The sequence below is a fragment of the Arachis hypogaea genome, chromosome 11 (genome assembly GCF_003086295.3).
Source record: "Arachis hypogaea cultivar Tifrunner chromosome 11, arahy.Tifrunner.gnm2.J5K5, whole genome shotgun sequence".
In the NCBI taxonomy this organism is placed as follows: Eukaryota; Viridiplantae; Streptophyta; class Magnoliopsida; order Fabales; family Fabaceae; genus Arachis; species Arachis hypogaea.
The window spans coordinates 99,664,115-99,736,203 of NC_092046.1; the positions used below are offsets into that span (position 1 = coordinate 99,664,115).

General features: G+C 39.1%; 2 non-coding genes across 2 annotated transcripts; both read left to right on the forward strand.

Moving 5' to 3' along the window:
• The first annotated feature begins 33,475 nt into the window (after positions 1 to 33,475).
• LOC112725468 (small nucleolar RNA R71) lies at positions 33,476 to 33,583 on the forward strand. The gene has a single exon (XR_003164575.1). It is a non-coding gene; the product is annotated as a small nucleolar RNA R71 (small nucleolar RNA).
• Positions 33,584 to 51,965: 18,382 nt separating this feature from the next.
• Positions 51,966 to 52,069, forward strand: LOC112725627 (small nucleolar RNA R71). The gene has a single exon (XR_003164722.1). It is a non-coding gene; the product is annotated as a small nucleolar RNA R71 (small nucleolar RNA).
• The last annotated feature ends 20,020 nt before the right edge of the window (positions 52,070 to 72,089 follow it).

Genomic DNA, 72,089 nt, shown 5'->3' on the forward strand with positions numbered 1-72,089 from the left:
TGCTATTCCATGCCGCGCGGTCGCGTCATCCATGCGGCTGCGTCGCTTCAAATTGATCTCTTCCGTGCGGTCGCGTCATCCATGCAGCCGCGTCACTTCTCGCTGGTCATCTCCTCAATTTCTTGTGTTCCTTTGATTTTTGTAGGCTTCCCTTCCAATCTCCAACTCATTCATGCCCTATAAAGCCTAAAACACTTAACACACAGATCACAGCATCTTATGGAATAAGGGAGAAATAAAATACATAATTAAAAGTCTCTAGGAAGCAAGTTTTCAACCATAAAACATCTTTAGGAAGGAAATATAAATGCATGCTTATTTAATGAATAAGTGGGCAAAGATCATGAAAAAACCACACAATATAAACACAATATAAACCATGAAATAGTGGTTTATCAACCTCCCCACACTTAATCATTAGCATGTCCTCATGCTTAATTGAAGGAGATAAATGAAATGAGTAAGAACATGTAAAACCTATGAAATGCAATGCAACCTATATATATGAATGCAACTATATGATTCTTGTCCACCTGATCAAAAGTAAGTAAGTTCTTCAAAACAATTATAATTCAAATTCCACTAATTCAATTCTTATAAAGTAAGAGAAGATAAAAATGCAAGAGGTTAGCTCATGAAAGCAGGGAACATAGAAATTCAAGCATGGAACCCTCACTGATGGTGTATGTACACTCTAGTCTCTCTAGTGTATAGGGTAATCACTCTATTCTTCTCTAATCATGCTTTCTAATTTTTGTTCTTCTCCTAACCAATCAACAACGTTTATTATACCAATGCAAACATCATGAGGTCTTTTCAAGGTTGTAATGGGGCCAAGGTAGGGGTAGGGATACATATATGGTCAAGTGAGCTTATAAATTGAATCTTTAATTAACCCAAGCTTCAACCCAACCTATATAATTTACATAACTTTAGAATTCATACCTAGCTACCCAGAGTTCCCCTTTTTCATTCCATACTCATGTATCAATGTTTTATTTTAATTTTTATCATATGTGCATTGATCCTTGAATTCTTAATTCAGCATTGGGGTAATTTTATCCCCTTATTTATTTATTGCTTTTTTTTTTACATAAAAATAAACATAGCTTATCAATGCACATAGATTTTTTTTATTCTTATAGTTTCACATGAGTAGGTATCCAAATTCCCATTGAATTATCATGATACATCCCTTAATAACTTTTGTTCCCAAATTTCCCATACTTAACTGGCACACACAATTCTATCTTAAGCTAACCAAAGATTCAATTTGGGATATACAATTGTTTTTCCGCTTAAGGCTAGTAATGTGGTGAAATATAGAACAAATGGGATTTAAAGGCTCAAAGTGGTTAACAAAAGGTAATTGAAAAGGGTAGGCTTAATTTGGATGAGTGATTTTAAACAAATAATGGCCTCAATCATGTGCAAGCATATAAATATAATAAATATTGGACATATAAGATAAAACAAAATATAGATTACAATCATAGAGAAGTAAACACACAAGAATAAATTAATTATGGTTAAATAGTGTAACCATGCATAAAGGCTCAAATCTTCACAGGTTGTGTGTTCTTTTAGCTCAAACATCATGTTCCAAATACAACTTCAAGCAGATTTATAATAAAAATTTTAAAAATTAGTGAAATTTGTTCCAAAGATAGGGTCTTAGAAGAAACTTATTGTCTTTTCAATCAAGTAGAGCATGCATGCAACTAACCTATTACTATGCAATTTATCCTATTCTATAAAAGAAAGAAAAACTAACTAAAATCCTAATTCATTGGTGCTAGGGAAGGAAAATTACCTCCGGAAGTCAGGTACTGACCGACCTCCCCACACTTAAGGCTTTGCACCGTCCTCGGTGCCATCTGTCAGGAACAGGGGTGGGCTGGTTGTAGTATCTCCACAGTCGGGACCATCATGGCTCCCTGTGCTGGTAAAAGAAGTGGAGTCCGGGGTGTCTGAGTCCTTGAAGTATCCATTGAGTAGCTCCTTGAGGTGTTTGTATCGGCGCTCGTGACGACGCTCTCTTAACTTCGCTTTTTGTTCTTGTCGATCCAATCTTTGGATTATCTGCTGGAGCAGTTCATCAGTTGTAGGTGCTTGTGGTGTTGAAGAAGGAATATCTTCAACTGGAGCAGTAGGAAGGCTGGTAGTGGCTGCTGGAAGTCTGAGGTACTTCCCATTGGGGACATACTGATCATCCCGTGGGAGCATGGCTTTGGTGTCTCCAGCTCTGTAGGAAACTCCAGCTGCTGAGACAAGATCTGAGACCAAGGCGGGAAAAGGTAAGTTGCCCGCAATTTGTATGTGTCCCATGGCATTCCGGATATGTCCTGGTAGATTCAGAGGCTGGTCAGTAAGGATACACCATAGTAGAACGGCCATGTCCGCAGTGAAGGACTCGTGAGTGCTCGGAAAGACGTAATGGGACATGATCTGTGCCTGTACGCGAGGCTCCAAGGTAAGTGCTGAAGCCAATATACCCTTAGGGCGGGTACGATGGTATCCGTAGATCCAACGGCTGCCAGGTAGTGGGATAACTCTGAGAACAGCTTCCCAATCAAATTGGTACATCTGGCGCTTGAGTGCAGCTTCTTGAAAAGCTTCCAATCCTTCTGAAAAATGGGGAAGACTCAAAGCTTGTTGAATAGCCTCTTCTGTAATGGGGACTTACTTCTGACGGACAAAGACAGACTGCAGGGTAGGTAGGTAGAAGTTAGAGTAAAACTCGACTACCCAAGAAAGATTGACCTGCTTCTGTTGTCTCTGTAGGAAACCCCATTGTCTTCGTTCAATTTGCGGCTCAACAAAAGTAGCAATATTGGGCGGGAGGATAAGAAGGTGTTCGTTGTTGTAACTCCTTTCAGCCAGAATAGGGAACATCTGCTCACAGTAGCGATTGGAAAATCGCGCAGTGTCCTTTGCTGGGAAGGCTTTCTCCTTTTCGTCAACCTTTATAATCCTCTTAACTCTTTTTGTTGAGGGCTTGACTACAGTTGAAGAAGGCTCTACCACTAGTGCTCTTTTAGTTCCTCTTCTTGTTGGAGGTTTGGGAGTAGCTTTCTCCTTTCCTTTCTTGGTGGCCATCCTGAAAGAGGGAAGAGAAAGTAAATTAAATTTAAAGAGATATATAGCAATGAAGAGAACGGAAAAGGATGGTTAGAAATGCACATTAAAATGTAAATGATGTTAACACATGCTCATGAGTACATGTGAAAGATCATTAATGGAAAATAGTTAGTGCATATGATGACAAGTAAATGCAAGGTGTTTATTGGCATGCCGGCAAAGGGCATGAGTAGCATAGACCAAGCATGACTTTGTAACAAACCATCACGTTTGTATTGACAATTAAATTCAACTAATATAATAGTAAAGGGGATTTGTGAAAAGCAAGCATTGAATAGTAGAATAATATAGAGAAGTGCATGGTGCCATATGGGCTTTTTCACAAACACATAGTATGCATGGTGAAGAAGGTATAGAAAGTATTAAAGTGAACATGCAAGCAACCCTTTAAAGAAAATAATATATAATTGTCAAGCAATTTGCAATAATCCACAAGCATAGTAAGGAAAAATAATGACTCAAATAAAATTCTAACACCATGTAAAAAGGAAAGAAGAAGAAAAAAAATATGAATAATAAAAAGAAAAAGAAAAGAAAAGAAAATAACAAATAAAATAAGAAGAATGATAGAAAAGAAAAGGATGAAGAAGAAAATGAAAACCTTGTTAATGGAGGTGAGGGAGAGTGAGAGTGAAAGGTGAGATAGAAGGAAGAAGGGGGGAGGAAGAAGTAAGGAGGGAAAAGAAAAATTAGGATTAGAGAGGAAAAAGATAAGATATTTTGGCAATTCAGGTTGAGCTGTGCGGCGCAAGTGACGCAATCGCATGGAGCACGCGATCGCGCGACTTGCGCTTAAGGTGAGGGACGCGGTCGCGTCGGTCACGCGGTCGCGTGACCCAGTTTGTGCTTCTGGCGCGAGTGTAGCTTCACGCCAGCACAACTCTCTGTTCGAATTGATATATGTGCCAAATTTGAGGTGACGCGATCGCATGGGGCATGCGATCGCGTGAGTGGGCAATATATGGGATACGACGTGGCCGCGTGGGGCACGCAATCGCGTGAGGGGGACTGCGCGTCCAGCGCCAGTCCAGCACCACTCTAGCACAACTTTCAGCTGTGCACCCTTGCTACGTCGAAAATCTGGGCACGCGGCCGCGTGGGAGGCCATTATGCGCATACGACGCGGATGCGTCAGCGACGCGGTCGTGTGGGTTGAATTGTGCCACTGGCACGCCTCCAGCCATGCTCCAGCATGACTCTCTGTTCGTTATTTTCTCTCCTCTCCTTGCCACGCGGACGCGTCGCTGATGCGGTCGCGTCGCGTGGCTCTTTCTCTTTTTTTTTTTATAATATGTAAATGTAGATGCACGAAAATATTAATAAAGAGAAGAGTTATTGAATAAGAAAAATGAAAAATAAAGAAAAGAACGATCATACCAAGGTGGGTTATCTCCCACCTAGCACTTTGCTTTAACGTCCGTAAGTTGGACGCTCCACTAGCTCAGTCTGTGGCTATGTGGGGATCTTCCAAGAGGAAGATCTCAAGTTCCTTGTCTTTCTTCCGCTTTTTGCCATAGTACAGCTTTAAACGATGTCCATTAACTTTGATAAGCTCCGAGCTCGAAGGATGGATAAGGTGATAAACTCCGTACGGTTCGGCCTTCTCTACTCTGTATGGACCTTTCCATCTTGATCTCAACTTGCCTGGCATGAGCCTCAGTCGAGATTTGTAAAGGAGGACTAAGTCCCTAGGTTGGAACTCTTTCCTCTTGATGTTCTGGTCATGTACAACCTTTATCTTCTCCTTGTGTAGCCTTGAGTTCTCATAAGCTTCTAGGCGAAGGCTCTCCAGTTCTTGCAGTTGCAACTTCCTTTCAGCCCCGGCTTTCTCAATTCCCATATTGCACTACTAGACTGCCCAAAAGGCTTTGTGCTCTATTTCTACCGGGAGATGACAAGCTTTTCCATAGACTAAGCGAAAAGGACTCATCCTAATGGGTGTTTTGCATGCTGTTCTGTATGCCCAGAGTGCATCTTGTAGCCTAGTGCTCCAGTCTCTTCTATGAGGCTTTACTATCTTCTGCAAGATACGCTTTATCTCTCTATTTGACACCTCGGCTTGCCTATTGGTCTGAGGATGGTATGCTGTTGCAACCTTATGAATTATCCCATGCTTCTTCATTAGTCCTGTTAGTCTCCTGTTACAAAAATGGGTGCCTTCATCGCTCACGATTGCTCGTGGGGATCCAAAGCGACAGATAATATAGTATCTCACAAAGGAAACAACAGTGTTAGCATCATCAGTGCGGGTAGGAATTGCTTCCACCCATTTGGAAACGTAATCCACAGCTAACAATATATAAAAATAACCATTAGAATTTAGAAATGGACCCATGAAGTCAATGCCCCAAACATCAAAGATTTCATAGAAAAGCATATATTGTTGAGGCATCTCATCCCTCTTGGATATATTACCAAATTTCTGGCATGGGAGGCAAGATTTACAAAATTCAGCAGCATCTCTAAACAGAGTAGGCCACCAAAATCCACAGTCTAAGATTTTTCTAGTAGTTCTTTGGGGGCCAAAATGTCCTCCACTCTCAGATGAGTGACAGGCCTCTAAGATGGACTGGAATTCTGATTGAGGCACACACTGTCTAATTACCTGATCAGCGCCACATCTCCATAAATATGGGTCATCCCATATATAATATTTAGACTCGCTTTTCACCTTGTCTCTTTGATGTTTAGAAAAGTTTGGAGGAAATGTGCGGCTAACTAGATAATTAGCTACAGGTGCATACCAAGGAGATACCTCAGATACTGCTTGCAGGTTATCAAAAGGAAAATTATCATCTATAGGAGTAGAATCATCCTTAATGTGCTCAAGGCGACTCAAGTGGTCTGCCACTAAATTCTGGTTACCACTCCTATCCTTTATTTCTAAATCAAATTCTTGTAATAGCAGTATCCAATGTATAAGCCTTGGTTTGGACTCTTTTTTAGCTAATAGATACTTTAAAGCTGCATGATCCGAATACACTACTATTCTAGTACCAAGTAAATAAGCTCGGAATTTATCCAGAGCAAAAACAATTGCGAGAAGCTCCTTCGCAGTAGTAGTATAATTGGACTGGGCAGTGTCTAAAGTCTTAGATGCATAAGCAATAACAAAAGGATCCTTACCTTGGCGCTGAGCCAGCGCTGCTCCTACTGCATGGTTGGAAGCATCGCACATGATTTCAAACGGCTGGCTCCAGTCTGGTCCTCTCACAATTGGAGCTTGAGTAAGGGCGGTCTTCAGCTTATCAAACACTTGTTTGCAATCATCACTAAACTCGAACTCAATATCTTTCTGCAATAATCTGGATAAGGGAAGTGCTACCTTACTGAAGTCCTTAATAAATCTCCTGTAAAAACCTACATGGCCAAGGAACGAACGGACTTCCCTCACCGAAGAGGGGTAAGGTAAACTAGAAATAACATTCACCTTTGCTGGGTCTACAGAAATGCCAGTATTAGATACCATATGTCCTAATACAATCCCTTGTTTCACCATAAAATGACATTTTTCAAAATTCAATACAAGGTTTGTATTAACACATCTATCTAATACTCTAGATAATCCATCCAAGCAAAGGCTAAAAGAATCACCATAAACGCTAAAATCATCCATAAGAACCTCCATAGAGTCTTCAATAAGATCAGAGAAAAGACTCATCATACACCTTGGGAAAGTAGCTGGTGCATTGCACAAGCCAAAGGGCATTCTCTTGTAAGCATAAGTCCCAAAAGGACATGTAAAAGTGGTCTTTTCCTGATCCTCAGGAGCTATATGAATCTGGAAATAACCTGTGTAACCATCTAAAAAACAATAATGTGATTTACCTGACAGGCGATCCAGCCTTTAATCAATAAATGGAAGTGGGTAGTGATCCTTACGGGTTGCTTGGTTGAGACGCCTATAATCAATGCAGACTCTCCAAGCATTCTGAACTCTAGTTGCTATGAGCTCTCCGTGCTCATTCTTCACTGTAGTGACTCCAGACTTCTTGGGCACCACTTGTACTGGGCTAACCCATTCACTATCTGAAATGGGATAGATGATACCTGCTTCCAATAGTCTGGTCACTTCCTTTTTGACAACATCCAAGATAGTGGGGTTCAATCTTCCTTGGGGTTGACGAATAGGTCTTGCTCCCTCTTCTAAAAATATTTTGTGCTCACATACTTGAGGGTTGATGCCTACTATGTCTGCCAAACTCCACCCAATTGCCTTCTTGTGCTTCCTCAGTACATCAAGTAACTGCTCTTCTTGTTGAGAAGTAAGTTCCCTTGCTATGATGACCGAAAACTTCTACTCATCTTCAAGATAAGCATATTTGAGATGTGGAGGGAGGGGTTTCAACTCTAAATTCTGATCATGGGCAGGCTCTGGATTATTTGGAGCTTATAAAAATGGCAAAGTGCCCTCATTGTCAGTTAAGAGGGTCCCCACACTTGGACCTTGTCCAGTGTGCCTCTCTTCTAATTCTTCCTTGTGAACTTCAGCTACACTTTCATCTATGACATTACACTAGAAGATAGAATGATCTTCTAGAGGGTTGTTTATGACTCCATTCAGATTGAAGATTACTATTCGGCCATCTATTTCAAAAGAGTATGTTCCTGAAAAAGCATCCAATTTGAATTTTGATGTCTTCAGGAATGGTTTTCCAAGTAGGATTGATGATGGCTTATCTGAGTCATTATGGGGCATCTCCAAGATATAAAAATCAGTGGGAAATGTAAGCCCTTTAATGTTCACCAAAACATCTTCAGCAACTCCAGCCACTGTAATAATGCTTTTATCTGCTAACACAAAGCGAGCTGCCGACCTTTTTAAGGGAGGGAGCCTCAAAATATCATATATAGATAATGGCATTATACTGACACATGCTCCTAAATCACACATGCAATCATAAATTACTACTCCACCAATAGTACAACTAACTATACAAGGACCTGGGTCACTACATTTTTCAGGTAATCTTCCCATTAAAGCAGATATGGAACTACCTAAAGGAATAGTTTTTAATTCATTAATTTTGTCTTTATGTATACATAAATCTTTTAGAAACTTTGTATATTTAGGTAGTTGTTGAATAACATCAAAAAGAGGAACGGTTACCTCAACCTTTTTGAATATTTCTACCATTTTGGGATCGGGTTCCAGTTGCTTCCTGGGCTTCCTTGCAAGTTGTGAAAAGGGAATGGGAGTAGTATTTTCTGTAGTGTCTGCGCCTTTTGGTGCTTCCTCTTGTGGTTGCACTTCTTCTTCTTTGACATCTTCTATTTCTACTACCTCTTCAGCTGAGGCGTGGTCTGGTGAGCTTGGCTCCTCCTGATTCCTCTCCTGCAGTGTGGTTTCGGACCTTAGGGTGATGGCATTAATGCCTCCCTTTGGATTGGGTAATGGTTGAGAGGGAATTCCAGTAGAGCTTGAAGGTTGGTTACTAAAATTTTGCATTGATCCAATCTGTGAGACAAGAGCTTGTAGGGTAGCGGTTAGACCATTCAGAATGGCATTAATGTTATTTTCCATGGTCTATTGACTTCGCTAAAAAAATTTTAGTAATTCTTCATTAGGAGATGAAGAAGGGTGAGTAAATTGAGAGGTCTGCTGTTGGGTATTCTGTGGTCCTTGGGACTGCCTCAGGTGAGGTGCTCTGTAAGGTTGGTTCTACTGTCTGTTGTTGTTATTATTCCACCTCTGATTTCCCTGATTATCTCTGCCTCCTCTATTATTGTTATCCCTCCAATTCTGGTTAGAATTGTCCTGCCATCCATGGTTATTATTTCCACCTTGATTGTACCCTTGGTTGGGGCGGTCATAGAAGTTATGAGTGGATGCCACCATGTTGTCTTCCTGTTGGAGTTGCGGGCATTCATCAGTATAATGGCTATAATCAGTACAAATTCTGCAAACTCTCTGTGGGACTAACTGTTGGTTTTGCTGTGGTGAAGGAGGTTGAACTTGCTGAACTTGTTGTTGATTCAATTGCATCTGCTTCAGCAAGTTGGTCATCTTACATATACTCTGAGTTAGAGCAGCAGTCTCTCTGCTAGAGGATACTTCTGCAACGGCTTTTGAGTGGCCTTGCTTCTGTCTGTGGTTCCTAGTGGATTCAGCTAAGTCGCTAATCAATTGCCATGCCTCATCAGTGGTCTTGTACTTCTTTATAGACCCATTGCTAGCACTTTCCAATGTGGTCTTATCTTGGGGCCTCATGCTCTGTGTGACATAACTGAGTAACACTATCTTATCAATCATGTGGTTGGGGCATGCTTCCAGAAGATTATTGAAGCGCTCCCAATATTCAAAGAGAGTCTCGTTGTCATCTTGAACAATCGTGGAGATGTCTTTCCTTAGTTTATCAGTAACTTCAGCTGGAAAGAACTTCTCCAAAAACTCTTTTCTAAGCGTATCCCAATTGGTTACGTTTGCTAGGGGTTGAGTGTAGTACCACTCTCTTACTTTTCCCTCAAGAGAAAACAGGAAAGCTTTCAGCAGAATTGAAGTTTCATCTGTACCATCACGCCTGACAGTAGAACAGGCTGCCTAGAAATCTCTCAGGTGCTTGATGGGCTCTTGAGCAGGTAAGCCATGAAACTTGGCATCAAATTGAGCAGTGCGGTCTTTATTTCAAAATTTGTAGCCACTGCTAGGTGACGCGCTTGAAACGGTTGCATTGTAAAATTAGGGGCTCCTTCCTCCTGGATGGTAACTCTCCTAGGTTCTGCCATGTCGTCTGCATGTGAATCAACCGAATCAGTAGAACGGGAGCTGGTTTCTTCCTCAAGTTCACTTTCAGATCCGCCATCAGAGCGGACTAACCAACGCCGAGCTCGCCTTATTCGTGAAATAGTCCTTTCAATTTCAGGATCGAATATTAGCAAGCGCGGATCAGGAAGTGAACGTGTCATTTGACGAAAGAAACAGGCAGCTCATAGTAGCGAAATAAAATAAAATGCAAATAAATAAATTCTAATTAATAACTTTAGCACTCTATTGCAACTCCCCGGTAACGACGCCAAAAATTGATGCGGGCAGAAATTTGGGAATTAAAAGTTGTTAGAATATATGCGTTGCAAGTATAGTTCTTAACTCGCCAGAAATCCACCGCTCAAATTAGAAAGGTGTCACAGAAAATTGAAATTTAAAATACTGGGAGTATGAATCCCAGGTCGTCTCCCAACAGGTTGCAGGAAAGGGTGCTATTTTATTAATCAGATGTTTTTGAAAGCGGTTGAGTTGAGTAAACAGGAAATTAAATTGATGAGATTGAATAATGTGAATAAAAGCCTTGACTGGGAGTTGATTACATGGAAGCCCTATTCTTGATGGAACACTCTTAAGGTTAATTGACAGTTGGGAGTTATTTCGTTTAGTTATCCTTTACTAAGTAAAGGGAGGTAAAACAAGTTGGAATGCTGTTTTATTCACAAGTCCCAATCCACTCTGGGGAGGATTGGTGTTAGGAATTAGAGAGCAATCCAACAATAACCCAATTGCAATCTTTCTCTTGAACCTTCCAATTCAAGGGTTCCTTTCAATCAACTCCCCATCAAGTTAGGGAACTACTCACTCATTGTAAAGGTAAAATTCGTGGCATATGAAAAGGAATTAAAGAAAGACATTATAAATAAAAATTGGAAATAATCAATTAAAAATAAAAGTGATCCTTGTATTAAATAATTCTAAAAATATTCCAATGGTAAAATTAAACAAAGCAAGGAACATGGAAGAGTAAGCCAAGTAAAGAAAACGAACTAGAATAACGAAGTCTTGATGAGGTAATAACTCTTCTCAATATCCCAATGCAAAAGACTAGAGAAAACTAAAATTCTAAGAACTATGAATCTGTAGAGAGAAAACCTAGAGGAGGAGTAAAACTAGATCTAAAACTAAAACTGTGTAGAATGAATGTTGTTTTTGGTTTCTGCATGTTCTCTAGCTCTAGTCTGCTAAATAGGGCCTGAAATCGCCCCAAGCGAATCTGCATATTATGCAGATCACGCACGTCACGTGATCGCGTCGCTCATGCGGACGCGTCATTCGCGTTTCTGCTTTGCCACGCGGACGCGTCGCCCATGCGGCCGCGTCACTCGTGCTATTCCATGCCGCGCGGTCGCGTCATCCATGCGGCCGTGTCGCTTCAAATTGCTCTCTTCCGCGCGGTCGCGTCATCCATGCAGCCGCGTCGCTTCTCGCTGGTCATCTCCTCAATATCTTGTGTTCCTTCCATTTTTGCAGGATTCCCTTCCAATCTCCAACTCATTCATGCCCTATAAAGCCTGAAACACTTAACACACAGATCACGGCATCAAATGGAATAAGGGAGAAATAAAATACATAATTAAAAGTCTCTAGGAAGCAAGTTTTCATCCATAAAACATCTTTAGGAAGGAAATATAAATGCATGCTTATTTAATGAATAAGTGGGCAAAGATCATGATAAAACCACACAATTTAAACACAATATAAATCATGAAATAGTGGTTTATCATGCCTCAGGGGATGCACTTTCCTCCACAGAATTATTGGGAGCAAATCAACACTTCCCTAGGAGAATTAAGTTCCAACATGGGACAACTAAGGATGGAGCACCAAGAGCACTCCATCATCCTCCATGAAATTAGAGAAGATCAAAGAGCTATGAGGGAGGAGCAAGAAAGACAAGAAAGAGACATAGAGGAGCTCAAGAGCACCATTGGTTCTTCAAGAAGAGGAAGACGCCACCCTCACTAAGGTGTACTCATTCCTTAATCTCCTTGTTTATTTATTTTCCTGTTTTTCGATTTCCATGCTTTATGTTTTATTTATGTTTGTGTCCTTATTACATTATCATTAGTGTCTAAGAGTCTATGCCTTAAAGTTATGAATATGAATCCATCACCTCTCTTGAATGAAAACTGTTTTAATTACAAAAGAACAAGAAGTACATGGTTTCAAATTCATCCTTGAAACTAGTTTAATTATTTTGATGTGGTGACAATACTTTTTGTTTTCTGAATGAATGCTTGAACAGTGCATATGTCTTTTGAAGTTGTGGTTTATGAATGTTAAATATGTTGGTTCTTGAAGAATAAGGAAAAAGGAAAAATGTTATTTGATAATCTGAAAAATCATAAAAATGATTCTTGAAGCAAGAAAAAGCAGTGAATACAAAAGCTTGCAAAAAAAAAAGAGAAAAGAAAAAAAAAAGAAAAAGAAAAAGCAAGCAGAAAAAGCCAAAAGCTCTTGAAACCAAGAGGCAAGAGCAAAAATCCAATAGCCCTTAAAACCAAAAGGCAAGGGTAATAAAAAAGGATCCAAGGCTTTGAGCATCAGTGGATAGGAGGGCCTAAAGGAATAAAATCCTGGCCTAAGCGGCTAAACCAAGCTGTCCCTAACCATGTGCTTGTGGCGTGAAGGTGTCAAGTGAAAACTTGAGACTGAGCGGTTAAAGTCGAGGTCCAAAGCAAAAAACAAGAGTGTGCTTAAGAACACTGGACACCTCTAATTGGGGACTTTAGCAAAGCTGAGTCACAATCTGAAAAGATTCACCCAATTATGTGTCTGTGGCATTTATGTATCCGGTGGTAATACTGGAAAACAAAGTGCTTAGGGCCACGGCCAAGACTCATAAAATAGCTGTGTTCAAGAATCATCATACTGAACTAGGAGAATCAATAACACTATCTGAACTCTGAGTTCCTATAGATGCCAATCATTCTGAACCTCAATGGATAAAGTGAGATGCCAAAACTATTCAAGAGGCAAAAAGCTACAAGTCCCGTTCATCTGATTGGAGCTAAGTTTCATTGATATTTTGGAATTTATAGTATATTCTCTTCTTTTTATCCTATTTGATTTTCAGTTGCTTGGGGACAAGCAACAATTTAAGTTTGGTGTTGTGATGGGCGGATAATTTATACGCTTTTTGGCATTGTTTTTACATAGTTTTAAGTATGATTTAGTTAGTTTTTAGTAAATTTTTATTAGTTTTTAATCAAAATTCACATTTCTGGACTTTACTATGAGTTTGTGTGTTTTTCTGTGATTTCAGGTATTTTCTGACTGAAATTGAGGGACTTGAGCAAAAGTCAGATTCAGAGGTTGAAGAAGGACTGCAGATGCTGTTGGATTCTAACCTCCCTGCACTCAAAGTGGATTTTCTGGAGCTAAAGAACTCCAAAAGGCGCGCTCTCAATTGCGTTGGAAAATAGACATCCAGGGCTTTCCTGCAATATATAATAGTCCATACTTTGATTAAGGATAGACGACATAAACTGGCGTTGAACTCTAGTTCCATGCTGCATTCTGGAGTCAAACGCCAGAAACAGGTTGCAAAGTGTAGTTAAAGGCCAGAAACAGGTTACAAACTGGCGTTCAACTCTAAGAAAGACCTCTACACGTGTAAAGCTCAATACTCAGCCCAAGCACACACCAAGTGGGCCCCAGAAGTGGATTTCTGCATCATTTACTTATCTCTGTAAACCCTAGTAACTAGTGTAGTGTAAATAGGACTTTTTACTATTGTATTTAAGGATCTTTGATCAGTTTTATGCTATCTTAGACTTTTGTGAGGGCTAGCCATTCGGCCATGCCTGAACCTTCATCACTTATGTATTTTCAACGGTAGAGTTTCTACACACCATAGATTAAGGTGTGGAGCTCTGCTGTTCCTCAAAGATTAATGCAAAGTACTATTGTTTTTCTATTCAATTCAGCTTATTCCGCTTCTAAGATATTCATTCGCACTTCAATATGATGGATGTGATGATCGTGATAGTCATCATCATTCTCACTTATGAACGCGTGCCTGACAACCACTTCCGTTCTACCTTAGATTGGATGGACATCTCTTAGATATCGAATACAGGGGACCGAGTCCGAGTTATTAGAGTCTTCGTGGTATAAGTTAGAACCCATGGATGGCCATTCCTGAGATCCAGAAAGTCTAAACCTTGTCTGTGGTATTTCGAGTAGGATCTGGGAAGGGATGGCTGTGGCGAGCTTAAAACTCGCGAGTGCTGGGCGTAGTGACAGACGCAAAAGGATCAATAGATCCTATTCCAGTATGATCGAGAACCGACAGATGATTAGCCATGCCGTGACAGAGCATTTGGACCTTTTTCACTGAGAGGATGGGATGTAGCCATTGACAACGGTGATGCCCTACATACAGCTTGCCATGGAAAGGAGTAGGAATGATTGGATGAAGACAGCAGGAAAGCAGAGGTTCAGAGGGACGAAAGCATCTCTATACGCTTATCTGAAATTCCCACCAATGAATTACATAAGTTCCACTATCCTATTTTATATTTTATTTATCTTTTACTTATCAATTCATAAAATCAGTTTAATTCGCCTGACTGAGATTTACAAGGTAACCATAGCTTGCTTCAAGCCGACAATCTCCGTGGGATCGACCCTTACTCACGTAAGGTTTATTACTTGGACGACCCAGAGCACTTGCTAGTTAGTTGTACGAATTTGTGAAACAGAATTAAGAACATGAACATGCGTAATTAGTTTTTAGCGCCGTTACCAAGGAAGGAACGATCACGATTTCGCACACCACCTACCAAGACACATCCGGAATGCCATGGGACACGTACAAATTGCAGGCAACTTACCTTTTCCCGCCTTGGTCTCAGATCTTGTCTCAGCAGCCGGAGTCTCCTACAGAGCTGGGGACACCAGAGCCATGCTTCCATGGGATAATCAGTATGTCCCTAATGTGAAATACATCAGACCTCCACCAGCCGCCACAAGCCATCCTACTAAACCGGTTGAAAATATTCCTTCTTCAACACCACAAGCACCTACAACAGACTAACTGCTCCATCAGATACTCGAACGGTTGGATCGGCAGGAACACAAAGCTAAGATGAGAGAGCGCTGTAACAAGTGCCGATTCACATACCTCAAGGAGCTGATTATGGGAAAATTCAAGGACTCAGACACCCCGGACTCTACTTCCTTTACCAGCACAAGAAGCCATGATGGTCCTGCCTGTGGAGATACTGCTACCAGCCCCCCTTTGTTCTTGACAGATGGCACCGAGGACGGTGCAAAGCCTTAAGTGTGGGGAGGTCGGTCAGTACCTGACTTCCGCAGGTAATTTTTCTTCCCTAAACACCAATAAATTAGGATATTTAGTGAGTTTTTCTTTTGAAAAAATAGGATAATTTGCATAGTAATAGATTAGTTGCATGCATGTTCTACTTGATTGAAAAGACAATAAGTTTCTTCTAAGACTCTATTTTTGGAACAAAATTTCACTAATTTTAATTAAAATTTTTATGTTAAATTTGCTTGAAGTTGTATTTAGAACATGATTTTTGAGCTAAAGAACACACAACCTGTGAGATTCCAGCCTTTATGCATGGTTACATTATTTAACCATAATTATTTTATTCTTGTGTGTTTACTTCTCTATGATTGTGATCTATATTTTGTTCCATCCTATATGTCCAATGTTTATTATATTTATATGATTGCATATGATTGAGGCCATTAATTGTTTAGCTTACTTATCCAAATTAAGCCTACTCTTTCAATTACCTTTGTTATCCACTTTGAGCCTTTAAATCCCATTTGTTCTATATTTTACCACATTACTAGCCTTAAGCAGAAAAATAATTATATATCCCAAATTGAATCTTTGGTTAGCTTAAGATAGAATTGTGTGTGCTAATTAAGTATGAGAAATTGTGGGAACAAAAGATAATAAGGGAATGTGTCATGAGAATATAATGGGAATTTGGACACCTACTCATGTGAAACTATAAGAATCGAAAATCTATGTGCATTGATAAGCTATGTTTATTTTTATGTTTATGTTGAAAAAAAAAACCAAAAATATTCAATAAATAAATAAGGGGACAAAATTACCCCAATGTTAAGTTAAGAATTCAAAGATCAATGCATGTATGATAAAATTAAGATAAAAAGTTGATACATGAGTGTGGAATGTGAAAGGGAAATTCTGGGTAGCTAGGTATGAATTCTAAAGTTATATAGAATATATATATGTTATGTTAAAGCTTGGGTTAATTAAAGATTCAGTTTATAAGCTTACTTAGCCATATATGTATCCTTACCATTACCTTGACCCCATTACAATCTTGAAAAGACCTCATGATGTTTGCATTGGTATATTAAATGTTGTTGATTAATTAGGAGAAGAACAAAAATTAGAGAGCATGATTAGAGAAGGATAGAGTGATTGCCCTATACACCAGAGAGATTAGAGCGTACATACATCATTAGTGAGGGTTCAATGCTTAAAATTCTATGTTCCCTACTTTCATGAGCTACCTTCTTGCATTTTTATCTGTTCTTACTGTATGAGAATTGAATTAGTGGAATTTGATTTGTAATAGTTTTGAAGAGCTTATTTACTATTGATCAAGTGGAAAAGAATCATATAGTTGCATTCACATATATAGGTTGCATTGCATTGCACGAGTTTTACATGTTCCTACTCATTTATTTTATCTCCTTCAACTAAGCATGAGGACATGCTAATGTTTAAGTGTGGGGAGATTGATAAACCACTATTTTATGGTTTATAATGTGCTTAATTGTGTGGTTTTATCATGATCTTTACCCACTTATTCATATGATTAGCATGTATTTATATTTCCTTCCTAAAATTATTACATGATTGAAAACTTGCTTCCTAAGAGACTTTTAATTATGTATTTTAATTCTCCTTTATTCCATTCGATGCCGTGATCTGTGTGTTAAATGTTTCAGGCTTTATAGGGCATGAGTGAGTTGGAGATTAGAAAGGAAGCTTGCAAAAATGGAAGGAACACAAGAAATTAAGGAGATGACCAGCGAGAAGTGACGCGGCCGCATGGCTCACACAACCGCACGAAAGAGAGGAAATCGCAGTGACGCCGCCGCATGGCTCACGTGACCCCGCGGATTGGAATAGCATAAGTAACGCGGAGGCCTGGACGACGCGCCCGCGTGGCAAAGCAAAACGCCGAATGACGCGTCCGCATGAATGACGCGATCGCGTGACGTGCGCGATCTGCATAATCTGTAGAATTCACTGGGGGCGATTTTGGGCCCTGTTTTGACCCAGTTTTCGGCCCAGAAAAGCAGACTAGAGCCAGAGAACATGCAGAAACCATAACAACATTTATTCCACACAATTTTTAGCTTTTAGATCTAGTTTTACTCCTCCTCTAGGTTTTCTCTCTACACATTCATAGTTCTTAGGATTTTATTTCTATTGCTCTTTGCATTGGGATATGGAGAAGAGTTATTACCTCATCAAGACTTCGTCATTCTAGTTCGTTTTCTTTACTTGGCTTTACTCTTCCATGTCCTTTAATTTACTCAATTTTACTATTGGATTATTGATGCCAAGGCATCTTAGGCTAGTTTCACTAGCCTTTTTCTTTTATTTTTAGTTGTTTTATGCATTTTCTTGAGCCTTAAGTAATCATTTGGGCCAAATAGTCATGCTTGTCTTAAATCATTCAACATGAAGATTTTGATGCAAATTCCATGAGTTTTTAGTTATATTACTTGAATGCTATGAATGGAAGATTTGTCATGAAATTTTGCAAGACTTTGATGCAATTGTTTGGATGATTTCAGGGAAGAAGAGGCTAGGCAAGGAAGCAACAAAATCAATAAAGGAAGCTTGAATATCACATGTGGAGTTTAAGTTCCAGTTTAAGCTTAAACTGGAACTTAAACTACCAAGCCATATAATGCTGGAATTGAAGTTTAACCTCCAGTTTAACCTTAAACTGGAGGTTAAACGCCAGAAGTGAGAATCTCACCAAGGGAGCATTTCCACGTTTAACCTCCAGTTTAACCTTAAACTGGAGGTTAAACGCCAGAAGTAAGAAAGGCACCAGGAGCATTCCACGTTTAAGCTCCAGTTTAACCTTAAACTGGAGCTTAAACGTGTTCGACTATTTTTCTCCTCCAGGGTTGCTTTCTCATTTCCACGTTTAAGCTTCAGTTTAACCTTAAACTGAAGCTTAAACGTGCTCGAGCTTGTGCCTCCAGGGAGTGCCAGCGTTTAAGCTCCAGTTTAAGCTTAAACTGGAGCTTAAACGTGTTATATGGAACAGCTTGACCATGCCTTCTTCAAACATAAATAACTTGAGCTACAAAACTCCAAATGAGGTGATTCAAAATGAATTGGAAAGAAGACATCTAGAGCTTTCCAAGCATATATGGCATGCATGGTAGATACTAAAAATTGAGGGAGAAAACAGCCCCGTAATGTGCATAGAAGAGCATAGTACCAACATGCAATCAGGCCAGCTGACCTCTTCACCTTCCATGGAGTATAACTTGAGCTATAGAGATCCAATTGAGGTGCTTCTAGTTGCGTTAGAAAGCTGACATCCATAGCTTTCCAACGAGGTATAATAGTCTATATTTGGCATCAAATTGGCAAGGTTGACAAGAGAACAAAGTGACGACTCAAGAAAGGGGGGGTGCAACGTTTGAGTGTAGTTTAATGGATCATTATCCTTTTTGGATCAATTATGTCACTCTACCCTTCAAGCAAGCAAGGCCCATCAACAACACCAAATCAAGGCCACAAGAATCATCTAGAATAGTTTATTTTCATTTGATTGTAATTTGCTTTGAATTTCATTTTCATTTTGTAATTTAGGGAGCCTATTTAAAGGCCTTAGTTTCTGCATTTGAAACGGGGGGATTGAAGGGGAATCCAGCCCCTGAAGGGGACTTAACTTTTACCTTCACTTTGAGCTAGTTTTCATATCTTTGTAATTGAATTCAGAGCTATGACTCACTAAACCCCCTTTCATTGGGTTAGGGAGCTCTATTGTAATTCAATGAATCAATAATAGTTTATCTTCTTCTTCAATCTTTTCTCTTGAATTTTGTTAGAAAGCTTCTCGATCTAATTCCATTGGGTAGTTGTCTTGGGAAAGAAACTACCCATAATTGGAATCCTTCGGAACCTTGGGAAAGGAATGGAGGATTCATGCTAGAGAAGCTTTCTCACAGTGAATTGGATTGGGGTTTGGATGGATATTGTGACATGTAATCCTACCAAATTGTGGTTCATGAAACTGTGTGGTATAATCAGTGATCGAGCATCATCTCTTCTTATGAACATTTAAACCAAGGGATTGGGAATTTGTTCATTTTTAGAGAGAATTGGTGAGCCAAGGGATTGGGATCCAATCATATAAGATTGCCAAGCAAAATTCAATGAACGCATTGCTTGAGGAAGAGATAAACATGTTTTGATTCGGAGATCTCAATATCTCCTATAACCCAATGAATCCCCCAATTTTGATTTACATCTTCTCTTTACATTCTGCAACTCAATTCATGCAATCACCCCCATTCCCTTTTAATTTCAGCAATTTAGTTTCTGCTCTTTAATTCATGCAATTTAAGATTCCGCCATTTCAATTTCTTGTCATTTACTTTTCCCGCCAATTTTACATTCCGCAATTCTCATCTCAATCTTGATTCCGCTCAACTAGAACACACTTCTAATCCGAATTGCTCACTCAACCAATCCTTGTGGGATTCGACCTCACTCTATTGTGAGTTTTTACTTGACGATAACCGGTGCACTTGCCGGAAGGAATTTTGCCGATCGTGCAATTTCCTAAATCGTAGCATAACTAGTTTATGCGCATCAAGTTTATGGCGCCGTTGCCGGGGATTGGTTTTCGATTGACAATTCTCAAATTGGAAGTTAACTAGATTGAGCAATTTTTCTTTTCTTTTGTTAATAGTTTTTGTTTCAGTTTATTACTGCTAATTTCTGCAAATTTTAATTTGTTTTCTTTGCTTATTCACTTGTTAGCATACTAACCACTAGCTGTTTGTGATATTGCCTCACTATGGAATTTCCACTATCTTTGGATGAGTATTTTTTGAGACTGAGCACATTGCAAAAAAGAAAGGAGTATCCATCATCTTTTGGTCAATCAAAATTCATGAGAAACTCTCCACCACCACAGAATGATTCATGTTATTATGCTCATGGTGGGTGGGAGTATCAGGAACAGGAAACGGGGTACTTCCCAGAGCCACAAAATGGTCCATGTTTTGGTGAATTTGATCACTACTCAAGTTGTGGCTGGGAAGATCAAAACCAAAGAGATTTCACTTATTCACACCCCATTCATCAAGAGCCATCACCTCTGAATTATCCAACCTCACCTCCTAGTTTTACATATCCAAATTCTTCATCACTTGAGCATTTCTCAGCACAAAATTCCTTCTCAAATTCATACAATTCATTTCATTATCCACAAGACTCATTCCACTACACACAAGAGTCATACCACTACCAACACTCCAACCAAAGACTCTATCAGCCCACACAAAACACATACTCCCAACCACCATATCACAGCCAAGATAATCAACCTCATCAACCCAATCCGAACCAACAATTTCAAGATCAATTAAACAGGATAGAAGGAATGCTTGCAACTATGGGCAGAGATGTGGCCGATTTGAAAGGCTTTAAGGAAGAAGTGATATCCAACTTACAAAATCAAGGTGCTGCCATTCAAAAGCTAGAAGCACAAATTGGATATCTATCAAAGCAAATCCCTACCCACAATTCTTCTAGTGATACCATGGCAAACCCAAGGGAGGAATCAGAAGAACAAGAAAGGGAGAAAGTCAATCAAGGGAGATCACACTCCAATGACACAGAGAGTTGCAAAGAGGAAGGGTTCATTGAACCACAAATTCAGGAAGCTTTTGATGAATAGGATACTCCAACTGTCCAACAACAACCAAGTTCTGAGATCAAGGATGTGAAGGCAGTAGAAACAAGCACCAAAATGAGGATTGTGACCGAGAAACAAAGGACCATATCCTTGAAGAAGAGAAGGTCGAAGAACAATCCAACTCCTGAGCCAACAAGCAAGTTCACTCAAGCCAATCACAAGGGAAAGCTTGCTGGAAAGAAGCATTCACAACAAGGGGCACTAACTAGCTCCTTTATCCACTTGAAGTCATTGCTCTTAACAAACTGGAAGAAGAGGAAGAAAGTCAGGAACAGCATGTCAAGCTAATGACGTTAAAGAAGCGCTTGTTGGGAGGCAACCCAACCAAAGGTAGTTTTTCTTTTCTAGTTATTTCAATAAAAGAGTTAAGTAGATTTATCTGTATTGCAAGGAGCTAAGTTTGGTGTTTCACACCAAAACAATTCAAGGGTGAATGTGAGATTCTAAGTTTGGTGTTCCACCAAAAAAAAAAAAAAAAAAAAAAAAAAAAAAAAACTTCATTAAAAGCACATTTCTACCTCAGCATGACTAGTCACTAGCTCCAACCAATCAGGGAAACTACTTAAACAATAGTTTAATTTCTAGTTCATAGTTTCTTTTTCTAGTTCATAGTTATTTTCTTAATAAAAGCACATGAGGTTTTCTGCATATGATCCCAATTGCTGCACATGGCAAGGAACTAAGTTTCGTGTTCACACACCAATCTAAGTTCAGAGGCCTACAAACATCCATGCATGCTAACCAATTCTCAAAGTGCTTGGGGAACAAGCAACTTCTAATAGCTTTGCAGGAAGACAATCAATCTCATGGAAGGAATATACATCATCATCAAAGAGAACACCAAGGTTAGGAAGGATGATGAACAACAAAGAAGATGCTAAAAGGTTGTATTGTCACTTAATTGCTTGTACTTTGAATTGCTGATATTTGAAGTTTGCATGCACCCCTGCTTTAAGTTTGAGTCATTGCAGTTTTTGTTTGTCTGTTTGTTTAATTTTCAAATAAGTGATAGTCTAAGTGTCTGGATAACTTCATCTTCTTAAACAAATGCTTGCCATGCTTGTTCTGTTTCCATAAAATAAAAGAAATGTTTGAACAAAAGTAACTCAATTCCATTTGGTAAGAAATCAAATAAGATTAAGTGGTGGTATGCATGTTTGATTGAATAGTCAGCTCACTAAGAAATAAAGTTAGAATTGTCACTTTTAGTGGAAATTAGGATGCTGTCTATGGATCTTGATGAATAAATGTCTTTGGCCATGAAAAAGAAAGAAAAAGAAGAAGAAAAAGCCACTGAAAAAGGGCAACCAAAAAGCAAAAAATTGAGAAAATAAGCTAGGCACCAATGGTTTGAACTTCTGAGACAAATGCCTGTGGTGTTTATGTATTAAGGATATGCTTGGATGAATAGGTTCTGAGGAGTGTTTCAACACTTGGTAACTTGGGTTAACTAACCCGGGATTATCAACCAAAAGTCCATTATCAAGAGCAACCTAAATACAAAACATTTAGTCACACAAAGAGGTGCTGGGCACCAATGTCTCAAGAAGAAATGTGAACTAAAATGCCTGTAGTGGATATGTGTAGTGCACTAATAAGAAAAAGAAAATGCCAAAGGCTTGAGCAACACATGACACTGAGCAATAAGGAGCAAATAAGCTCAAAGAAAAAGAAAAACAAAGAAAAGAAACTTGCCAAGGATATGTGAATAACAAGAGGCCATAAGCAGTGTTTTAGTGGAAACATAAAAAGTGACATTCTTACCTAAGAAACAATAAAGTGATGCTGCAACAACTTTCTGCATGAACACCCCATTAATCAATGTCAATTACTTACTGATATGGCTAATGAATTTACTTTCTGTTTCATTCTTTCTTCTCAATAATTCAGAACTTGCTTGGGGACAAGCAAGGATTAAGTTTGGTGTTGTGATGCCAAGGCATCTTAGGCTAGTTTCACTAGCCTTTTTCTTTTATTTTTAGTTGTTTTATGCATTTTCTTGAGCCTTAAGTAATCATTTGGGCCAAATAGTCATGCTTGTCTTAAATCATTCAACATGAAGATTTTGATGCAAATTCCATGAGTTTTTAGTTATATTACATGAATGCTATGAATGGAAGATTTCTCATGAAATTTTGCAAGACTTTGATGCAATTGTTTGGATGATTTCAGGGAAGAAGAGGCTAGGCAAGGAAGCAACAAAATCAATAAAGGAAGCTTGAATATCACATGTGGAGTTTAAGTTCCAGTTTAAGCTTAAACTGGAACTTAAACTACCAAGCCATATAATGCTGGAATTGAAGTTTAACCTCCAGTTTAACCTTAAACTGGAGGTTAAACGCCAGAAGTGAGAATCTCACCAGGGGAGCATTTCCACGTTTAACCTCCAGTTTAACCTTAAACTGGAGGTTAAACGCCAGAAGTAAGAAAGGCACCAGGAGCATTCCACGTTTAAGCTCCAGTTTAACCTTAAACTGGAGCTTAAACGTGTTCGACTATTTTTCTCCTCCAGGGTTGCTTTCTCATTTCCACGTTTAAGCTTCAGTTTAACCTTAAACTGAAGCTTAAACGTGCTCGAGCTTGTGCCTCCAGGGAGTGCCAGCGTTTAAGCTTAAACTGGAGCTTAAACGTGTTATATGGAACAGCTTGACCATGCCTTCTTCAAACATAAATAACTTGAGCTACAAAACTCCAAATGAGGTGATTCAAAATGCATTGGAAAGAAGACATCTAGAGCTTTCCAAGCATATATGGCATGCATGGTGGATACTAAAAATTGAGGGAGAAAACAGCCCCGTAATGTGCATAGAAGAGCATAGTACCAACATGCAATCAGGCCAGCTGACCTCTTCACCTTCCATGGAGTATAACTTGGGCTATAGAGATCCAATTGAGGTGCTTCCAGTTGCGTTAGAAAGCTGACATCCATAGCTTTCCAACGAGGTATAATAGTCTATATTTGGCATCAAATTGGCAAGGTTGACAAGAGAACAAAGTGACGACTCAAGAAAGGGGGGGTGCAACGTTTGAGTGTAGTTTAATGGATCATTATCCTTTTTGGATCAATTATGTCACTCTACCCTTCAAGCAAGCAAGGCCCATCAACAACACCAAATCAAGGCCACAAGAATCATCTAGAATAGTTTATTTTCATTTGATTGTAATTTGCTTTGAATTTCATTTTCATTTTGTAATTTAGGGAGCCTATTTAAAGGCCTTAGTTTCTGCATTTGAAACGGGTGGATTGAAGGGGAATCCAGCCCCTGAAGGGGACTTAACTTTTACCTTCACTTTGAGCTAGTTTTCATATCTTTGTAATTGAATTCAGAGCTATGACTCACTAAACCCCCTTTCATTGGGTTAGGGAGCTCTATTGTAATTCAATGAATCAATAATAGTTTATCTTCTTCTTCAATCTTTTCTCTTGAATTTTGTTAGAAAGCTTCTCGATCTAATTCCATTGGGTAGTTGTCTTGGGAAAGAAACTACCCATAATTGGAATCCTTCGGAACCTTGGGAAAGGAATGGAGGATTCATGCTAGAGAAGCTTTCTCACAGTGAATTGGATTGGGGTTTGGATGGATATTGTGACATGTAATCCTACCAAATTGTGGTTCATGAAACTGTGTGGTATAATCAGTGATCGAGCATCATCTCTTCTTATGAACATTTAAACCAAGGGATTGGGAATTTGTTCATTTTTAGAGAGAATTGGTGAGCCAAGGGATTGGGATCCAATCATATAAGATTGCCAAGCAAAATTCAATGAACGCATTGCTTGAGGAAGAGATAAACATGTTTTGATTCGGAGATCTCAATATCTCCTATAACCCAATGAATCCCCCAATTCTGATTTACATCTTCTCTTTACATTCTGCAACTCAATTCATGCAATCACCCCCATTCCCTTTTAATTTCAGCAATTTAGTTTCTGCTCTTTAATTCATGCAATTTAAGATTCCGCCATTTCAATTTCTTGTCATTCACTTTTCCCGCCAATTTTACATTCCGCAATTCTCATCTCAATCTTGATTCCGCTCAACTAGAACACACTTCTAATCCGAATTGCTCACTCAACCAATCCTTGTGGGATTCGACCTCACTCTATTGTGAGTTTTTACTTGACGATAACCGGTGCACTTGCCGGAAGGAATTTTGCCGATCGTGCAATTTCCTAAATCGTAGCATAACTAGTTTATGCGCATCAATTATTTTAGAATTTATTAATACAAGACTTACTTTTATTTTTAATTGATTCCTTTGAGTTTTATTTATCATGTCTTTCTTTAATTCCCTTTCCTATGTTATGAGTTCTACATTCACAATGAGCGAGTAGTTGCCTAACTTGATGGGGAGTTGATTGAAAGGAACCCTTGAGTTGGGATGCTTAAAAGAAAAATTGTAATTGGATTTATTGTTGGAATGCTCTCTAGTCACTAACACTAATCCTTTTCAATTGAGCGGATTGGAACTTGTGAATAGAAACAGCATTCCAACTTGTTTGACTTTTCCTTACCTAGTAAGGGATAACTAAACAGAACAACCTTCAATTATCAATTAATTTTGAGAGTACTTCAACAAGAATACGGCTTCCAACTAATCTACTCCCAATCAAGGCTTTTATTTAAATTACTTAATTTCTCCAATTTAATTTCCTGTTTATTCAACTCAAACCCTTTTTTGAAAACATCTGATTAATAAAATAGCACACCTTTCTGCAACTCGTTGGGAGATGACCTGGGATTCATACTCCCAGTATTTTAATTTTAATTTTTGTGACAACCCTTCTAAATTGATAAGCGGATTTCTGGTTGGTTAAGAACTATACTTGCAACGCATATCTCATAACAATTCTTAATTTGCCAATTTCTGCCACGTCACTAAGCCCACTAAAGACTGTAACTGCTTCAACTAAAGATCAAAGGCCCATATCTAAGACTTGTAGAGCTGATAGAAGATCAAAGGAGTAGTATATATAGGAGTAGTTTTGAACTAGAAAGGGGGATCAGAATTCTGGATCTGGAGGATCCCAGAACTTGTAAACACTCTTATATTTACTTCCTCTGCAATTTAGTTTATTTTACAATGCACCTTTCATTTATGCTTTCCATTTCCAGAGCTATGAACAACTAAACCCATTTTCATTGGGTTAGGGAGCTCTGTTGTAATTTGATGGATCAACTGTAGTTTTCATTCTTCTTCCTCTTTCTTTTCTCTTGATTTTACTAGAAAGCTTTCGGTCTTCACCCAATTGGTTAGTTATCTTGGAAAAGAAACTATCCATAATTGGATCTCCTCTGAGCCTTGGAAGAGGAATGAGGAGATCATGCTAGAAATGCTTTCTCATGTTGGACTGGATTGGGGTTTGGATGGATATAGGGACATATAATCCTACCAACACTTTGATTCGGAAATGCATGTGGTACAATCAGTGACCAAACTTCATCTCTTTCCATGGGCAATTAAATCAAGGAATTGGGCCATTGTTCAAGCTTAGAGAGATTGGGTTGCCAAGGAATTGGGATCCAATAACCAAGATGGCCAAGGAGATCAATAAATGCATTGATTGAGGAAGAGATGAAGATGAACTTGATCCAGAGAATGCAACATCTCCTCAGCCCAATGAATTCCCCTTTTCTGATCTTACCCATTCTCTTTACTTTTTGTTATTTACTTTAATGCTCATTTCCCCAATTCCCCATTTAAGATTCTGCAATTTTCATTCCGCCATTTACTTTCAGCATTTACATTCGCTGCCATTTATCTTTCTCGCCATTTAATTTTCTGCAATTCTCAACTCAATTTGGCTTAGCTTAACTAGAACACCCCTCTAACTAAAGTTGCTCGACCAATCAATCCCTATGGGATTTGACCTCACTCTATTGTGAGTTTTTACTTGACGACAATTCGGTATACTTGCCGAGGGAAATTTGTAGCGATACAAGTTCCGCGCATCAAGTTTATGGCGCCGTTGCCGGGGATTGATTTTGTATTGACAATGAGTAAATTAGAGGATAACTAGATTGAGCGATTTTCTTTTGTTTTGTTATTTCATTTCTGTTATTTACTTCCAGCATTAGAAATTTTCTTTTACCACTTTCTCTTGTTTATTTCCTTTGTTATCGACATTTCTGTTCAACTAACCCACTAACTGTTTGACAAATTGCATCACTCACACTAACAACAATCTTAACAAGAGTGATTTCTTCACTTTTCTCTTACTTTTGTGCTCTGCTGAGTGTATGACAGGTAGAAGAAGAGGAGCTTCAACCTTCTTTAAATCTGAACCTGAGAGGACCATCATTAGATTAAGGAGGGTCGCAAGAGGGAAGAAGGTTGTTGGTGTAGTAGAAGAAGAGGAGATAGACATGGAGGAGGATATGGAGAATCACCATGAGGAGGAGGCACATAACCATGCAGAGAAGGTGCAGCAAATCATGCTAGACATGAGAGAAGAGTACTAGGCTCTTACATTAATCCAAATCCAGAAAACTGTGGGAGTAGCATCCAAAAACCAACCATACATGCCAGTAACTTTGAATTGAAACCCCAACTCATCACCCTTGTTCAGAACAATTGCTCATTTGGAGAAAGTGCCCGGGAGGACCCTAATCAACGCTTAACCACTTTCCTAAGGATATGTGATACTGTGAAGTTTAATGGTGTTCACCCCAACACCTACAGATTGCTCTTGTTCCCTTTCTCTCTGAGGAACAAGGCATCTAAATGCCTAGAATCCTTTCCAAGGGAAAGTCTAACGACTTGGGAAGATATAATGAACATGTTCCTGGCGAGATTCTACCCTCCTCAAAGAGTCAATAGATTGAGGGCTGAGGTCCAAATATTCAGGCAACAAGATGATGAAACTCTCTATGAAGCATGGGAGAGGTACAAAGACTTGACAAGAAGGTGCCCACCAGACATGTTCAACGAATGGGTGCAGCTACATATTTTCTATGAAGGCTTGTCTTATGAATCAAAGAAGGCATTGGATCACTCTTCCGGAGGATCTCTGAACAAGAAGAAGACCATTGAAGAAGCCATAGACATCATAGAAACTGTGGCCAACAATAAGTTTTTCTATGCATCTGATAGGAGCAACAACCGAGGAGTAATGGAGCTAAATCATATGGATGCACTACTGGCTCAAAACAAGATGATTACCAAGCAATTAGCTGACCTTACCAAGAAGATGGAAAGAAATTAAGTTGCAGCAGTAACCACCCCACTACCAGCTCAAGAAGGAGTGAATACAGAGGAAGGAGGTGACTGGGAACAAGCCAACTATGTTGGAAACTCATCCAGGCAGACCCATGATCCATACTCCAAGACTTACAATTGGTATGCGAAATTGTTACTCAGGTTGTGAATTATTGTTCGAAATTGATTCCCTGGCGATGGCACCAAAAACGGATGCACAGAACCATGGTCTAAACATATCTTCACAACTTCGCATAACTAACCAGCAAGTGCAATGGGTCGTCCAAGTAATAAACCTTACGTGAGTAAGGGTCGATCCCACAGAGATTGTTGGTATGAAGCAAGCTATGGTCACCTTGTAAATCTCAGTCAGGCGGATATAAAATAGTTATGGAGTTTTCGAAATTAATACTAAAATAAGGATAGAAATACTTATGTAAATCATTGGTGAGAATTTCAGATAAGCATATGGAGATGCATTCATTCCTCTGAACCTCTGCTTTCCTGCTGTCTTCATCCAATCAGTCTTACTCCTTTCTATGGCTGGCTTTGTGTAAGGATGTCACCGGTGCCAATGGCTACTTTCAATCCTCTCGGAAAAATGGTCCAAATGCTCTGTCACAGCACGGCTAATTGTCTGGAGGCATCACCCTTGTCGTTGGTTGCATCCTATTCCTCTCTGTGAAAATGGTTCGATGCGCTGTCACTGCATGGCTAATCATCTTGGAGGTTCTCGATCATACTGGAATAGAATTTACTATCCTTTTGCGTCTATCACTACGCCCAGCACTCGCGAGTGAAAATACAATAAGTGATGAAGGTCCAGGCATGGCCGAATGGCCAGCCCCCAAACGTGATCAATGGATCAAAAATACAATCCAGGATGTCTAATACAATAGTAAAAAGTCCTATTTATAATAAACTAGCTACTAGGGTTTACATAAGTAAGTAATTGATGCATAAATCCACTTACGGGGCCCACTTGGTGTGTGCTTGGGCTAAGCTTGAAGTCTACACGTGGAGAGGTCATTCTTGGAGTTGAACGCCAGCTTTTGTGCCAGTTTGGGCGTTGAACTCTACTTTGCAACTTGTTTCTGGCGCTGGACGACAGAATTGGGCAGAGAGCTGGCGTTGAACACCAGTTTGCGTCGTCTAAACTTGGGCAAAGTATGGACTATTATATATTTCTGGAAAGCCCTGGATGTCTACTTTCCAACGCAATTAGAAGCGCGCCATGTTGAGTTTGGCAGCTCTAGAAAATCCATTTTAAGTGCAGGGAGGTCAGAATCCAACAGCATCAGCAGTCCTTCTTCAACCTCTGAATCTGATTTTTGCTCAAGTCCCTCAATTTCAGCCAGAAAATACCTGAAATCACAGAAAAACACACAAACTCATAGTAAAGTCCAGAAATGTGAATTTAACATAAAAACTAATGAAAACATCCCTAAAAGTAACTAGATCCTACTAAAAACATACTAAAAATAATGCCAAAAAGCGTATAAATTATCCGCTCATCACAACACCAAACTTAAATTGTTGCTTGTCCCCAAGCAACTAAAAATCAAATAGGATAAAAAGAAGAGAATATACTATAAATTCCAAACTATCAATGAAACATAGCTCCAATCAAATGAGCGGGACTTATAACTTTTTGCCTCTTGAATAGTTTTGGCATCTCACTTTATCCATTGAGGTTCAGAATGATTGGCTTCTATAGGAACTCAAAGTTTAGATAGTGTTATTGACTCTCCTAGTTCAGTATGATGATTCTTGAATACAGCTATTTTATGAGTCTTGGCTGTGGCCCTAAGCACTTTGGCCACAAGCACATGGTTAGGGACAGCTTGGTTTAGCCGCTTAGACCAGGATTTTATTCTTTTAGGCCCTCCTATCCACTGATGCTAAAAGCCTTGGGATCCTTTTTATTTTCCCTTGCCTTTTGGTTTTAAGGGTTACTGGCTTTTTGCTTTTGCCTCTTGGTTTTAAGAGCTTTTAGCTTTTTCTGCTTGCTTTTTCTTTTTCTCTTTTTTTTTTTTTGCAAGCTTTGTTCTTTGCTGCTTTTTCTTGCTTCAAGAATCATTTTTAAGATTTTTCAGATTATCAAATAACATGTCTCCTTGTCATCATTCTTTCAAGAGCCAACATATTTAACATTCTTAAACAACAACTTCAAAAGACATATGCACTGTTCAACCATTCATTCAGAAAACAAGAAGCATTGTCACCACATCAATATAATTAAACTAAGTTCAAGGATAAATTCGAAACTCATGTACTTCTTGTTCTTTTGAATTAAAACATTTTTCATTTAAGAGAGGTGATGGATTCATAGGACATTCATAACTTTAAGACATAGTTACTAACTACTAATGATCATGTAATGAAGACACAAACATGGATAAGCACTTAACATAGAAAACGAAAAACAGAGAAAGTAAGAACAAGGAATGAGTCCACCTTAGTGATGGGTGCATTTCTTTCTTGAGGAACCAATGATGTCCTTGAGCTCTTCTATGTCTCTTCCTTGTCTTTGTTTCTCCTCACTCATTGCTTTTTGATCTTCTCTAATTTCATGAAGGACGATGGAGTGTTCTTGATGTTCCACCCTTAATTGTCCCATGTTGGAACTTAATTCTCCTAGGGAGGTGTTGATTTGCTCCCAAAATTTCTGTGGAGGCAAGTGCATCCCTTGATGTATCTCAGGGATTTCTTGATGATGAGCTTCTTCATGTGCCTGTTGAGATTCATGAATGTGCTCTCTTGTTTGCTCCATCCTTTTCTTAGTGATGGGCTTGTGAGATGAATCTTTCCATCTCCCACGCCTCAGAGATGGAAGCATTTGTCTTCCCTTTCCTCTTTCTTGAGGTTTCTCTGGCCTTAGGTGCCATTAATGGTAATGGAAAAACAAAAAGCTTATGCTTTTACCACACCAAACTTAGAATATTGCTCGCCCTCGAGCAAGAGAAGAAAGAATAGATGAAGAAGAAGAAGATATGGAGGAGATAGAGGGATGTGTGTATGGATGTGAGTGGTGAATGGAAAACAGAAGGGATGACCATGAATGGAGAGAGAGAGGGTGAGGTGGGTGGGGATCCTGTGAGATTCACAGATCCTGAGATGATCCTGTGGGGTCCACAGATCTTGAGATGATCCTGTGGGGTCTACAGATCCTGAGATGATCCTGTGGAGTCCACAGATCCTGAGATGATCCTGTGGAGTCCACAGATCCTGAGGTGTTCAAGGAATTACAACCTTGCACCAAATTAGGCATGTAAAATGCCCTTGCACACAACTCTGGGCGTTCAGCGCCAGGTTGGTGCCCATTTTGGGCGTTCAATGCCCATTTGTTGCCCATTTCTGGCGTTGAACGCCAGAACCATGCTTGTTCTGGGCGTTCAGCGCCAGCTCTTCTCCAAGGTGCAATTCTGGCGTTCAGCGCCCAGATGCTGCCCATTTTGGGTGTTCAGCACCCAGATACTGCCCATTTTGGGGGTTCAGCGCCAGAACCATGCTCTGTTCTGGCGTTGAACGCCAGGCAGGTGCTTCCTCCAGGGTGTGATTTTTCTTCCACTGTTTTTTATTCTGTTTCTAAATTTTTCGTTTATTTTGTGACTCCACATGATCATGAACCTAAGAAAACATGAAAAACAAAAATAAAATTAGATAAATAAACATTGGGTTGCCTCCCAACAAGCGCTTCTTTAATGTCAATAGCTTGACAGTGGGCTTTCATGAAGCCTCACAGATGTGCAGAGCTTTGTTGAGACCTCCCAACACCAAACTTAGAGTTTGGTTGTGGCCTCCCAACACCAAACTTAGAGTTTGACTGTGGGGGTTTTGGTTGACTCTGCTTTGAGATAAGCTTTTTCTGCTTCCTCTCCATGGATGCAGAGAGAGATCCTTGAGTTGTAAACACAAGGTTGTCCTTATTTAATTGAAGGATCAATTCTCCTCTGTCCACATCAATCACAGCTGTGGCTAGGAAAGGTCTTCCTAGGATGATGGATTCATCCTCTTCCTTTCCAGTATCCAGGACTATGAAATCAGCAGGGATGTAAAGGCCTTTAACCTTTACTAACACGTCCTCTACTTGTCCATAAGCCTGTTTTCTTGAATTGTCTGCCATCTCTAATGAGATTTTAGCAGCTTGCACCCCATAGATTCCCAGTTTCTCTATTACAGAGAGGGGAATGAGGTTTATTCCTGAACCAAGGTCACACAGAGCCTTAAAGATCATGGTGCCTATGATACAAGGTATTATGGACTTTCCAGGATCCTGTCTCTTCTGAGGCAATGTCAGTTGATCCAGATCACTTAGTTCATTGGTGAACAAGGGAGGTTCATCTTCCTAAGTTTCAATACCAAATAATTTGGCATTTAGCTTCATGATTGCACCAAGGAACTTGGCAGCTTACTCTTCAGTAACATCCTCATTCTCTTCAGAAGAGGAATACTCATCAGAGCTCATGAATGGCATAAGGAGGTTCAATGGAATCTCTATGGTCTCTAGATGAGTCTCAGATTCTTTAGGTTCCTCAGAGGGAAGCTCCTTATTGATCACTGGACGTCCCAGGAGGTCTTCCTCCTTGGGATTCACGTCCTCTCCTTCCCTTACAGGTTTGGCCATGGTAATTAATTCAATGGCCTTGCACTCTCCTTTTGGATTTTCTTCTGTATTGCTTGGGAGAGTACTAGGAGGGATTTCAGTGATCCTTTTACTCAGCTGGCCCACTTGTGCTTCCAAATTTCTAATGGAAGACCTTGTTTCATTCATTAAACTTACAGTGGCCTTAGATAGATCAGAGACCAAGTTTGCTAAATTAGAGGTATTTTATTCAGAGTTCTCTGTCTATTGCTGAGTGGATGATGAAAAAGGTTTACTATTGTTAAACCTATTTCTTCCACCATTATTAAAGCTTTGTTGAGGCTTTTGTTGATCCTTCCATGAGAAATTTAGGTGATTTCTCCATGCTGAGTTATATGTGTTTCCATAAGGTTCACCTAAGTAATTCACCTCTGCTATTGCAGGGTTCTCAGGATCATAAGCTTCTTCTTCAGAAGATGCCTCTTGAGTACTGTTGGATGCAGCTTGCATTCCATTCAGACTCTGAGAAATCATATTGACTTGCTGAGTCAATATTTTGTTCTGAGCCAATATGGCATTCAGAGTATCAATTTCAAGAACTCCCTTCTTCATAGGCGTCCCATTACTCACAGGATTCCTCTCAGAAGTATACATGAACTGGTTATTAGCAACCATGTCAATGAGTTCTTGAGCTTCTACAGGCGTTTTCTTTAGGTGAATGGATCCACCTGAAGAAGTATCCAATGACATCTTTGATAGCTCAGATAAACCATCATAGAATATATCCAGGATGGTCCTTTCTGAAAGCATGTCAGAAGGACACTTTTTGGTCAGCTGCTTGTATCTTTCCCAAGCTTCATAGAGGGATTCACCTTCTTTCTGTCTGAAGGTTTGGACATCCACTCTAAGCTTGCTTAGCTTTTGAGGAGGAAAGAACTTGGCTAAGAAAGCCGTGACCAGCTTATCCCAAGAGTTCAGGCTATCTCTCGGTTGAGAGTCCAACCACACTCTAGCTCTGTCTCTTACAACAAAAGGGAAAAGCATGAGCCTGTAGACTTCAGGATCTACTCCATTAGTCTTAACAGTATCACATATCTGCAAGAATTCAGTTAAGAACTGAAAAGGATCTTCGGAATGCTACCAATGGTTCTAGCCTATACCACAAAGATACTAATCTTACGGACTCGGTCCATGTATTATATATCCAAAAGAGTATACTCCAGCTGTCGTCCAATGACTATGTTGAACATCATGTAGACCTCTTTGTGGTTGTTAGGCACGCGATCTTGGCTAAGCGAGTAACGAAGATTGGGTGATTGTTACGGGTCACCCCTTCATTCTGACTTAACTGAATTAAGAACAAGAGTATATCTTGGAGAAGAAGTAGGCATGAATTGAAGGAAAAACAGTAGTAATTGCATTAATTCATGAAGAACAGCAGAGCTCCACACCTTAATATATGGGGTGTAAAAACTCCACCGTAGAAAATACATAAGTGAAAAAGGTATAAGCATGGCCATGAGGCCAGCCTCCCAAATGATAGTCTATGATTACATTCGTTCCAAAAGATAGTCAAAAGACTCTTAAATAAATCACTAAAAGTAGTTTTTATACTAAACTAGTAACCTAGGTTTATAGAAAATGAGTAACTAAGTCTAGATAGTGCAGAAATCCACTTCCGGGGCCCCCTTGGTGTGTGCTTGGGCTGATCATTGAAGCTTTTTAATGCAGAGGCTATTTCTGGAGTTAAACGCCAGCTTTGGTGCCAGTTTGGGCGTTTAACTCCAATTCTGGTGCCAGTTTGGGCGTTTTATGCCAAGATGTTTTAGGCTGACTTTGAATGCCAGTTTGGGCCATCAAATCTCAAGCAAAGTATAGACTAGTATATATTGCTAGAAAGCCCAGGATGTCTACTTTCCAACGCAATTCAGAGCGCACCAATTGGGCTTCTGTAGCTCCATAAAATCCACTTCGAGTGTAGCGAGGTCAGAATCCAACAACATCAGCAGTCCTTTTTCAGCCTCTGAATCAGATTTTTGCTCAGGTCCCTCAATTTCAGCCAGAAAATACCTAAAATCACAGAAAAACACACAAACTCGTAGTAAAGTCCAGAAATGTGATTTTTGAATAAAAACTCAGAAAAATATAACAAAAGTAATTAAAACATACTAAAAACTATGTAAAAACAATGCCAAAAAGGGTATAAATTATCCGCTCATCACAACACCAAACTTAAATTGTTGCTTGTCCCCAAGCAAATGAAAAAAAATAGGATGAAAAGAAGAGAATATACAATAAATTCCAAACTTACCAATGAAGATTAGCTTCAATTAGATGAGCGGGACTTGTAGCCTTTTGGCTAGCTTCTGAATCGTTTTGGCATCTCACTTTATCCTTTGAAGTTCAGAATGATTAGCATCTATAGGAACTTAGAATTCAGATAGTGTTATTGATTCTCCTAGTTCAGTATGTTGATTCTTGAGCACAGCTACTTTATGAGTCTTGGCCGTGACCCTAAGCACTTTGTTTTCCAGTATTACCACCGGATACATAAATGCCACAGACACATAACTGGGTAAACCTTTTCAGATTGTGACTCAATTTTGCTAGAGTCCCCAGTTAGAGGTGCCCAGAGCTCTTAAGCACACTCTTTTTGCTTTGGACCATGAATTTAACCGCTCAGTCTCAAGCTTTTAACTTGACACCTTCACGCCACAAGCACATGGTTAGGGACAGCATGGTTTAGGCGCTTAGGCCAGGATTTTATTCCTTTGGGCCCTCCTATCCATTAATGCTCAAAGCCTTGGATCCTTTTTACCCTTGCCTTTTGGTTTAAAGGGCTATTGGCTTTTTTTGCTTGCTTTTTATTTTTCTCTCTCTCACTTTTTTTTTTGCAAGCTTTGTGTTCACTGCTTTTTCTTGCTTCAAGAATCAATTTTATGATTTTTCAGATTATCAATAACATTTCTCCTTTTTCATTATTCTTTCTAGAGCCAACAATTTTAACATTCATAAACAACAAATTCAAAAATATGCACTGTTCAAGCATTCATTCATAAAACAAAAAGTATTGCCAGCACATCAAAATAATTAAACTAATTTCAAGATAGAATTCGAAATTCATGTACTTCTTTTTCTTTTGCATTTAAAAACATTTTTCATTTAAGAAAGGTGAAGGATTCGTAGGACATTCATAGCTTTAAGACATAGATACTAGACACTAATGATCATGTAATAAAGACACAAACATAGACAAAACATAAAGCATAATTTTTGAAAAATAGAAAAATAAGAACAAGGAAATTAAAGAACGGGTCCACCTTAGTGATGGTGGCTAGTTCTTCCTCTTGAAGATATTATGGAGTGTTTGAGCTCCTCTATGTCTCTTCCTTGCCTTTGTTGCTCCTCCCTCATGGCTCTTTGGTCTTCTCTAATTTCATGGAGGAGGAGGGAATGCTCTTAGTGCTCCATCCTTAGTTGTCCCATGTTGGAACTCAATTCTCCTAAGGAGGTGTTGATTTGCTCCGAATAGTTTTATGGAGGAAAGTGAATCCCTTGAGGCATCTCAGGGATTTCATGATGACGAATTTCCTCATGCTCTTGTTGAGGTCCATGAGTGGGCTTTCTTGTTTGCTCCATCCTTTACTTAGTGATGGGCTTGTCCTCTTCAATGAGGATATCTTCCTCTATGGCAATTCCAGCTGAATTGCATAGGTGACAAATGAGATGAGGGAATACTAACCTTGCCAAAGTGGAAGACTTGTCCGCCACCTTGTAGAGTGATGAGCGGATATTTTATACGCTTTTTGGGGTTAATTTCATATAGTTTTTAGTGTGTTTTAGTTAGTTTTTAGTTTATTTTCAGTAGTTTTTAGGCAAAATTCATATTTTTGGACTTTACTATGAGTTTGTGTGTTTTTCTATGATTTCAGGTATTTTCTGGCTGAAATTGAGGGAGCTGAGCAAAAATCTTATTCAGGCTGAAAAAGGACTGCTGATGCTGTTGGATTCTGACGTCCCTGCACTCAAAGTGGATTTTCTGGAGCTACAGAACTCCAAATGGCGTGCTTCCAATTTAATTGGAAAGTAGACATCCAGGGCTTTCCAGCAATATATAATGATCCATACTTTGCTCAAGGATAAATGACGTAAACTGGCATTCAACGCCAGTTCCATGCTGCTGTCTGGCGTCCAGCGCCAGAAACAAGTTACAAGTTGGAGTTCAATGCCAGAAAAGGATCCAAAGCTGGCGTTGAACGCCCAAAACAGCCCTATGCACGTGATTAGCTTAAGTCTCAGCCCCAGCACACACCAAGTGGGCCCTAGAAGTGGATTTCTGCATCATCCATCTCAGTTTACTCATTTTCTATAAACCTAGTTTACTAGTCTAGTATTTAAACAACTTTTAGAGACTTGTTTTGTATCTCATGACATTTTAGATCTGAACTTTGTACCTTTTGATGGCATGAGTCTCTAAACACCATTGTTGGGGGTGAGGAGCTCTGCTGTGTCTCGATGAATTAATGCAAGTATTTCTGTTTTCCATTCAAACATGCGTGTTCCTATCTAAGATAACCATTCGAACTTCAATATGAATGTGATGAACGTGACAATCATCATCATTCCTCCACAAACACGTGCCTGACAACCACTTATGTTCCACCATAGAATGAATGAATATCTCTTAGATCTCTTAATCGGAATCTTCGTGGTATAAGCTAGATTGATGGCAGCATTCAAGAGAATCCGGAAAGTCTAAACCTTGTCTGTGGTATTCCGAGTAGGATTCAGGGATTGAATGACTGTAATGAGCTTCAAACTCGCGAGTGCTGGGCGTAGTGACAGACACAAAAGGATAGTAAATCCTATTCCGGTACGACTGAGAACCTGCAGATGATTAGCCGTGCGGTGACAGCGCACCTGGACCCTTTTCACTGGAAGGATGGATGGTAGCCATTGACAACGGTGATCCCCCAACACACAGCTTGCCATAGGAGGACGTGCATGCGTGAATCAGAAAACAGAGAAAAGCAGAATTTCAGAAGGCAAAGCATCTCCAAAACTCCAACATACTCTCCATCAGTGCGTACAAGTATAATTTGTGTTCTGCCCTTTTATTCCTTGTAATCAAATTTGATAAGTGAATTATTTTATTATTTTCCTGACTAAGAGTTACAAGATAACCATAGATTGCTTCAAGCCAACAATCTCCGTGGGATCGACCCTTACTCACGTAAGGTATTACTTGGACGACCCAGTGCACTTGCTGGTTAGTGGTACGAGTTGTAAAAAGTGTGATTTACAATTCGTGCACAAAGTTTTTGGCGCCGTTGCCGGGGATTGTTTGAGTTTGAACAACTGACGGTGAATCTTGTTGCTTAGATTAGGAAATTTTTATCTTTTGGGTCAGAGTCTTTCATTTTCTTTTCCAAAATTTTTCAAAAAATAATTTTCTATTAAATCTCATGCCAAACTTTAAGTTTGGTGTTTTCTGGTTGGTTTTCCTTTGTTTTTCAAAAATTTTATTTTGGTTTTCTAAAAATTTTAAGTTTGGTGTTCTTTCTTCATGTTCTTGTGTTCTTACGAGTCTTCAAAGTGTTCTTGAGTTTTCCTTGCGTCTTGATCTTAAATTTTTTAAGTTTGGTGTTCCTTGGTGTTTTCCCTCCAGAATTTTCGAAAACAAGGAGCATTAGATCTAAAAATTTTAAATCTTGGGCTATCTTATTGTTTCTCTCTTTCCTCTTTAAATTCAAAAATATCTTTTCTCTCTATTTTTAAAAACAAATTTTCGAAAATTATTTTTAAAATTCAGATTTTTTTTTCAAAATTTAAAATCTTTTTCAATTCATATCTTTTTCAAAACTTCCTGACCACTTTCTCTCTCCTCATTTTTTTCAAAAATCTTCACCTATTTTTATTTATTTTATTTTAATTTATTTTATCTTCGAAATAATTAAATAAATAAATAAATAAATAAAAATAAATTTTTTATTTTGCATCATCTCCCTTTCTCCATCATGGATCTAAGTGGAAATGAACAGTCCAGGAGGACTCTGGGGTCATATGCTAACCCCTTACTGCTTCATATGGGAGTAGTATCTGCATACCCTCCAATGGAGTTAGTGATGACAAGTCATTTTAGCCTAGTTTCACTAGCCTTTTTCTTTAGTTTTCAATTGAATTATGCACTTTCTTAGGCCATAAGCAAGCCAATTGGGTAGATTTTCATGTTTCCTTTGATTTAATCAACCATGTATGAATTCATGCTATTTCATGAGGTTTTATGCTATAATTGTCACATATTATGAAAGAATGAATATCTCATGATTTTGAGCATAGCTTTGATGTGTTTGGTTGATTAATGATAGGTGAAGAAAGCTTGGAGAAAGGTTGAAGCAAGAAGGAATGGTTAGGAGGAAGAGAGGACAAAAAGTTTGAGCAAAAGTTTGCCTCAAACTTTAGTTCAAACTTTTGGATTAATTGAAAATGAACCAGGAAGCAAAAATTTTGAGGCTAACTTTTGCTCCAACTTTGAGTTGAATCCTCAGCTCATTATCATGGTGCAGTAAAGCTGCCAGTATTTCGGTCTTCCACAGGAAGAACCTACAGAGTTTCTGGCACAGTTTTTACAAATTGCTGACACAGTACATGATAAGGAAGTAGATCAGGATGTCTACAGACTATTACTGTTTCCATTTGCTGTAAAAGACCAAGCCAAGAGGTGGTTAAATAACCAACCTAAGGCTAGCATAAGGACATGGAAACAGCTGACAGAAAAATTCCTGAATCAATACTTTCCTCCAAAACGGATGACACAGCTAAGGCTAGACATCCAAGGCTTTAAACAAGGAGACAATGAATCCCTTTATGATGCCTGGGAGAGATACAGAGAGATGCTACGAAAATGCCCCTCTGAAATGTTTTCAGAGTGGGTTCAGTTAGACATCTTCTATTATGGGCTTACAGAAAGAGCTCAGATCTCTTTAGATTGCTCAGCTGGTGGATCTATCCACATGAGAAAGACAATTGAAGAAGCTCAAGAGCTCATTGATACAGTTGCTAGAAATCAGCATCTGTACCTAAGCGGTGACTCTTCCATGAAAGAAGAGGCTAAAACAGTAACTGCTGAACTCAGTCCTGCAGAGCAAGCTGCTGAATTCAATCAGCAATTGGATTTTCTAACAAAGCAGTTGGCTGAATTCAAGGATAAACTACAAGAGACAAGGATGGCTAATATAAACATGGAAGTACAATTAAAGCAAACAAAGCAGCAGCTGTCAAAACAAATAACAGAAGAATGTCAAGCAGTTCAATTAAAAAGTAGGAAAGCGCTAAATACCCCACTTCGAAGCAGCAGGAAACCAAGAAATGAGCAAACCACCCAAAATCCATCTGAGGACAGTAAGAGCCCAGGGAAAAATAATTCTGGCGTTAAAACGCCAGAAGTTGGGTGGAAGGCTGGCGTTGAACGCCCAGACCATGCTCAGGACTGGCGTTCAACGCCAAAAACAAGCAAGGATCTGGCGTTAAACGCCCAAAAGAAGCACAGTTCTGGCGTTCAAACGCCAGGAACAGATGAGGAGGTGGCGTCTAACGTCACTCCATCTTCTAACTCTGTTACTCAATTGCCAATGAGGGATCAGACACACACAAGTGCTGATAACAACCCATCTAAAAAGGCTTCTTTAACCACTTCTGTAGAAAATAAACTTACAGCAACTAAGGTTGAGGAATATAAAGCCAAGATACCTTATCCTCAAAAACTCTGCCAAAAGGAGCAGGATAAGCAATTTGCTCGCTTTGCAGATTATCTCAGGACTCTTGAAATAAAGATTCTATTTGCAGAGGCACTTGAGCAAATACCTTCTTATGCCAAGTTCATGAAAGAGATCTTGAGTCATAAGAAGGATTGGAGAGAAACTGAAAGAGTTCTCCTCACTGAAGAATGCAGTGCAATCATTCTGAAAAGCTTTCCTAAAAAGCTTAAAGACCCTGGGAGTTTTCTGATACCATGCACATTAGAAGGTAATTGCACCAAGACAGCTTTATGTGATCTTGGGGCAAGCATCAACCTAATACCTGCATCCACTATCAGAAAGCTTGGTTTAACTGAAGAAGTTAAAGCCACCCGGATATGTCTCCAACTTGCTGATGGCTCCATTAAATACCCATCAGGCGTGATTGAAGACATGATTATCAGAGTTGGGCCATTCGCCTTTCCCACTGACTTTGTAGTGCTGGAAATGGAGGAGCACAAGAGTGCCACTCTCATTCTAGGAAGACCCTTCCTAGCAACTGGACGAACTCTCATTGATGTCCAACAGGGGGAAATAACCCTGAGAGTCAATGATGATGAGTTTAAGTTGAATGCTGTCAATGCCATGTAGCATCCAGACACATCAAAAGACTGCATGAAAGTTGATCTTATTAACTCTTTAGTAGAAGAGATCAACATGGCTGTGAGTCTTGAATCAGAGTTGGAAGACATCTTTAAAGATGTTCAGCCTAATTTGGAGGATTCAGAGGAAATGAAAGAGCCTCTGAAATTTCCTCTGGAAGAGGAAAAACCTCCTAAACCCGAGCTCAAACCATTACCACCATCCCTGAAATATGTATTTCTGGGAGAAGGTGACACTTTTCCAATGATCATAAGCTCTGCTTTAAATCCACAGGAAGAGGAAGCACTTATCCAAGTGCTAAGGACACACAAGACAGCTCTAACCAGATTGCAGTAGATCCCAAGGATCAAGAGAAAACAGCATTCACATGTCCATCTGGAGTGTTTGCTTATAGAAGGATGCCATTTGGGCTGTGTAATGCGCCTGCAACCTTCCAGAGATGCATGCTCTCTATTTTCTCTGATATGGTGGAAAAATTTCTGGAAGTCTTCATGGATGACTTCTCAGTATATGGAGACTCATTCAGCTCCTGTCTTGATCACCTGAAACTAGTTCTGAAAAGATGCCAAGAGACCAACCTGGTTTTAAACTGGGAAAAATGTCACTTTATGGTGACTGAAGGGATTGTCCTTGGGCATAAAATTTCAAACAAGGGAATAGAGGTGGATCAAGCAAAAATAGAGGTGATTGAAAAATTACCACCACCTGCCAATGTTAAGGCAATCAGAAGCTTTCTGGGTCATGCAGGATTCTATAGGAGGTTTATAAAGGATTTTTCAAAAATTGCAAAACCTCTGAGCAATCTGCTAGCTGCTGACACGCCATTTGTGTTTGACACAGAGTGTCTGTAGGCGTTTGAAACGCTGAAAGCCAAGCTGGTCACAGCACCAGTTATTTCTGCACCAGACTGGACATTACCATTTGAGCTAATGTATGATGCCAGTGATCATTCCATTGGTGCAGTACTGGGACAGAGGCTTGACAAGCTTCTGCATGTCATTTATTATGCTAGCCGCGTTTTAAATGATGCCCAGAAAAATTACAAAACCACAGAAAAAGAATTGCTTGCAGTGGTTTATGCTATTGACAAGTTTAGATCATACTTAGTAGGATCAAAGGTGATTGTGTATACTGACCATGCTGCTCTTAAATATCTACTCACAAAGCAGGATTCAAAACCCAGGCTCATAAGATGGGTGTTGCTTCTGCAAGAGTTTGATATAGAAATAAGAGACAGAAAAGGGACAGAAAACCAAGTGGCTGATCATCTGTCCCGGATAGAGCCAGTAGAAGGGACGTCCCTCCCCTCTCTTGAGATCTCTGAGACCTTTCCGGATGAGCATTTATTTGCCATTCAGGAAGCACCATGGTTTACAGACATTGCGAACTATAAAGCTGCAAGGTTCATACCCAAAGAGTACAACAGGCAACAAAAGAAAAAACTAATTACTGATGCAAAGTACTACTTGTGGGATGAACCCTATCTCTTTAAGAGATGTGCAGACGAATAATCCGGAGATGTGTGCCTAGAGAAGAAGCACAGAGGATCTTATGGCATTACCATAGATCACAATATGGAGGCCATTTCGGAGGTGAGCGGACAGCCACCAAGGTCCTCCAATGTGGTTTCTATTGGTCCACACTCTATAGAGATTCCCAAGAATTTTTACGTAACTGTGACAATTGCCAAAGAGCTGGTAATCTACCCCATGGTTACGCCATGCCTCAACAAGGAATCTTGGAGATTGAGTTGTTCGACGTATGGGGAATTGACTTCATGGGACCTTTCCCACCATCATACTCAAACACTTACATTCTGGTGGCAGTTGACTACGTATCAAAATGGGTAGAGGCCGTTGCCACACCCACCAATGATACTAAAATAGTGCTGAAGTTCCTCCAGAAATATATCTTCAGCAGGTTTGGGGTCCCTAGAGTACTAATCAGTGATGGGGGCACTCACTTCTGCAACAAACAGCTTTACTCTGCCATGGTCCGGTATGGGATTCACCATAAGGTGGCGACTCCATATCATCCACAGACTAATGGGCAAGCTGAAGTCTCTAACAGAGAGCTAAAAAGAATCCTAGAATAGACTGTAAGTACCCGTAGAAAGGATTGGGCAAGAAGCTTGGATGATGCTCTGTGGGCATACAGAACATCATTCAAGACTCCTATAGGGACCTCTCCATACCAACTTGTGTATGGTAAGGCATGTCACCTGCCCGTGGAACTGGAACATAAAGCCTACTGGGCAACCAGATTCCTAAACTTTGATGCCAAATTAGCTGGAGAAAAAAGATTGCTCCAGCTAAATGAGCTAGAGGAATTCAGATTCACTGCTTTCGAAAATGCCAAGCTTTATAAAGAAAAATAAAAAAAGTGGCATGACAGAAAGCTGTCATCTAGAATCTTTGAACCAGGACAAAAGGTCCTGTTGTTTAACTCTAGGCTCAGGCTATTCCCCGGGAAACTGAAGTCCCGGTAGAGGGGACCATATGTGATTACAAGTGTATCACCATATGGTTATGTGGAGCTTCAAGATATTGATTCTGATAAGAAGTTCATTGTTAATGGACAGAGAATCAAGCACTATCTTGAAGGCAATGTTGAGCAAGAGTGCTCAAGGCTGAAGCTAGATTAAAAGCTCAGCAAGGTCCAGCTAAAGACAATAAAGAAGCGCTTGCTGGGAGGCAACCCAGCCATGGGGCATCACTTCCTCTAAGCATTTTGCCCTATTGTTGATTTTATTTGTTTATATAAAGTTCACTGATACTAAGGTAAAGAGTCAATTGTATAAGTTTACAGGGCTACGGAAGGATTCTGCACACAAAACAGAAAAAAAGAGCTCACTGGCAAGAAAATGCCAGTAAAAGTCTGTTTTGGGCATTCAACGCCCAAAAGAAGCATCCACTGGGCGTTGAACGCCAGTAAGGATAGCCATCTGGGCGTTAAACGCCAGAAAGAAGCATCTTCTGGGCGTTGAACGCCAGAAAGAAGCTCCTTCTGGGCGTTTAACGCCAGATTTACAGCGTCCTGGGCGTTCAGAAAAATGCCCAGTGACAAAGGAGTTCCTGGCGTTCAACGCCAGAAAGAAGCAACAGCTGGGCGTTAAACGCCCAGGAGAGGCAGCATTTGGGCGTTGAACGCCCAAAACATGCAGCTTTTGGGCGTTCAAACGCCAGGATGGTGGGGAGGAAGTGAATTCGTTTTTACTTCATATTTTTCATTCTAAATTTAAATTTCATGTTTCAATTCATGATTTCATGCATAAACATGTTAAGAACCCTAATTTCTAAAATCCCTAATTTATAAAAATCCTATTTTAAAAATATCAAATGTATTTTAATCCATAAGCACAAATCCTTTTTTCAATCCAATTCAACTCTTTTTCAAAATTTTCAAAACAAATCTATCTCTTTTCATTCAAAAATCTTTTCAACTAATCAATATCTTTTTCAAATCTCCATACTATCTTTTTCAAAAATCCAAATCTATCTTTTTCAAATATCTTTCATATCTCTTCAATTTTAAATTATATCTTTTCTTATCATACTTAAAATTTTCTTAAAAATCATATCTTCTATCTTATCTTCCTCCCTATTTTTGAAAACCCACCCCCCTCTCCCTTTAAATATGGGTTCGGCCTCCCTCCCCTCCCATCCACCATTGCACCTAGCTCTCCTTCTCTCCCTCTCCTTTCTTTTCTTTTTGCTTGAGGACAAGCAAACCTCTAAGTTTGGTGTGCTTATCCGTGATCACTAAGATCATGGCTCCTAAAGGAAAACAACCCACTCCAAGAGGCAAGAAAGAAAGCGTTTCCAAACCACTTTGGAATCAAGGGAAGTTCTTAACTAAAGAACATTCAGACCATTATTACAAAATAATGGGTCTAAGATCAGTGATCCCGGAAGTTAGATTCGATCTGAAAGAAGACGAATATCCGGAGATCCAGGAGCAAATTCGAATCAGGAACTGGGAGATCCTAGCTAATCCTGAAACGAAAGTGGGAAGGAATATGGTCCAGGAGTTCTATGCTAATATGTGGCATACAGACAGGCAAAGACTATCTGGATCTGCTATCTATGACTATCGGACCTTAGTCAGAGGAAAAATTGTTCATACCCACCCTGACAAGATCAGGGAGATTTTAAAGCTGCCTCAGCTGAAAGATGATCCAGACTCCTTCAATAGGATAATGATGAGAACAGACAAGGGCCTGGATAAGATTCTAGAGAATATATGTATCCCTGGAGCCAGATGGACCACCAGCACGAAGGGTGTCCCAATTCAACTCAAAAGAGAAGGTCTCAAACCAGTCGCCAGAGGATGGCTGGACTTCATTGGGCATTCTCTGCTGCCCACTAGCAACCGTTCTGAAGTCACTATTAGAAAAGCGGTGATGATCCATTGCATCATGATGGAAAAAGAAGTGGAAGTTCATCAACTGATTTCAACTGAATTCTACAAAATTGCAAACAAAAATTCCAAATATGCCAGGTTGGCTTATCCAAGCTTAATTTCTATGCTCTGCAAGGACGCTGGAGTAAGGATGGGAATAACTGAGTATATCTCAGTTGAGCGGCCAATCACCAAAGCATCAATGGAAAAACAACAAGCACAGGATGACCCCATCAAGAAGAGAACACAGGAAATTCTCCCAGAAATCCCTCAATCTGAATACTGGGAGTATCTTGAAACATCTATTACCAAGATGCAAGAAGCTATGGCACAAATACAGAAAGAACAGAAGGAACAAAGTAGCATTCTTTGCTATTTGCTTAAAGAACAGGAGGAGCAAGGGCGTGATTTAAGGGAATTGAAGTGCCAGAAATTATCTCTTGAAGGACCAAGCACCCCGCAGATTAGAGGAACATCCACTTCCCAGAACAAAGGTTGTTAAATTTCAATCTTAGCCTTAACTCTGTGATAACTGTTTTTATTAGTTTTACCTTAGGAGTCATATAGTAGTAATTAGTATCTATATTTTTTATTTTATCCCCCAATTAAGCTATAATTTAATTTTATCATCGTCATTAAACATGAATAAAATAGAAGAATTTCTTTAGAATAAGAGGCAATATTTTTTCGAGTTTTTAATAAGGTAAATTCTAATTATTTATATGTGGTGGCAATGCTTTCTGTCTTCTGAATGAATGCTTGAACAGTGCATATGTCTTTTGAATTTGATGTTTAAGACTGTTAAATATGTTGGCTCTTGAAAGAATGATGAACATGAGACATGTTATTGATAATCTGAAAAATCATAAAAATGATTCTTGAAGCAAGAAAAAGCAGCAAAGAACAAAGCTTGCAGAAAAAAGAAAAAGAGCAAGCAGAAAAAGCCAATAACCCTTAAAACCAAAAGACAAGGGTAAATAAAAAAGATCCCAAGGCTTTGAGCATCAGTGGATAGGAGGGCCTAAAGGAATAAAATCCTGGCCTAAGCGGCTAAACCAAGCTGTCCCTAACCATGTGCTTGTGGCGTGAAGGTGTCAAGTGAAAACTTGAGACTGAGCGGTTAAAGTCAAGGTCCAAAGTAAAAAGAAGAGTGTGCTTAAGAACCCTGGACACCTCTAATTGGGGACTTTAGCAAAGCTGAGTCACAATTTGAAAAGGTTCACCCAATTATGTGTCTGTGGCATTTATGTATCCGGTGGTAATACTGGAAAACAAAGTGCTTAGGGCCACGGCCAAGACTCATAAAGTAGCTGTGTTCAAGAATCAACATACTGAACTAGGAGAATCAACATCACTATCTGAATTCTGAGTTCCTGTAGATGCCAATCACTCTGAGCTTCAATGGATAAAGTGAGGTGCAAAAACTGTTCAGAAGCAAAAAGCTACTAGTCCCGCTCATCTAATTAGAATCTAAGCTTCACTCCAAAAACTCTGAGATATTGTTGCTTCTTAAAATTATTTGTATTCTATTTTATTTATCTAGTTGCTTGAGGACAAGCAACAGTTTAAGTTTGGTGTTGTGATGAGCGGATATTTTATACGCTTTTTGGGGTTAATTTCATATAGTTTTTAGTGTGTTTTAGTTAGTTTTTAGTTTATTTTCAGTAGTTTTTAGGCAAAATTCATATTTTTGGACTTTACTATAAGTTTGTGTATTTTTCTGTGATTTCAGGTATTTTCTGGCTGAAATTGAGGGAGCTGAGCAAAAATCTTATTCAGGCTGAAAAAGGACTGCTGATGCTGTTGGATTCTGACCTCCCTGCATTCAAAGTGGATTTTCTGGAGCTACAGAACTCCAAACGGCGCGCTTCCAATTGCATTGGAAAGTAGACATCCAGGGCTTTCCAGCAATATATAATAGTCCATACTTTGCTCAAGGATAGACGACGTAAACTGGCGTTCAACGCCAGTTCCATGCTGTTGTCTGGCGTCCAGCGCCAGAAACAAGTTACAAGTTGGAGTTCAACGCCAGAAAAGGATCCAAAACTGGCGTTGAATGCCCAAAACAGCCCTATGCACGTGATTAGCTTAAGTCTTAGCCCCAGCACACACCAAGTGGGCCCCAGAAGTAGATTTCTGCACCATCCATCTCAGTTTACTAGTCTAGTATTTAAACAACTTTTAGATACTTGTTTTGTATCTCATGACATTTTAGATCTGAACTTTGTACCTTTTGACGACATGAGTCTCTAAACTCCATTGTTGGGGGTGAGGAGCTCTGCTGTGTCTCGATGAATTAATGCAAGTATTTCTGTTTTCCATTTAAACATGCGTGTTCCTATCTAAGATATCCATTCGAACTTCAATATGAATGTGATGAATGTGACAATCATCATCATTCCTCCATGAACGCATGCCTGACAACCACTTACGTTCCACCATAGAATGAATGAATATCTCTTAGATCTCTTAATCGGAATCTTCGTGGTATAAGCTAGATTGATGGCAGCATTCAAGAGAATCCGGAAAGTTTAAACCTTGTCTGTGGTATTCCGAGTAGGATTCAGGGATTGAATGACTGTCACAAGCTTCAAACTCGCGAGTGCTGGGCGTAGTGACAGACACAAAAGGATAGTAAATCCTATTCCAGTACGACTGAGAACCTGCAGATGATTAGCCGTGCGGTGACAGCGCACCTGGACCCTTTTCACTGGAAGGATAGATGGTAGCCATTGACAACGGTGATCCCCCAACACACAGCTTGCCATGGGAGGATGTGCATGCGTGAATCAGAAAACAGAGGAAAGCAGAATTTCAGAAGGCAAAGCATCTCCAAAACTCCAACATACTCTCCATCAGTGCATACAAGTATAATTTGTGTTCTGCCCTTTTATTCATTGCAATCAAATTTGATAAGTGAATTATTTTATTGTTTTCCTGACTAAGAGTTACAAGATAACCATAGATTGCTTCAAGCCAACAATCTCCGTGGGATCGACCCTTACTCACGTAAGGTATTACTTGGACGACCCAGTGCACTTGCTGGTTAGTGGTACGAGTTGTAAAAAGTGTGATTTACAATTCGTGCACCATAGAGTTCTAGGGATATGATCTCATAAACTTCTACTTTCTCTCCATTCATGATACTATGGATCATGATAGCCCGGTCTATTGTGACTTCAGACCAGTTGCTAGTAGGAATTATAGAGTGTTGGATAAACTCCAACCATCCCCTAGCCACGGGTTTGAGGTCAAGCCTTCTTAGTTGAACCGGCTTGCCTCTTTAGTCTCTCTTCCATTGAGCTCCTTCCACACAAATGTCCCTAAGAACTTGGTCCAACCTTTGATCAAAGTTGACCCTTCTAGTGAAAGGGTGAGGATCTCCTTGCATTATTGGCAAGTTGAATGCTAACCTCACATTTTCCGGACTAAAATCCAAGTATTTCCCCCGAACCATTGTGAGCCAATTATTTGGGTTTGGGTTCACACTTTGATCATGGTTCTTAGTGATCCATGCATTAGCATAGAACTCTTGAACCATTAAGATCCCGACTTGTTGAATGGGGTTCGTGAGAATTTTCCAACCTCTTCTTCGAACTTCATGTCGGATCTCCTGATATTCACTCTTTTTGAGCTTGAAGGGGACCTCGAGGATCACCTTTTTCTTGGCCACAACTTCATAGAAGTGGTCTTGATGCACTTTTGAGATGAATCTCTCCATCTCCCATGACTCGGAGGTGGAAGCAATTGCCTTCCCTTTCCTCTTTCTAGAGGTTTCTCCGGCCTTAGGTGCCATTAATGGTTATGGAAAAATAAAAAGCTTAGCTTTTCCCAAACCAAACTTAGAAGGTTTGCTCATCCTCGAGCAAAAGAAGAAAGAAAGGAGTAGAAGAAGAAGAAATGGAGGAGATGGAGTAGTGGTTTGGGTTCGGCCAAGAGGGTAGTAGTGTGTATGTTGTGTGAAGATGAAGGTGGTAAGAGGGGGTATTTATAGGGTAAGGGAGAGAGGGTAGCCGTGTATGATGGGTTGGGTTTGGGAGGAAAATGGTTTGAATTTGAATAGTGAGGTAGGTGGGGTTTAATGATGGATGGATATGAGTAGTGAAGAGGTTATGGGGAAGAGGGTAGAATTTGATAGGTGAGGGGTGTTTGGGGAAGAGTGTTATGGAAACGTGTGAAGAGCAGAGAAGAAGAGTTGGGGTAGGTGGGGATCCTGTGGGGTCCACAGATCTTGAGGTGTCAAGGATTTCGAGTTCCTACACCATTCTGGCGTTTAAACGCCCATTGTGTGCCAAATCTGGCATTTAACGCCAGCTCTGCTATCTTTCCTGGCGTTAAACGCCAGTCTGCTGCCCATTTCTGGTGTTAAACGCCAGTCTGCTGCCCATTTCTGGCATTAAATGCCAGCCAGATGCCAATTTCTGGCATTAAACGCCAGCCAGATGCCAGACAGCCCTTTCTAGTGTTAAATGCCTAGAGTGCTGCCCCAATCTGGCATTTAACGCCCAGAATGCTGGCAGGCTGGGTGTTAAACGCCCATTCTGCTATTAAACGCCAGTAAGCTTGTCATCAAGGGTGTGCTGTCTTTGATGCTGTTTTTCATTTTGTTTTTTATTTTTTCAGTTATTTTTGTGACTTCACATGATCATCAACCCAAAGAAAACATAAAATAACAAAGGAAAACAAATAAATATAATTAAATAACATTGGGTTGCCTCCCAACAAGCGTTTCTTTAATGTCAATAGCTTGACAGTGAGCTCTTAGAGAGCTTCACAGAGATTTAGAGCTTAATGATGGCCTCCCAACAAGCACTTCTTTAATGTTAATAGCTTGACAGTAAGCTCTTAGAGAGCTTCACAGAGATTTAGAGCTTAATGATGGCCTCCCAACACCAAACTTAGAAGTTGAGTGTGGGGGCTTTATTTGGCTCTGTATTGAGAGAAGCTTTTCATGCTTCCTCTCCACGGTTACAGAAGAAGATCCTTGAGCCTTAAACACAAGGTAGTCCTCATTCATTTAAAGGATTAGCTCTCCTCTGTCCACATCAATCACAGCTCTCGCCGTGGCTAGGAAGGGTCTCCCTAGGATGATGGATTCATCTTCATCATCATTTCCAGTGTCTAGGATTATGAAATCAGCAAGGATGTACAGGCCTTCAACCTTTACCAAGACATCCTCTACAAGTCCATAAGCCTGTTTCCTTGAATTGTCTGCCATCTCTAGTGAGATTCTTGCAGCTTACACCTCAAAGATCCCTAATTTCTCCATTGCAGAGAGGGGCATGAGGTTTATCCCTGACCCTAGGTCACACAGAGCCTTCTCAAAGGTCATGGTGCCTATGGTACAAGGTATTAAGAACTTTCCAGGATCCTGTTTCTTCTGAGGTAATTTCAGTTGAACCAGATCATTTAGTTCATTGATGAGCAATGGGAGTTCATCCTCCCAGGTTTGATTACCAAATAACTTGGCATTCAGCTTCATGATTGCTTCTAGATATTGAGCAACTTGCTCTTCAACAATATCTTCATCCTCTTCAGTGGAAGAATACTCATCAGAGCTCATGAATGGCAACAGTAAGTTTAGTGGAATCTCTATGGTCTCTATATGAGCCTCAGATTCCTTTGGTTCCTCATTAGGGAACTCCTTGGAGGCTAGTGGACGTCCATTGAGGTGTTCCTCACTGGAAATCACTGCCTTTTCTTTCTCACTAGGTTCGCCCATGTTGGTTATATTTATGGCCTTGCACTCTCTTTTTGGATTCTCTTCTGTATTGCTTGGGAGAGTACTAGGAGGGATTTCAGTAACTCTTTTACTCAGTTGACCTACTTGTGCCTCCAAATTTCTAATGGAGGACCTTGCTCTATTCCTGAAACTGAGAGTGGTCTTAGATAGATCAGAGACTACAGTTGCTAAGTCAGAGTGGCTTTTCTTAGAATTCTCTGTCTGTTGCTGAGAAGATGATGGAAAAGGTTTGCTATTGCCAAACCTATTTCTCCTACTATTATTGTTACTGAAGCCTTGATTAGGCTTCTGTTGATCCTTCCATGAGAAATTTGAATGATTCCTCCATGAAGGATTATAGGTGTTTCCATAGGATTCTCCCATGTAATTCACCTCTTCTATTGTAGGATTCTCAAGGTCATAGGCTTCTTCTTCAGAGGAAGCTTCCTTATTACTGCCTGTTGCAGCCTGCATTCCAAACAGACTCTGAGAAATCATATTGACTTGCTGAATCAATATTTTATTCTGAGCCAATATTGCATTCAGAGTATCAACCTCAAGGACTCCTTTCTTTGGAGTTGTCCCATTATTCATGGGATTCCTTTCAGAAGTGTACATGAACTGGTTATTTGCAACCATTTCAATGAGTTCCCGGGCTTCTGCAGGCGTCTTCTTCAGATGAAGAGATCCTTCAGCAGAGTGGTCCAATGACATCTTGGACAATTCAGATAGACCATCATAGAATATACATATGATGCTCCATTCTGAAAACATGTCAGAAGGACACCTTCTGATCAATTGCTTGTAGCTTTCCCAAGCTTCATAGAGGGATTCACCTTCCTTCTGTCTGAAGGTTTGGACTTCCACTCTAAGCTTGCTCAACTTTTGAGGTGGAAAAAATTTGACCAAGAAAGCATTGACCAACTTTTTCTAAGAGTTCAAGCTATCTTTAGGTTGTGAGTCCAACCATGTCCTAGCTCTGTCTCTTACAGCAAAGGGGAAAAGCATAAGTTTATAGACCTCAGGATTAACCCCATTGGTCTTAACAGTGTCACAGATTTACAAGAATTCAGCTAAGAACTGATGAGGATCTTCCAATGGAAGTCCATGAAACTTGTAATTCTGCTACATCAGAGAAACTAATTGAGGCTTAAGCTCAAAGTTGTTTGCTCCAATTGCAGGAATTGAGATGCTCCTTCCATAGAAGTCAGAAGAGGGTGCAATAAAGTCACCAAGCATTTTTCTTGCATCTCCAACATTGTTGTTGGGTTCGGCCATCTCTTCTTCTTTTTCGAATAATTCTGTCAGGTCCTCTCCAGAGTGTTGTGCCTTAGCTTCTCTTAGCTTCCTCTTTAGAGTCCGTTCAGGTTCCGGATCAGCTTCAACAAGAATGTTCTTATCCTTGCTCCTACTCATATTGAAAAGAAGAGAACAGAAAAGAATAGAAGTTCTCTATGTCACAGTATAGAGATTCCTTTATGTGAGTGGAAGAATAGAAGAGTAGAATGAAGAAGAGAGAAGATGAAGAATTCGAACACAGAGAGGGAGAGAGGGTTCGAATTATAAGAAGAAGAGAAGTGTTAGTAAATAAATAAATAAATAAATAGAAATTTAAAAAGAGAAATAAAAGGAAAATATTTTTGTTTTTATTTTAATTATTGGTTAGTATTCAAAATTTAAAAAGAGAAATAAAATAAAATTGGAATTTAAAACAATTAGTTAATTAAAAAGAATTTTAAAAAAGGGTTAGTAGTTTTTGAAAATTAGAGAGAGAGAGAGAAAGGTAGTTAGGTGGTTTTAAAAAAGATATTATTGAAATAGTAAACTTTTGAAATCAAACAAAAAGTCAAGTAGTTAATTGAAAAAGATTTGAAAATCAATTTTGAAAAGATAAGAAGTTAGAAAAGATTTTGAAATTGATTTTGAAAAAGATATGATTGAAATTTATTTTGAAAAATATTTGAAAAGGAAATTAAAAAGATTTGATTTTGAAAATTAAAGTTGATTACTTGACTAATAAGAAACTAAAAGATATTATTCTAGAATTTAAAGATTGATCCTTTCTTAATAGGCAAGTAACAACTTGAAATTTTTGAAGTTAAATATTAATTGTTAACATTAATTATGAAATAAAAGTAAGAAAAGGATTTTGAAAATCAAATTTTTAAAGTTTTCGAAAATATTAAGAAAAAATGAAAAAGATTTGATTTTTGAAAAAGATTTGAAAAAGATAGAACTTTAAATTGAAATTTTGACTTGACTAACAAGAAACAACAAAATTTTAAAACTTTTTGACTAAATCAATCTAAAATTTCGAAAATTATGAGCAAAATAAGGAAGAGATATTTTTTTATTTTTGATTTTTAATGAGGAGAGAGAAAAACATAAAAATGACACAGAACATAAAAATTTAAGATCAAAACTAATAATGCATGCAAGAACACTTTGAATGTCAAGATGAACACCAAGAACACTTTGAATGTCAAGATGAACATCAAGAACATGTTTTTGAAAATTTTTTATGAAAAGAAAGACATGCAAGACACCAAACTTAGAAATTTTCAAACTTTAGACACTAATTATTCGAAAATGCATATGAAAAACAAGAAAAGACACAAAACAAGAAAATGAAAAGATCAAATAATGAAAATCATCAAGAATAACTTGAAGACCAATGAAGAACACATGCATAAATTTTCGAAAATTTTAAGAAAAGTTAGAACATGCAATTGACACCAAACTTAAAATTTGACACTAGACTTAAACAAGAAACACAAAATTTTTGGTTTTTATGGTTTTATTAATTTTTTTGTATTTTTCGAAAATTATTTTGGAAAAAAGAAAATAAAAATTTCAAATTTTTTAATAAGAATTCCAGGAATCATGCAAGGTTAGTCTAAAGCTTCGGTCCAGAAATTTAGACATGGCTAAATAGCTAGCCATGCTTTGTGTGAAAGCTTCGGTCCAAAAGATTAGACATGGCCAAATGGCCAGCCAAGCTTTAGCAGAGCATTACATACAACAGCTGAATTGATGAGAATCAAAAAGCTCCTGCAGTGATAAGTGGAAGCCTTGGTCCAAAAGATTAGACATGGCTTAGTAGCCAGCCAGGCTTCACATATCATCTAAAACTCTAGAATTCATTCTTAAAAATTCTGAAGAAGAAATATATTTTTTTTGAATTATCTTTCGAAAATTAAAAATAAAATGCTTAAACATAAAATAAAATTACCTAATCTGAGCAACAAGATGAACCGTCAGTTGTCCAAACTTGAACAATCCCCGGCAACGGTGCCAAAAACTTGGTACACGGAATCGTGATCTCAACACTTCTTCACAATTCCGCGTAACTGACCAGCAAGTGCACTGGGTCGTCCAAGTAATACCTTACGTGAGTAAGGGTTGATCCCACGGAGATTGTCGGCTTGAAGCAAGCTATGGTCATCCTTGTAAATCTCAGTCAGGCAGATTCAAATGGTTATGAGGTTTTGATAATTAAAATATAAATAAAACAAAAAATAAAATAGAGATACTTATGTAATTCATTGATGGGAATTTCAGATAAGCGTCTGGAGATGCTTTGTTGCTTCTGAACTTCTGCTTTCCTACTACCTTCTTCCAACCATGCGTTACCTCCTTCCATGGTAAGTTGTATGATCCTTTCGGATGAAAACAAATCCATATGCGCTGTCACCGCACGGCTAATCATCTGTCGGTTCCTGCTAGCGTCGGAATAGGACCATTGTCCTTTTGCACACTGTCACTGCGCCCAACATTCGCAAGTTTGAAGCTCGTCACAGTCATCCCTTCCCAGATCCTACGCGGAATACCACAGACAAGGTTTAGACTTTCTGGATCTCGAGAATGCTGCCAATGTTTCTAGCCTATACCACAAAGATACTAATCTCATGGACTCGGTCTGTGTATTAGATATCCAAGAGAGTATACTCCAGCTCTCGTTCAATGACTACGTTGAACATCATGTAGACTGCTTTGTGGTTGTCAGGCACGCGATCTTGGCTAAGCGAGTAGCGAAGATTGGGTGATTGTCACGGGTCACCCCTTTATTCTGACTTAACTGAATTAAGAACAAGAGTATATTTTGGAGAATAAGTAGGCATGAATTGAAGGAAAAATAGTAGTAATTGCATTAATTCATGAAGAACAGCAGAGCTCCACACCTTAATCTATGGGGTGTAGAAACTCCACCGTAGAAAATACATAAGTGAAAAAGGTCTAGGCATGGCCATGAGGCTAGCCTCCCAAATGATAGTCTATGATTACATTGTTTCAAAAGATGGTCAAAAGACTCTTAAATAAATCCCTAAAAGTAGTTTTTATACTAAATTAGTATCCTAGGTTTACAAAAAATGAGTAACTAAGTGCAGATAGTGCAGAAATCAACTTCTGGGGCCTACCTGGTGTCTGCTTGGGCTGAGCATTGAAGGTTTTTCGTGCATAGGCTGTTCGTAGAGTTAAACGCCAGCTTTGGTGCCAGTTTGGGCGTTTAACTCCAATTCTGGTGCTAGTTTGGGCGTTTTACGCCAAGATGTTTTAGGCTGACTTTGAACGCCAGTTTGGGCCATCAAATCTCAGGCAAAGTATGGACAATTATATATTTTTGGAAAGCCCAGGATGTCTACTTTCCAACGCAATTGAGAGCGTGCCAATTGGGCTTATGTAGCTCCTGAAAATTCACTTCGAGTGTAGGGAGGTCAGAATCCAATAGCATCTGCAGTCCTTTTTCAGCCTCTGAATCAGATTTTTGCTCAGGTCCCTCAATTTCAGCCAGAAAATACCTGAAATCACATAAAAACACACACACTCATATTAAAGTCCAGAAATGTGATTTTGGAATAAAAACTCATAAAAATATAACAAAAAGTAATTAAAACATACTAAAAACTATGTAAAAATAATGCCAAAAAGGGTATAAATTATCCGCTCATCAAGGACACTACCAAGACTCCCACTTTCAAGAGCTATGTAAGAGGAACCAAAGTTGAGTTCAGTCCCAATGCTATAATGAAAACCCTTCAATTAAGATCAAGGCCTTTTGACGAGCCCAGCTATAAATCAAGAATGAGCAATGGCCCCGACAATGAAGAAATTGAAGAAATTGTGAACGACATATGTGTTGTAGGATCTGACTGGGTAAGGTACTCGGATAGGAGGCCACGGTTTATTAGGAGGGGAGACCTCATCCCAGAAGCCAAGGGATGGTTTGAGCTCATGAGAAGGTCCATCCTCCCAGCTTCAAACAATTCTGAGGTCAATATTGCTCGAGCTACCATGGTACACTGCATAATGAAGGGTGGAGACATCAATGTGCATGAAATCATAGCCGAAGCAATCCAAGAGGCCACCGTGAAAAATGATCCAGACGCTTGGCTTGGTTACCCCAGTACCATCCTAAGACTGTGCATGAAAGCCAAGGTGGTCTTCGAAGATAACAATCCATTATGGCTAAACCCTGGGAAGTCAATCACACTCCAGCGCATAACCTATGTGGCACCGGCTCAACAACAAAGAAGGCCTCAGAAAAGAAGGAGAATATCGCAAGAAGAGCCTCAACAAGCAGAGTACCAGCGAGAAGAGCAGCATGATCCAGTTGACATGAACATGAGTCACATTCAAGGAACCATTGAGGATCTAACAAAGAGATACATAGAAGGGCAAGAGAAACAAAGGCACTTCCAATTTCAGTTGTTGAATCACCAGAAGGAGTTGCACAAACAACAATTGGAACAACAACAAGAGCATTATTCCCAGCTTGCTCAAACCATCAACCAAGTGTTCGAAAGGCAAGAGTGTCAAGAGAAATGCCTTCTAGAATTCAACCAACGCCAAATAGCTCAAATGAAAGCATTCAATAAGTTTAATGTCCTTAATGAAGGAAGGCAATTACACAGAGAAGAATACGATGAAAACACTCAAGCCAAGTTGACATATGTGGCTGGGCATATGCACAATTTGCACTCAACCATCCCAAGGTATGATACAGTCTACAAAAATCTAAAAGAGCAAGAAGAGGGGAGGGTGAAACAACCAAAGGAAACATTAAACAAGAAGATGGAGAGTGCTGGCTTCTGGAAAAAGTTGATCGGAAAACACAAAGAAAGTGGGGATTCGAGCAATCAAGAAGGAACCCAAGAGGAGGAAGGGAACAAAAGAACATAAGCATCCCAGCGAGTAAAAGGTGGTGGAGTCACTTTTTCTCTCTTTCAAGTCTAAATAAGGAAAATCATGTATGAAATACAACATGCTTCCATAGTAGCTTAGGAATTTTAATTCTGTATTTAAGTTTCATGTTGTAAATTTATGTTTTACTAGCTAAGTTCCCTGTTTCCATTCCATCTTGCTTAATTGTATGCTTGCCCCTTTTCGATAAATAAAAGAAAATGTTATGAAAAATAAGAGTGGAGTCCATATTATAGAATAAAGTCCCAATGTTTGTGGTGGTAATTGATTAGCTAAGTTGGTTCACCAACAAGGTACAAGGACAATTATGTGTCTTGAACTATATGTTTGAAGTACATCCTATGAGACTAGCTAAATAACAAGATCCCAACAAGAAAAGAGAAAAGTTAGAGTATGAAAAAGAAAGAAAAAGAATAAGAAATAAGGCTAGGCACCAAGGATTGAATCTTGAGGCATGTATCTGTGGTGCTTTTGTGCAAAGGATCTGCTTGGATGAATAAGTTCTTAGGAGTGCTTTATCACTTGGTAACTTGGGTTAACTAACCTGGGATTATCAACTGAAAGTCCACTATCAAGAGCAACCTTGCTACAAAGCATTTAGTAACCAAAAGAGGTGCTGGACACCAAGGTCTCAAGGAAGAAAATAACAAACCATATGCCTGTGGTGTGTATGTGTGGAGGAGAGACTTGAGGGAGTAGGTCCTTAGGCGTGTTTCAACACCTAGCACCTTGAACCAACTAGCTCGGGAGTGTTGGATGAAAGCTTATCATAAAAAGTTGCCTCAACACAGAGCACTTAGCCTAAGAAAGCAATAAGCCCTGAAAAAAAAAAAGGGGGGGGGATCAGTGAATAAGAGTCTCATAGAATGCAACCAAGTGAGTGTTCAAGGACATGATAAGGGCCTGGAAACCAGTAAGGGCATGAACCTAAGTTGCCATGCATGAAACCCCATGAACTAATGATTTGACTTCTATAAATAAGGACTTATTTATCTTGTACTTTTATTCATTCTTCTTATGTTTTAGTACTTGCTTTGGGACAAGCAAGCTTTAAGTTTGGTGTTGTGATGCCAGGGCATCTTGGCCAGTTTCACTATCATTTTCTTTACATATTTTAGGTAGTTTCATGCATTTTCTTAGGTAATAAGCATGTTTTAGGTGAATATGCATTTACATCTTGATTCAAGCAAATATTGTGAACTTTACATGATTTCATGAGAATAATGCATGAATTGAATGCCAATTTAAATGATGCAGGATCTCATAATCTAGAACAAAGCTTTGATGCATCTTGTTTGTTTGATTTCAGGACAAATGAAGCATAGAAGAACCACATTAGTAGCCATGTTAGTATCATTAACGTGGTCACTAACGTGGAAAGGGAGCAAGCTTACAACGTTAGTGGTAAAGTTAACACCACTAACACCCTCGAAGGCCATCTCAACCCACGTTAGTTGCCACGTTAGTTGTACTAACGTAGGGACTAACGTGAAAGAAAGAAGAAGCTCCAACGTTAGTGGTAAAGTTGACACCACTAACATTGCAAAGGCCACAAACAACCACGTTAAGAGCCACGTTAATGCCATTAACGTGAGCTCTAACGTGGAGCAAAAGAGGATCGCCAACGTTAGTGACACTAACTTTGTCACTAACGTTGGATCAGGCCAAGCTTACCTACATCAGTGGCCTAGTTAATGCCACTAACGTAAGAGGTAACGTGGAGCAAGGGGTACAAGAAGCCAACGTTAGTGACACTAACTTTGTCACTAACGTTGGAGATGGCCAGTATACCCATGTTAGTGGCCACGTTAATGCCATTAACGTGAACACTAAGGTGGAAAGGAAAGAAGTTTTGTAGCGTTAGTGACAAAGTTAGTGTCACTAATGCCTTCGTGTCATGGCATACCTACGTTAAGGGCCATGTTAGTTACACTAACGTGGACCATTAACGTGGGAGAGAAGGCAAGAGTGTAGCGTTATTTGCAAAGTTAGCACCAATAATGCTATCGAAGGTTAGGAAGGCTACGTTAGTGGTCACGTTAGTGCCACTAACGTTGGAGTTAACGTGGATCAACTGGTTTGGGACGTTAGTGACAAAGTTAGCGTCACTAACGTCTTCGAGGCAGAACTTATACTTAACGTTAACACCACTAACGCCTTGACTAACTGTAAACTATGCCTGACTTAACTTCTTTCTGCAAGCAAAGCTAAGCCCACTAAAGACTGTAACTGCTTCAACTAAGGATCAAAGGCCCATATCCAAGACTTGCAGAGCTGATAGAAGATCAGAGGAGTAGTATATATAGGAGTAGTTTTGAACTAGAAAGGGGGATCGGAATTCTGGATCTGGAGGATCCCAGAACTTGTAAACACTCTTATATTTACTTCCTCTGCAATTTAGTTTATTTTACAATGCACTTTTCATTTTTGCTTTCCATTTCCAGAGCTATGAACAACTAAACCCCTTTTCATTGGGTTAGGGAGCTCTGTTGTAATTTGATGGATCATTTGTAGTTTTCATTCTTCTTCCTCTTTCTTTTCTCTTGATTTTACTAGAAAGCTTTCGGTCTTCACCCAATTGGTTAGTTATCTTGGAAAAGAAACTATCCATAATTGGATCTCCTCTGAGCCTTGGAAGAGGAATGAGGAGATCATGCTAGAAATACTTTCTCATGTTGGACCGAATTGGGATTTGGATGGATATAGTGACATATAATCCTACCAACACTTTGATTCGGAAATGCATATGGTATAATCAGTGACCAAACTTCATCTCTTCTCATGAGCAATTAAATCAAGGAATTGGGCAATTGTTCAAGCTTAGAGAGATTGGGTTGCCAAGGAATTGGGATCTAATCACCTAAGATTGCCAAGGAGATCAATGAATGCATTGATTGAGGAAGAGATGAAGATGAACTTGATCCGGAGAATGTAATATCTTTCTATCCCAATGCTTTCTTTTCTTTTTACTTAGTTATTTACTTTCTTGTATTTTACATTCCTGTCATTCTTCTTTCCTGCAGTTTATTGCTTTTCTTTTCTTTTCTGTCAATTTACAATTCTTGCTGCTTATCACTCCAGTATGATTCGTCTGACTAGGATAATCAATTAACCATTGATTGCTTAATCCGTTAATCCCTGTGGGATTCGACCTCACTCTATTGTGAGTTTTTACTTGACGACAATTCGGTATACTTGCCGAAGGGAAATTTGTTGAGAGACAAGTTTCCGTGCATCAAGTTTATGGCACCGTTTCCGGGGATTAATTGTGATTAACAAACTACCGGTTGGTTGATTACCTAGATTAGACATTTTCTTTTGTTTTGGTTTGTTCATATACTTGTTTTGTTATTTGTTTTCTATGCTCTGTAACTGTTTGTGTTAATGCCTCACCCAGAAGCCCCTGTTCGTGACAGCTCTGGCTCTTGGTGATTTTGTTATTAATATAACAGTTTCTTTTACTTAGCTTCTTTTCAAATAAAATTGGCATATGATCACATTCTAAGTTTGGTGTTGCCCTGCAAAAATCTGTTTTCAATCTTTCTAGATAATTGCATCAATTCTAAGAGAAAGTGTCACACTAAGTTTGGTGTGCCACTTATTTTTCTATGCAATATATCCAGCAATACCACTTGTTTGTACAATCATAGTGCCTTTGCTTCTTAGGCCTGTAGTGTCATTTTTAACCAAGCTTGCTTAATTTTATGCGTTACTCATAGCTTGTTTCTCTTTTTTGACATTCATGGTTGAATCACAATCTCAACACCACTGCTCCTACTTGTTGCTTGCCGGCAAAGCACTTGTTCTAAGATGGTGATTGGAGGGAGGAAGTCTACAGAAAAGGATAACAAGGGTGAAGATCAGCTACAAAGGTTGTAAAGTTCCTTTCCTTCGTATTTACTCCCAGTAGACTTAATTGCAATCATGAATGTCTCTTGTTTTGAATTCTAGGGTCTACCTCTGTTTTGTTAAGTTACTTTTAGTTTAGTAATAAGCATGGTTCACAACTTATCATTGCACCTTCATCTTGAATTTGCTTGCACCCATTATACTTAAAAGTGCATCGAAGAAATCATTCTTTAGAAAGGAAAGTGTTGAGGAATTTTATCAATTTTGAGGCAAGCTAAAGATTAAGAGAAATGGACTGATTGTATGATTGTGTATTGAGGTTACATATTTGTGAAAACTTGCATGGGAGCTCATAGACAGGAATTGAAATTTGGAGAAGTGTTATGAAAATTCTCAAAATCTATTGATCCAAGAAGTAGTAAACAAAAGAAAACAAAAGAAAAAAAAAGCCCAAGGCTCTGAGCATCAATTACTAGGACGAAAAAGAAAGATACAAAAACTCAAAGAGTTATTGTCCTAGTAACATACTTGTGGTGAATTTGTGTCAAAGAAAGAGGCCTGAGCAAGTAAATCCTAAGGGATTCTTCATCACCTAATACCTTAACCTAACTGGGTTAGGAGTATTGATTGAAAACTTATCCTAAAGGGCCACTTTGAGACATGACACCTAGAGTCAAGACCAAGACAAATAAATACTTTTCAAGGTAATAATCTATAAAGAGGACTCCATAATACCATCCGAATGACACTCCTAAGATCTAAGACTTCCAAGATGTAAGGACTAATGAACACTGAAATCCTTGCATAAGCATATAATTGGAGTTGGCCTCCATTATCACTTAACCACTTCACTCACCAAGGCATCATAAGAAATTCTTCAGCACACTCCAATAAAAAGAATCCTTTGTGCATAATTCTTTCCTTGCTTGGGGACAAGCAAGATTTAAGTTTGGTGTTGTGATGTGGGTGCATCATTGCCTATTTTTAGTAGTTATTTCAGTAGATTTTTGTTTAGTTTTCATACAAATTTTGCCAATAAATGAGTAATAGCATGAAAAATCTCTACATGAAACAAAATCTCAAGCATAGGGGAATTTTAGTTAATATACAGGGTAAATATGATGAAATACATCACACTAAATAAAGTTATGATTTTGGGCATTATTAGCACACTTAGTATAATAAAGTTTGTCTTATATGTTACTTTGATACACTTTGTTTGTTTGATTTCAGACCAAAAGAAGCAGAGAAGAGCCACGTTAGTGGCTACGTTAGTGCCACTAACGTGGCCATTAACGTGGAAGGAAGGAAAGTTTAGAATGTTAGTGGGAACGTTAATGGCATTAACTTTGAAGAAGGAGAGCATGGAAAGTTAGTGGCAACGTTAACACCACTAACTTTAGCAAAGCAAAGGAAGACCCACGTTAATGGCCACGTTAACGCCACTAACGTGAACCATTAACGTGGAGAAAGGAGGTAGCTGTGAAGTTAGTGGCAACGTTAACGCCACTTACTTTAGCGAAGCAAAGAAGGCCTACTTTAGTGGCCACGTTAGTGCCACTAACGTTGACACTAACGTGGGCAAAATCTCACCTGGCAGCCTAACCATGCCTTCTTCAAACAAGAATAACTTGAGCCACAAAGCTCCAAAAGAGGTTAATCTGGTGGCATTGGAAAGTAGGATTCCAGAGCTTTCCAAGCATATATGGCACTACATGGTGGACACTAAATTTGAAGGAGAAAACCTGCCCCGAAAGTGCAAAGATGAACATGGTATTAACCTGTAGTAAGGCCAGCTAACCTCTTCACTTTCCAAGAAGTGTAACTCGAGCTGTAGAGCTCTAAATGATGCGCTTCCAAAGGTGTTGGAGAGTAGACATTCAGGGCTTTCCAACAATATATAATAGTATGGGGTGGACATTAAGTTTGAGCTCCAGAACCTGGCAATATATAATAGTACTGTGGCTAACATTGCCAATAACGCCAGCGACTACGCCAGCGACCCTGTCCCCTTCAAAGGAGCATAACTTGAGTTACAGATGTCCAATTGAGGTGACCCAGTTGCATTAGAAAGCTGACATTCCGAGCTTTCCAACAATATGTAATAGTCTATAGTGGGCATGAAATTGGAGGACAAACAAGAGGCATCTTTAAGCCCCAAAAACACCAACTGGGTAGCAAGTGTAACGTTAGCCACAATAACTTCAGCACTAACGCCACACTTGTAGCGTTAGTATGGCTAACGGCAGCACTAATGCTAAGCACCTGGACCTCAACTTGATTCACTTCTCTCTCAAGTCCACTTCAAAGCTCAAGCAAGCAAGCCCACAATTGTCAATCAATCAAGGCCACAAGAATCATCTAGAATAGTTAATTTCCATTTCATTGTAATTTGCTTTTAATTTCATTTCATTTTGTAATTTAGGAGAGCCTATAAAAAGGCCTTAGTTTCTACATTGAATTCATTCTGAAAACGGGAAATTGAAGAAAGGGGGAGAGAGTGGAGGACCAATTCGAACTTCTGTGAATTGGCACACTCCAAGGGGAGTGGGTCTTCGGACGCCTCCCCTCCTATACTCTTCTTCCTTTTCTCTTCTTTTTCTTTTCTTAGTAGTAGTTTGATTCCAGTTTGTACTTTTCATTTATGAACTTTGAAATTTCAATTTCAGTTTTAATCTTCATCTTTATTTTTCTGCATTTTGAGTAGAGCAATGAACAACTAACTCTTTTCATTGGGTTAGGGAGCTCTGTTGTAATTTGATGGATCAATTATAGTTTTCATTATTCTTCTTATTTCTTTTCTCTTGATTTTACTAGAAAGCTTTCAATCTTCATCCAATTGGGTAGTTGTCTTAGAAAAGAGGCTATTCATACTTGGATCTCCTTAGAACCTTGGAAGAGGAATGAGGAGATCATGCTAGAAATGCTTTCTCATGTTGGACTGAATTGGGGTTTGGATGGATATAGTGACATAATCCTACCAACACTTTGATTCAGAAATGTATGTGGTATAATCAGTGACCATACTTCATCTCTTTCCATGAGTAATTAAATCAAGGAATTGGGCAATTGTTCAAGTTTAGAGAGATTGGATTGCCAAGGAATTGGGATCCAATCACTTAAGTTTGCCAAGGAGATCAATGAATACATTGATTGAGGAAGAGATGAGAATGAACTTGATCCAGAGATTGCAATATCTTTCTATCCCAATGCTTTCTTTTCTTTTTACTTTTAGTTATTTACTTTCTTGTATTTTACATTCCTGTCATTCTTCTTTCCTGCAGTTTATTGCTTTTCTTTTCTTTTCTGTCAATTTACAATTCTCGCTGCTTATCACTCCAGTATGATTCGTCTGACTAGGATAATCAATTAACCATTGATTTTTTAATCCGTTAATCCTTGTGGGATTCGACCTCACTCTATTGTGAGTTTTTACTTGACGATAATTTGGTATACTTGTCGAAGGGAAATTTGTTGAGGAACAATTTTCCGTGCATCACTTAGTGTCTCTTTTTCACAACACTTGTGCTACATGAGCATTGAGCGTCATTTCTATGAATTTTCATCATCAAATGCTCATTATTTGTGGTTCACTATGCTTCTAGCATCATGCAAGAATGAGTGGTTCAATGCTCTCTAACCCTACATTCTTCAATTTCTAGACTTCATTGTCTTGGAGTTAGTTGAGCCAACAGTTTTTCTATGACTTCCACCATTCTTGCATATGTTTGTCAATGTTGTTACTGATGCTTGAGTTTATTCTTCTCATGCTTTGTATTTGCATGCTTCTTTCACTCTTGCATCTCATGTTGGTGATGTGCCTCCTTGATCATTTTGTTGTCTTACTTGCATGTAGTAGCTACCATGTTTTTAAGACACTTCACTCTTTTGCGTCATTAATTTTCACCTGCACTTTAACAACTCCAGTCTTTGTCTCTCTGAGCTTAATGTTTCTTTTTTTCTATTCCCTTTCAAAATGGCCACCAAGAAAGGAAAAGAAATGCCTCTATAGAGACACCTACAAAAAGACCAACTCAAAGAGCGACCACTAAGGCGCCAATTTTTTCAAGGGCCAAAACCAGTTTCTAAGTGGTTGAAGAACTCTAACTGTATTGATGAGGCAGAAAAGGAAGTTCCCACAAGATTCACAAACCCACCTATGGCGGAAACCGACACTCCGGGGTCCACTTTGGATCATGGCAAAGAATAAATCAAAAGTTGAACATGGAGACGTCCTTGTTTCACCATCCTATGGCCATTGCGAGTGACACTCCCAGACCCACTCTATTCATCATTGATAGCACGGAGTACCGTCCAAATTTCTAAGTGTGGGGAGGTCGTTTACCGACTTACGTAGGTAACAACCCTTCTTTTCAACACCCAAATCTTAATATTCTTTTGTCAACTAGGATAATTTGCATTGCATGGATAGTTTTCGCATTTAAACACTTTTTGCATGGTAGTTGTTTCTTTCTAGGACTACTTGGTTAGAGTGATGATTTCTTCTCCAAGAAACTGTTTTAGGGCACCCTACCAATTTGAAAAAATTTTTGTGTTGAACTTGCTTAAAGGAATTAATTTTGAAAAAGGTTTTTGAGCTAAGAACACACAAGCATATGAGTTTTGAGCTTAATTGCGTGGTTACATCATGTAACCACTTATTTCCATTCTTGTGTGCATTGTTCTCTTTCTATGATTGTAATCCTTGATTTGTTTGATTCCTTATGTCCATTATTTTATGTATGAATGCATTTATATGATTGAGGTCGTTATTTTAATAGTTTACTTAACCAAATAGCCTTACCTTTATCTACCATTGTTAGCTAATTTTGAGCCCATGTTCAACCCCCTTTTGTTCTTTAATTTAGCACATCACCACCCCTAAGTGAAAAATAATAAATGTTCTCTGATTTAAATCTTTGATTAGCTTAGGCTAGTGAGAGTGTGTGTCACTTAAGCAGGAGGAAAGCTTGGGAGTCGGGAACATTGGTAGAGGTAAAAGTGTGTTTTTGTATTTTTATTGAATACATTGGGAATTGGGTACATACTCATGCATTGAATGTTTAGACCATATGCATTGGTACCATTGTATGTAATTCATCAAAATAAAAAGAGAAAAATAAAAAAAATATGTAAAAAGAGAAATAGCAAAATAAAAGAAAGAGAAATATATGAAAAAGAAAGCAATAAAAAGGGGACAAAATGGCCCAAGGTGAAGCCAATAATAACCAATGCATATGGGTTGTGAATTGAAAGAGAATGCATGAGTGTGTGAAAAGTGAATAAATGGGTAGTTAGGTTCATATTTGAATTGTATAGGTTGTTATTTGTGTTAGGTGATAGCTTAGGTTAGTGATGGAGGATTTTTGTCGGTAAAGAATTTCATAATAAAATCTCGTAGCAAGTATAGTTCCAAACCAACAACAATCCTCAATCAAATTAATTTGTTTGTCACAAGTACAAACCCCAATAAAAATTAACCAAAGTATTCAAACCTCGGGTCGTCTCCCTAGGAATTACAATGAAGTTCTTTAGGCTATGAAGGAATGTTTTGGGGTTTTTTGTAATAAGGAACAAGAAATGTAAATAGCAAAAGAAATAAGCTAGTAACTAAGAAAGTTCTTGGCAAGGAATGAGAACTAGAAGTCCTATCCTCATTATCATCATCAATTGTGGCAAGAATTATCCATTGCTCCCACTTAGTTAACCCCTAACTATGAAGGAAAGTCAAGTGGATACAATCAACTTAACTCCACAAGTGCTAGTTAAATCATAGTGAAAGACTAGCTTTAGTGGCATTCAAGTCAACTAGCAACTTCCAATTATCAATCAACAAAAGAGTTTGATAACTCAAGAGTCTCCAATTACTCAATCCAAGCCAAGAGGAGAAAAATCTAACTCATGACTAAAAGAAACATTTCATCAAACACATAGAATGCAATAGAAGTAAACATCATAAATGGCAAGAATTAAAGGAAGCCATTACTAATCAAAGCAAGAAATCAACAATAGAAACTAAGGCAAATATAAAAAGACATGGAAATCATAAATTGCATAAAAAGAAACTTGAAATCAACAAAAGGTGCATGAACTAAAATTAATAAAATAAAAGAATTAACAAGAGAAGTAAAGTACTAGAACAAAGAAAAATAAAGGAAACTAAATTGAAGGAGAGAGAGATCTAGATCTAAAAGGAGTAAAACTAAGAACCCTAATCTAGAGAGATGCTCTCTCCTCTCTCTAGAAAACTACATCTAAACTAAACTAAAGTGAATGAATGGTGATCTCCCATCCTCCTTCACTCCCAGCCTCTTATCTGCATACTAGGCTTGAAACTGGGCCAAAAGTCAGGTCAGAAATCGCCCCCAGCAATTTCTTTTTAGTGAGGCACGTGTCGTTCGTCACATGTACGCGTCAGCCACGCGTACACCTCGTTGGACGAAGCTCGTGGCGACGCGTACGCGTCGTGTCACGCGTACGCGTCAATTGGAGTATGGCACGATCACGTGCATGCATCGTCCATGCGTGTGCATCGACATCAACTTCTCAAATCTTCATTTTCTTGTGTTCCTTCCACTTTTCTATGCTTCCTTTCCATCCTCTAAGCCATTCTTGCCCTATATTTCTGAAATCACCTAACAAACATGTCACGGCATCGAATGGTAATAAGGGAGGATTAAAAATTAGTGATTTTAAGGCCTTGGAAACATGTTTTCATTCATAGCACAAAATTAGGAAGGAATCTTAAAACCATGCAAATTGTATGAATAAGTCTGAGAATAGTTGACAAAATCCACTAAATTAAGCAGAAGATAAACCCTAAAATTGGAGTTTATCAGTTAGTCAAGGATTCAAATCTCAAGCTCACTTGGCCATATATGCATCCTTACCTTTACCCTAGCCCCATTACAACCTAAAGATAAGCCCTCATGATAAATGTATGCATACACTGAATAACTGTTGATTGTTAAATGAAAAACAAATCTTGGAAAGCATGATTAGAGGAGAATTGAGTGATCAACCCTATACACTTGAGCGACTAGGGGGGATACACTTCTGGTGAGGGTTCGATGCTCAACTCCTTGTTCCCTGCTTTCACAAGCTTTCTTCTTGCAAGTTGTTTACACTCCATTCTGATATTTGAATTGGTAGAGTTCGTGAATCATCTTATCACCTTGGCCTTATGTATTCATATATGTTCTTGGGGGATTGATTTACTGATGCACCACTATTTCGTGGTACACCTTATGCTTAATTGAGTGGATTTTATCCACTAAACTCACACTTATTCATATAATTCGCATGTTTTACATTTTCCATCCTAAATTTTGTGCTTTGATTGAAAACATGCTACTTTGGCCTTAAAATTGCTAATTGTTAATCCTCTCTTATTACCATTCAATGCCTTGATATATGTGTTAAGTGATTTCAGAGTTTATAGGGCAGGAATGGCTTAGAGGATGGAAAGGAAGCATGCAAAACTGGAAGTAATACAAGAAACTAAAGGAACTGCAAAGCTGTCCAGCCTGACCTCTTGGTACTAAATTGACCATAACTTGAGCTACAGAAGTCCAAATGAGGCGGTTATAATTGCGTTGGAAAGCTAACATCCGGGGCTTCGCAATGATATATAATTTGCCATACCTGCAATGAAGATAAACGATGCGCACGCGTGGATCACGCGCACGTGACCTGGCGAAAATTCTATCCACGCATACGCGTGGACGACGCGTACGCATGACTTTGCCGCGTGTTGGACATAACAAAAATCGCTGGAGGTGATTTTTGGGCTGTTTTGACATAGTTTTCAGCCCAGAAAACACAGATTAGAGGCTACAAAGTGGGAGAATCCATTCATTCACACACAACAACTTACATACACAACAATCTTAGGTTTTAGATGTAGTTTTCTAGAGAGAGAGGCTCTCTCCTCTCTCTTAGGGTTTTAGGATTTAGGATTTCTCTTAGTTTTAGGATTGTTTTTCCTCAATTCCAGATTCAATGTTCCTTTAATTTAATTTCTCTTCTACTTTTATTCATTCTATTACTTTAATTTGTTTATTTTCCCAACATTGTTTTATGAACTCCATGTTAGAATTGATTTTCTTATTCAATGCAATTTGAGGTATTTCAGATTTATGATTGCTTTCTTTAATTTATGTTATTGATGCTTTTAATTTAATTTATATTTCTTCTCCCTTTGCTTTGGTTGAGTAATTGGTGACACTTGAGTTATCAAACTCAGTTGTTGATTGAAAATTGGCATTTGCTGATTGATTTGGATCCCTCTAAAGCTAGTCTTTCCATAAAAGTTGACTAGGACTTGAAGAATCCCATTGATTAGTCCACTTGACTTTCCTTTATTTAGTAAGAGTTAACTAAGTGGGAGCAATAAACAATTCTCATCACACTTGATAAGGATAACTAGGATGGGATTTCCAGTTCTTATACCTTGCAATAGTTTTCATGATAATTAATTCACTTTCTTGCCAGTTTATATTTCTTTGTTCCCTATTTCAAAAACCCAAAAATATACCTTTTTCCATAACCAATAATAAACCATACTTCCCTGCAATTCCTTGAGAGACGACCCGAGGTTTAAATACTTCGGTTATAAATTTTATTGGGTTTTGTTACTTGTGACAACCAAAACTTTTGCACGAAAGGATTTCTTGCCGGTCTAGAAGCTATACCTGCAACGAGAACTTGATTGTGAAAATTCTAGACCGCGCGAGAGTTCCGTTCGTCAAAAAATGGCGCCGTTGCCGGGGAATTGCAAACGTGTGCCTTATTATTAGTTATTGTAAATATTTGCTTTTTCGTTTCTTTGTTTGTGTTTCTAGTTTTAGGAGTTTATTTTCATTAATTTTTATTAGTTTTTATTTTCTTTAGCTACAATGAATTCTCACCCCTCTGACTTTAAATTTGGTTCCAATGTTGTTGTAAGGAATGGAAGCTATAATGAGAACAGGCATCAAGGTTGGAGGAATCAAAGATGGGAGGAGCCACAAGGATTTGATCAACCCTCTTGGCAACAACCCCCTCCAATGCGCTATAACCAACAACCATTCTATGATGCATACCAAGACAATAGTTATGGTGGACCTTTCCGTGACAACCAACCTCCACCAAATTACTATGGTCAAAAGCCATTCCAGGGTGCGTACCAAGATGATAGATATGGTGGACCCCCTTGTAGTTACCAACAAGCCCCACCCTATGCTTATGAACCCCCTCCTCAATATAGCTTTAAACCACCACACTCACAAGCCCCCTACTACCAAACACCCTCAAATAATCCTAACCCATATCCACCATACCAACCACCCTATGAACCGTATGAACCATACATAGAGCCACCCCAATTCCAACCCAATTACTCCCAAGAACCACCACCTCCATATACACCATGTCCATATCCATCAATCCAAGAGCACTATGATCCTACTTATGATAGTTGAGCGCAACAAGAATCAAAGGATCGTCTCAAGAAAACAGTGGATCAATTTCATGCAACCCTTCATCAATTGGAGCAAGCAATAAATCAATTAGCTTTTCGACGTTCGGACACGCAAAGAACCCTCATGGCTTCATGTGGAGAATCTAATGAAGAACGTAGCATGAAGGAGACACTAGAAACTCTGGTGGACAGTAAGGAGCATGACTTTGTACTGGAGCAAGTGGAGGAAGCCGAAATTATCAAAGAAGAAGATTTAGTCAAAGACTTAGGAGATGCAGAACATCCATGGGAAATCCCAGTCATAGAGCCCCTTTCTAAGGAGTTTGGAGAGTGTACAACCTCCAAGGCATATCATGGTTGAAGACTTTGAAGGGGATGATCAAGAGATGGATTCGATCATTGATGAATTCTTATCTACATTTAAGTCCTCTCCCATTGGACTTGACATGGAGATTAAAGAAGAAGAAGCACAACCTCCCATGCCCTTGTTGAACAATGAAGAAGAGATCTAATTGGAAGAAAGCTACCAAGAGAAAGATATTGATATTGAAGAAGCTTGCAAAGAGGTGGAAGTTGTCAAAGAAGAGCCCAAGGGAATGGAGCTGGAGATCACCTTGCCAAAGTTGTTGGAGATCTCTCCCCTAAAGCCATCACCATCTATCCCTTCATTCAAGTGGGTAAATCTCTCATCTCTAAGCTTAATTAGCCCACTTGAATATGCTTTGCATGAGACGGATGGGAAACTTAGAGCTCTTTGTGGCTTTAAGAGTAAGAGGGAGATGGTCAGTAGTTGGCAACACAATCCTAGGTTCATTGTGGTAGGAAGCTCACGGCTGAATTATCATGGTTGGAAGAATACTAAATTGTATGGGTCTAGGAAGCTGTTTGGATGCCTTAGTGAGAATTCGGATTACTTACCACCCGGTTGGAACAAAGATGGTCAACAAGACGACAGGTGTAGAAACAAGATTTGGGATCCGGGAATATATGAGGATCAAATTTCGGAGCTCAAAGCTTGTGAAGAACTCCATCAAAGCTTGAGAAATTTACTTGGTATTGATAGAGCTTATTGGAAGGTCAAGCATTGGTGGAAGTTTCAAAACGAGTTCAAGCACAAGCCACCATGACAAGGAGCTCACCAAATGTCCAACTTAAGGACTTTAACTAAAAGTGCTAGATGGGAGACAACCCACCATGGTATGACCGTTCTTTCTTTTCTCTCCTTAGTTTTATTTTAGTGACTCTTCTCATTAGTATTGCATATAGTCTGCATTTTCATCTGCATAAAAAAAGGAACAGAAAGTTGCGTGGGAACAGTGCAGAAAGTGTGCCAATCGCACAAGCATCACCATGCGTACGCGTCCCCCACGCGTACGCGTCCCTCAC